General features: G+C 47.1%; 2 protein-coding genes across 4 annotated transcripts; both read left to right on the plus strand.

Moving 5' to 3' along the window:
* Nucleotides 1-27,370: 27,370 nt before the first annotated feature.
* Erlin2 (ER lipid raft associated 2) lies at nt 27,371-43,607 on the plus strand. Of its 3 annotated transcripts, none has more exons than XM_052162296.1 (12): nt 27,371-27,769; nt 29,141-29,262; nt 31,319-31,400; nt 32,837-32,883; nt 33,292-33,353; nt 33,498-33,623; nt 35,702-35,775; nt 35,920-35,978; nt 36,492-36,583; nt 37,671-37,760; nt 40,061-40,140; nt 40,477-43,607. In XM_052162296.1, exons 2-12 carry the CDS (start codon nt 29,156-29,158, stop codon nt 40,672-40,674), a joined length of 1,017 nt encoding a protein of 338 aa, XP_052018256.1. In that variant the 5' UTR covers nt 27,371-27,769; nt 29,141-29,155; the 3' UTR covers nt 40,675-43,607. The 3 variants fall into 3 exon arrangements, with proteins under 3 accessions (XP_052018256.1, XP_052018257.1, XP_052018258.1); XM_052162297.1 differs by lacking the exon at nt 27,371-27,769 and adding an exon at nt 27,919-28,009; XM_052162298.1 differs by lacking the exon at nt 27,371-27,769 and adding an exon at nt 28,031-28,296.
* A 3,210-nt stretch (nt 43,608-46,817) lies between these two features.
* On the plus strand, nt 46,818-59,649 carry Plpbp (pyridoxal phosphate binding protein). Its single transcript, XM_052162455.1, has 8 exons — nt 46,818-47,021; nt 49,458-49,565; nt 49,644-49,679; nt 50,170-50,245; nt 54,052-54,186; nt 56,315-56,457; nt 57,260-57,358; nt 58,335-59,649. Exons 1-8 carry the CDS (start codon nt 46,833-46,835, stop codon nt 58,464-58,466), a joined length of 918 nt encoding a protein of 305 aa, XP_052018415.1. The 5' UTR covers nt 46,818-46,832; the 3' UTR covers nt 58,467-59,649.
* The last annotated feature ends 11,128 nt before the right edge of the window (nt 59,650-70,777 follow it).

A 70,777-nucleotide genomic window follows, 5' to 3' on the forward strand; every position in this document is an offset into this window, starting at 1 on the left:
CCGTCCTCCCAACAGGCCAGAACATGTTGCCTCGGACTCCCCCAGTGTTTCCCCCGCAGATATTACCCCCAAAAGTTCCTTCCCATCAGCTTCCTCCACCTCTCACTTCTTCCCCCAGCCACGGTCTCTGCAGTCCTCCCCACACTCTACCGGGAGCAGCCCCACAATGGAAGAAGTTAGCCTCACCCCTGAGGGGCCAACTTGAGGGGGCGGGGCCTCCTGGAGGAATGGGGGGTGGCTGAGGGACAGCTGGACAGGGACTGTGGAGGACTTGTGACCCACGGGTTCCTTGTGTGTACCCCCCCACCCCCGTGCTTTGCCCTCAAGGATCTCAGGAGACAAACGGCCCCCAAAGATAAAACATCCAATTCCTTGTTTGTTTTGCTTGTATTTGGGTGTTTCTTAAATGGGACAACTACTGCTGTGCAAGTCAGGAAGGCAACTGTGGGGGGCAGAAGGTTTAGTATCTGGGTCCCAAGACTGTTCTATCAACCACCGAAGGGATGACTAAAAGTGCTCCCCCACAGCTCCTAACGCCCTAGGGGCATGGTCAGCCAAGTCAGGGACCACCATCAGGTAGAAAGCCCTTCGGACACAGGTACCTGAAGAGCCAGGCTCACCTACTCAGAATCTCATCGGTCTGGGCATTATGGGAAGCTTCTGTGAACACCTGAGTCCTTCAAGCCCTTCCCTGCCCACCCCACCCAACCCTAAAAGCAAGCTGCAGGAGTTCTCTCTCTCTCTCTCTCTCTCTCTCTCTCTCTCTCTCTCTCTCTCTCTCTCTCTCCCTCCCTCCCTCCCTCCCTCCCTTTTCCCCTCTCCAGATCCCCCACCCCAAATCATGTTACCAGCAGTATCTAGATGTTCTTTGGGGACTTTTAAACTCAAAACCTTTCAGGAACAAGCAGGCCACAGGCAGTTGGGGTTAGAAATTTGACTTGCCCTTTCTTCCTAGCCTCCTGTTTTGGTTGGTTGGTTGGTTGGTTGGTTGGTTCATTGGTTGGTTGGTTGGTTGGTTGGTTGGTTGGTTTTGGCTTTGGTTTTGATTTTTCTTTCTTTCAGTTTTGTTGTTGTTGTTTGTTGTTTTTTTTTTTTAAGCACTCATAGATATCTCTTTCAAACTAGGTTTAAGATCTGGAGAAGAAACTAGGTCTCTACAACCAGATGCCCCCCCCCCTTTTTCCTCTCTTCCTTTCTTTGGAGAAGAAAAAACTCCAGAATACCCCCCCCCGGGCCACTGGGTAACTGCCTAGCCAGCTATGAGATTAACCCCAATCCATACTTGAACCTGAAGACCATCAGCATGTTCATTCAACACCATTTACTAAGCACCATTTCATTGCCGGGCAGTGGGTTGACTCTGCGGAGACAACAGTCAGTCAAAGTTGGAGCTAAATACACCTGTAGATTATCCTTCGTGCAGCTGACAGGTAAGGAGAGGACACCCATACAAGCCGACATAGAGTTGTGAATTATAGGATAGTGGTAAGCAAAGAGCAGAGTGTTACATAGGGCATACAGGGGGTAGGACGAGGAGTCCTCCCTTAGATCCATGGTCCAAGAAGGCCTCACTGGAACATGCTCCTGAAACTAAGATCCAGCGGCTAACTGGGTTTATGCAGCTATAAAATGTGTTGGCCTAGAGAAAGTCATGAGTGACTGTCAACTAACTTCCTTTGTCCAGGGGGCTGCTGTCCTCTTCAGCCAAAGCAAATCTCAGAAACCCGCCCAAGCCTTGGCAGAACCACCGGAGTGATGATGCTTGGAAGAGAAGGGAAGTCCGGGAATAGAGAGGGGGCGCTGACCACAGCAGCCTGGGCAAGGCAGGACCTTGGCACCTAGGCGGGTGAGACTGTAAAGACGCTGTCTCTCAGCATGTCGGCACAGGACCCACGGGGAGGCCCTGGGCAGCCTTCTCGCTCCCGGAGCCAACTGTACAAACCAAAGCTACCAAGGAAGACAAAAGTCAAGAAGAAACCCTGTGCATGGAAACAGAATCATTACAAGACCCTTGCCAGAAGTGTGTCACTTGAAGAGAAGTTGGTCTTCTCTCTTCCAGAAGATACTTTTTAAAGGACTTATAGGAGATTGGTACTTTTGGAAAACTCCTAGGGTCTAATGGTAAGCTGGTTTTCTCGAATATAACAAATACCCAGGATTGTCAATTCTTTTTTTTTTTTAAGATTTATTTATTTATTATATGTAAGTACATTGTATCTGTCTTCTGACACACCAGAAGAGGACATCAGACCCCATTACAGGTGGTTGTGAGCCAACATGTGGTTGCTGGGATTTGAACTTAGGACCTCCTGAAGAGCAGTCGGTGCTCTTAACCAATGAGCCATCTCTCCGGCCCTAGTTTTGGTTGGTTTCTTTTGTTTTGTTTTTGTTTTTGTTTTTGTTTTTGTTTTTTGTGGGTTTTTTTGTTTGGGGGGGTTTGTTTTGGTTTTTGTCAATTCTTTTTAAATGAAAGTCTTATGGTTAAAGAGATGGCTTTGGAATTAAGGGACTTTGCAGCAATTGCAGAAGACTCATGTTTGGTTCCCAGAACCCATACAGTGACACACAACCATCTGGGACTCCAAATCCAGGGCATCCGACACCACCCGCACCAGGTACACACAGGGCAGGCAAAAGACTTATACACACAAAATAAGATAAGTTCGATTTTTAAAAGGCATTCAAAAAGAAATGTTCTGCAGGTTTTGGTGGCTTGTATCTGTAATGGAAGAGATCACGAAGCTGAGGCAGAAGGATCACTGCCAGTTGAGGTCATCAACCATAGAAAATTCTGGACAGCCTTGGCTAGAGAGTGAGACTTTATCTCAAAAGAGAAACAACCAACCAAAGCAAAAGGTTCATTTTGGCTCACAGTTTCAATGCCTAGCACATGTCCTGTCCCTTCGGGGCCTGTGGCAAAGTGGCATAACAAGAAGGGACATGGAGTAAAGAAAAGCACTCAGTTCATGGTCAGGAGACAGAGGGAGTTATGTTTGCAGTGACCTTAAACCAGCCACTGGGCCCTTAAGGGTACACCAGCTCCCAGTATTACCAAGATGGAGACCAAACCTTTAATACACGAACCTTTGAGAGAAGTTTCACAGCCAAACTACTGAGCAGGACTCCACTGTGCCCTCTTAGTCTAATAAAGCCAAACCTTTACTTTAGCATGGATGTCCTCATGTCACCAGTGAGCTACATCCCTACCAGCATCCTTCGCAGGAGCCAATAGGACAGTGGAGCTGTACACCAAGCTCTTCAGGGGCCTGGGCCTTCTTCTAAGACTCCCATTGCCCTGACAGTTCTTCCCAGAGCCCCTATGACTGTTGCGGGAGATTGGAGGCTGAAAACATTCTCATCTCCTCTTTATCGCCTCTGTGATCCTCACATACGTCCCTCTCGTCTTCCTGAAATGGGACCTGAAACTGCTTAAAGATATTCTATTTATCTTCACGTCCCCTCCGCCTAGGCCGGTGCCCAGCACCTGGTAGGTAATCGATAAGTGCTTTCTGAGTCCCATTAGTTGAAATCACTGCAGGCATAAACATTTGTCGGTGTCTTTGAACTGAGTCATTAAGCGGACACGGGAGGAGCCTCAGGGATGAAAGGCAAAGGAGAGACACCGATGAACAAGGAGAGAGCCAACGCATGGTGCCACCAGGCCCCAGCGGGTGGTTATTCCAGAAGGATTCCTCTCTCTAGTCGGTCTCACTTACCCAGACCAAGCATGTGGTCACTCCGAGGGCCACAGCTTTAGCAGCCTGTCTGGAAGCACGCAGGGGAAACAAACTAACCAGCAGAGCAGAGACTCCCTTCCTCTACCAACATGCAATAATGGCTAAAGTGTTCCCTTCGAGTCAGTGCTTGGAGAAAGAAGGAGATCACAAGAAAAGCACCACTGAGACCAAATAGGATGGTACCTGTCTGTAATCCCAGCCCTCAGCAGGCTGAGGAAGGAAGGAAGACCAGAGCTTCCAGGCCAGTCTGGAATACATACCAAGTTCAGTGGCCTCCCAGATTACATAGTGAAACTGTTTCTGCAAAATAAACAGATAATAGAAATGTGCCCATACGCATGGGAGGGGAGGGTGTGGCGGGAGAGGCAGTCCTGGTAATGCACCATCTCCACTAAGCAGGACAAAAATCACATGTAGGTAAACAGAATTGGGGTCTGAGGTCAAAGGGATACGAGGCCACTGAACGGTAAGACAGTGCCAGGTCTCATACACATTCCCAAGAAATCAGTGCCAGAATCGGTGCCCTGGGGGTGGAAGACAGATATTTCCTTCTTAGTTTTTTTTAAATATATTTAGTGAGGGGGGTGCATGTGCCCACATGCACACACAAGCACACACACGTGCACATACACACATACACACACATGCACGCATACACACACGCATGCATACACACATGCACGCGTACACACACACTCACACTCATACACACGCACAGTGCTCACAAAGAGGTCTGCAGAAAATGTGTGGTATTGGTTCTCTCCTTCCACCACGTGAGTCCAGTGTACTGAACTCAGTTCCTCAGGTTTGGTGGCAAGCACCTTTTACCACTGAGTCATCTCGATGGCCCGTGGATGCTTCTTGAATACAAAATGCTTTTCCCCCCTAAGTCTATAAATGAACAAACGAGACTGAAAATGTGCTTTGAAATACAGACCTCAAAACAAAACTAGTCCTTGCCCTTTGGATCCTGCAGGGGATCTGGAAGGCGCGCTGAGATGCAGCCTGACCACTGAACAATACCCGGATGAGTGGCACTCGTCTTCCAGCAAACCAGGTCCATGCCTGTGGCTTGGGAAGGATGCACTTCACAAATGCTCTCCAACCGTCTTTAGAACAGAACCAAGCTCCCTCTGGTCCTTCAGAATCAGGGAAAGAAAATAATTGTCCTGCCCATGAGGCCAGAATAGAAAAACAAAGCTATATGAAACTTGCCTACGAGGGATAGGAAAGAGTAGGCCAAGAGCAATATGCTCCCCTCTCCTGTGTGTCCCTCCCCACCCAGGACCTCGGCTTCTTTCCCCTGTGTGTGTGTGTGTGTGTGTGTGTGTGTGTGTGTGTGGCGTGGGGCTGGGGAGGGCAGCCGAGGCTAGGGGTGGGAGGGGGGAGGCAGGTCAAGCCAAGTTTGGCCCATGCCCTCTGGCCCTTGCCAGACTGAAGGCCCTCATAGGTGGGGGGGGGGGGTTCACAAAAAAAGAACTTCCCTGCGGCTGATTACCAAGAAGAGAACTAGGTACTGGGAGCACGTGTGAGCGGAGAGCCTCGTTTCCAATTCAGGACTGTCAAGCGGTGATTAATGACTAACAGCCAGGGAGCGGCCTTGATTGCCAAGTGCCGTATTGTTAAGCCTGACATTTAATGAGGCCGGACACAACTCCAGCACAATTCCACACCATCATCTGCAAATAGTGCTCGACGGACTTAATTGGTTAAGTATTTGTGTGTGTGTGTGTGTGTGTGTGTGTGTGTGTGTGTGCTCGTGTGTAGTCGTGTACTGGGGGGCGGGGGAGTTATGCAAGCCGTCCAAGGGTGAATTTGCCTTCAGTGGGCAGAGTGAGTCTCTATTTTAATACGCAGGGCTGGGTTATCACTGTGGGTTGGTATGAGGACCACAGCGTTGAATCTGCCCACCTACACACTATAACCTCTGCCCCTTGTGTGATGAGACCTGCCTACCCAACAGTATCCTCCTCTCCAGAACACCACTCTCCCCGCCAGTGTCTCTAAGGGGGCAGCTGGGAGCTGGCATGTTTGTGAAGTTAAAATACATGAAAGGAGATTGAAAGAAGAAGTTGTCTCGAAGTGGGCCAGGATCCAGGGCTCCCGAGAAGCTACTTTTCACTGGCCTCAGATCAATGGCGCCTTGGCCTGCCTTACTGGACGGCTCCTCCTTTGCCAGAAGAAAACTGTGTCACCCCCCATTCCGGAACTCAGGGCTGGCTCTCTCTCTCTCAGGAGATGGACTAAATCCATCTGATTGTTCTAGAAACAACATCCCAGGCAATAGGGGCTGAGAGATAGGCTGGACATAGATTCTTTGGGTCAACTGAGGAAGGTGACATGGGGCTTTGGAGAGAAGACGTTGGCTCCGAAGGGCAGATCAATTCCGGGAACCAATGCCTATGCAGTGCCGGCTCTCCCTCCAGTCTTGTGTCTTACAAGGACAGATGGAAGTGAGTGGCGTGCAAGGAGCTAGCCATCTAGCTGTGGGGGAAAACAGATGGCCATGGGGGACAGCCTAGACAATGAGTGCTAAGGAGCACATGACGGGGAAGATGGTGTTTTAAGGGTGCTCACAGAGGCCGGCAGCTAGGGCTGGGGGAAAAAAGCAGCCTTAACAGGACCTGAAAGGTGAAGGCACTAGGGGAGCTCTGAGAAGGCTGTCATCCTGGTGATGACTTAGGGCCTTCAGTCCCCATTCATTAATCCCCACTAGCTACCTTAAAGGCTTGTGCCCCACCCCCACCCCCACCCCCACCCCCACTATAGAACATGTCCAGCATTCACCTGGCCAGGGAGCCTGTTGTAATGCAAACTCTACAACACTAACCCTCATCCACCACGGCTGTAATTTCACATCAGCCCCCTAAGTAATGGGTGTGTGCATCGTAGATCGTGAAAGGAGAACTTCTCAGACTGCTGGCCAAGAACCTGTATAGAAGGGCAAGCCTGGTCCAAGATGTGATGGCAGTTTTGTGCTAGGGACTCATGTTCTTCTGCATATATAAAAAAACAACAACCTCTGTGGACCAGATGTGGTGATGCTTGCCTGTAATCCCAGCCTTGGGAGGCTGAGGCAAACAGAATGTTCACAGACAGCATGGGCTACGGAAAAGGAAGGAAGGAGAAAGGAAAGAGGTACTAAAGAAGAAAACTGAGGCGAGGAGGCGGAGGCTGAGTGCCAGTGTTGGAGAGAAAACTGAGTTCTAGCCTCGGGCTATGACAATGAGAGTCAACTGAGGGGCCCTGTGAGACTGTTACCCTTTGCACTGAAGGGCTACGGTCAGGAGCAGGGGCAGACTTTCTCCTGCGGGTGTCCCGGCTCTGGCCTTTGTTATAGTCCAGTGGATGAAACCTAAGGAAAGACCTCATGCTGAGGAATTCAGCTCATTACTGAGGCCTGGTGTAATTACTGCCAGCTAATATTCAGCCCTTTAGGCATTCCTAGCATCCCTGATTACCCTGCTCCAGCCCCTCCAACTGTGGGAGGGCCCTGTGCCTCAGAAAACAAGAATTAACAGTTAGCATTTTCCAACTGTGACTGGCCATGGAACCCACTGCACATGCGCAGTTAGGAACTCCTCCCACTTGGGACCCATCCTACTGCCACGCCCCTTTCTGAAGAGCAGCCTGGAATCCAGAGCCCTGGTTCTAGTTCTTGTTCTGCATTCCAAGTGATCTTGCCCCTGTTACTGCCTCTACCTTCCTTCCCCCTTGTAAGAATGTTACGGTTTGATTAAAATGCATCCCCACAGACTCATAGTCCTGGTGACAGGACTTGGAGAGACTACCAGACCCTTTAGGAAGTGGGCTTTAGGAGGTCACGAGGAGTGGGCCTCTGAAAGTTATACCCCGGGCAGCTAGTTCTGGCCAGTCTCTGCTTCCTGGTCAGGTATCATGTGAACAGTTTGGCAACACACTCCTGCCACAATCCGTTCCCTGCCAGGATGCACTGGAATCCTCAGCCAGAATAAGCCTCTCTTTCCTTAGGTTCTCTCCATCAGGGGTTTGGGTGGCAGCTATGCAAAAGTAACCAGTACTGATTTCTAGATACATTGTAGGGATGACGTGGGGATGGTTGGTTTTCAACATCCTTTCAACAGTGACACTCTGATTTTATTAGAGGATGGGTGTGAGGAATACTGAGATGAGGGATGTTAAAATTCACCAAAGCATCTTTTTACTTATTTTTTTTAATGTGCACTCATGCTTTGCGTGCGAGAGAGAGTGTGTGTGTGTGGGGGGGGGGGGTGTCAGATCCCCTGAAACTGCAAGTTGCTATGTGGATGCTGGAAACTGAACCCAGATCCTCTAGGTATTCTTAACTTTGAGCCTTCTTCCCAGCCTTCGCTGAAGCATCTTTAAAGAATATTAGCACCTGGACCCAAGGAGACTCACTGGCTCCCTCCCTGGTGTCCCCTCTAGCATGTGGCTGGAAGAATCCTGTTGCTTGTATGTTTCCGTTTTCCTCACCATATGGGAAGGGACAAGAGGGCAAAGATGGAAGTTTATATGACTTTATGCCCCTCTCAATGACTGACACCCACAGAGGCCACTCATGGATGTTGTTTGCAGGAGACAGACTGATTTCCTGCCCAGCTGCTTGTTCGCGGAAGTAGAATGGTTAGAAGCTTAGCAGACAAGTGGTCATCTTTGCTTCTTTTTTTTAATTTTTTTTTTCTAGACAGGGTTTCTCTGTGCAGCCCTGACTGTCCTGGAACTCACTTCTTAAGAAAGGAAAGTAGTTGGACAGTGAGTTCGAGGCCAGCCAGGTGTACAGAGTGAGTTCTGGGACAGCTTGAGCTACACAGAATAACCTGTCTCAAAAACACTAAAAAGAGAGGTGGGGAAGGAAAGAGCAAAGTAAAAACACTCATATGTATGTATGTATGTACGCATATATGTATGTATGTAAGAAATGTATGTATGTATGTATGTATGTATGTATGTATGTATGTATGGAAGATGACTAAATTAGTTTAGTCCTCAAATTTATCTAGAGTATGTGTACCAAGCTGCTGTGTGTGTACGCTGTTGATCACAGCACTTTGGGACTGGTGCTAGGGAAATACAAGCTCAAAACCAGCAGCAGTACATAATAAGAACTTGTCTTTTAAAAAAAGACTCTGCAGTGAGTGACTCAGTGGTGCTTGTCTGCCACGAACTGGCATAGTAAGTTTCATTCCCACCTAGAAAGCTGAAAGGAGAAAACAAACTCCACAAAGTTGTCCTCTGACCTATACAGCACACACACACACACATGTAATACACTAGAAACCATTTTTTAAGGGTTAGGGTTAGGGTTAGGGTTAGGGTTAGGGTTAGGGTTAGGGTTAGGAAGTGGCCATTGAGTCCTCCCCACTAATCAGGAGATCTACCAACCCCTGAAAAGCTCAGAGAGCATCATAGGTAAATGGAGGAGCTATGAAATGTTATCTTTAGACATGATGTGGCCAATGCTCCTATGAACTCAACTACAGTGTAGTTATCTGCACAGGGTCAAGCCAACGATCAGTCAACATTAAAAACCAAGTGGACTCAAGAGAGTTAGAAAGAAAACAGGAGAGCACACCAGAGAGGGGTGTGTTAGGAGGTTCCTGAAGGGGAGTTGGGAGGGAAACGTTCAGGGTTGAATGTGGTCAAAATATATTTTATACAAGTATGAGATTGTGAGGTAATAAATAAAAGAGATTAGAAATATTTTGGCACACAAATACGATTTTAAAGCTCTATTAAGACATCCAAATGGAATTTCTAATACTGCCTTGCCAATTAACACTGCGCTGGCATGCCCACCATTTAATTCCACTCCCCAGGTTCTTACTGAGTGTGCCATGGGCCAAACTCTGGCTCAGCAGTCAGGAAAACTGCAGAAGCAACAATGTCACATGACAGTGTGTCTGTTTCAGACAAGGCCTCACTCTGGAGTCCAGTCTGGCCACCAATGCGCTCACTAGATAACAAAGGCAGGCCTTGAACCCTCCCATCACCTGTGCCCACAGCAGGACTTAGATACCAAGATAAACACTGCCCACCCATTCAAAATGGCCACTTGGAAGGATGTGTTCCTTTTGCTCCAAGCCAAGTTTGCTTTAAAAACTTGTGGTTTTCTGTACTGACAAAGGTTTATATACTGATGCAGGCAGGCAGTTTTCAATCACTGTGACAAAATACCTGAGATAAGACAGCTTATGAAGAAGAAAGCTTTACTTTGGCTCCTGGTTTCAGAAGGTTTATAGTCCATGGGTCCCTTGGCCCTGTTGCTTGGGCCTGTGGTGCACAGAACATCATGGCAGGAGTGTGTGACAGAGGCAGCCTGGTCACCTCATGGCACCTGGGAAACAGAGAAAGTGTTTAGCTTCTCTGTCTCCCCTTGACAGGCATACCATCAGTGACCTAGGTTCTTCCTGCCAGGTCTCACTTTGTAATGTTTCAGCCACCTCCAACAGCCCCACAGTTTGGAGACCAAGCCCTCGACATGTGGACCTTTAGGGAGTATGTCAGGTCCAAAGTATCTGCTAAAGACTATCTGCTGAAACCAAGCCTGGACATTGAGATTTATCTAGTCAGGACAAAAATCTAAATGAAGGGCTAGAGAGAGGGCTTGGGCACTGGGTCAGGCAGCTTACAACTGCCCATAACTCCAAGGTATATGGAATTGAACACCCTCTTCTGGACTGGTTACCTGCATATACACAATGCGGATACAATCACAGAGATGTACACACATGCATACGCCTCTAACATAACATAAACCTTTAAAACTGATAAGTGGCAGGTATCTTATAGCGAAGCCCCAAGGAGCACAGACTTCACACCTGTAACCTCAACACTGAGGAGGCTGAGGCAGGAGCATTCCCAAGAGTTCTAGACAAGCCTGTGCTACACAATGAGCTCTGGGTAAGCCTGAAGTTTTGCAAAGTAAAACCATGCCTCAAAGAAAAAAGAATATGACTGCTCCAGCTCCAAAAGCCAGGTTTCATTGAGTTGCCTTGATCTTATTCAAAACTCCAAGACCCCTTTTTCTATCCCCACTTTAACAGTCAAAGAGATCTTTGAATACCATAAGTTAGATCATGCCGCTCACTGGTTAGAAACCTCAGAGGAAAGGCCAAAGTTCCCAAAGTGGCTTCTGAGGCCACACATGATCCCACACCCCACCCCTTCTCTAATTTCTCCCATCATGGTCTCCTTCCTGGCGTGGCTGTCAAACACATGACCTCCCTACTGTTCCTCAAACATGCCAGGCATGTTCAGACTTGAGGCCTTCACTCCAGCTGCCCCCTTCTGGAAAACTTCTCTCAAGTAGTCACTTAACAATGCCTGTATCTCCTTCAAGTCTTTCTTCTCAGAGAGGAGACCTGGTCTGACCTCCTGTTTATTACCTCCAGGAATGGCTCCTTCTCCTCCAAGAATTCCATTAACTACGACGCAGCCACTCACTCACACCCTCACGCCCGTGCTCACAGACACTACATAGTTCGTCTCTTAGCCCCTGTGTTACTGTTGCCTGTGTCTCCCAGGAAGAACCTAACCTCAGAAGGGCCGGCGTCTTTGTTCGTTTAGTAGACTCACGAACACCTGGAACTGGCGCTTAATAATAATATGCCAAATCAGACTGGATTGGATTAAATCAGATTGACTTCCATTGTATCGAATTGTGTAACACAGTGTATGGTTGCTGCTTTTCCATTTTTACACCACTGATTAAGAGACAAGGCTGTAGTTTCAAACACTGAAGCATCTCGCCTGGACAGGCTACAACACTTGGCTAGGGAGATGCATAGTACCACTGTGAGCACCCAAGAGGAAATGGTTCAGGACTGAGAAGGAGAAAGGTTATCATCTACCTCATCAATTATACCATTCCCTTGCCCCTAGCACATACCCAAACGTCCCAACCCCTGCTCACTTACTATTGCTGTGCCATGGGCTGTGGCACCCTTGCCTGGTTTTCCCTCCTTACCCTAACTCCACCCACCCCCCCCCAATGCTCAACCTCAACCCATTCCTCCGAGCAGCAGTCCTGGCTTGTTCACAGCTTCTTCCCCCTCTAAGCTCTATAGAACCCACACCATTCCAAACCAAGCCTTAAAGTAAAAACACATGGGGAAAAAAAGGAGTATGTGAGGCTGGAGAGGTAGCTCAGATATTACGATCCCAGATCACTCTTTCAGGGGACTCAAGTTCTAATCCCAGTACCCGCCAGAGATGGCTCACTCCTATCAGCAGCTCCTGCTCCAAAGGGATTTGAACACCTCCGGTCACTGCAGCCATTGGTCCTCACGCACACAATCCCATACACAGACCCGCACACATAGACATGATTAAAAATAATAAATCAATCTCTCCAGGGTGTATCTGTGTGTTAACTCCCCCAGATAACAACCACACGTTTTGTTTCTTCTATTATGTAAAGAGAAACAAGCAAGCTATGGGTAGTGGCATCAGTGAGCTAACAGGCAAAGAAAACGAGATGTTTCAGGTGAAGTGATCGTTAGCATGAGAGAGAGGGAAAGCAGGGAAGTAAGAGACAAGAGAGGATTGAAGTACATATGTATGTATGTATGTATGTATGTATGTATGTATGTATGTATGTGGGAATGGAAATATGCCCTCCCCCGGCATTAGTATATTTTCAAAGTTCCCCCCAAAGTGATTGTGATGTGCATCTGGGGTTAAGAGCAACCACAAGATTAGAGAAAACAAGGGGCAATTAGAAAAATGAAAGTGTTCAAGGAATTGGAAAATGGGCTTAAGTACTATAGTCCACCTTGCCTTCCTCTCCATCTTTTTCTTGTCAGAGCAAGCTCTATGTATCGACTGTGAACAGAAGAAGCTACTGTTGTCTTCCTAAGCTCTGAGGAGTAGCAAGAAGTCTGTTCGTGAAGAGAGCTGACACAGCCGAGGCCCAGGTCAGTGTGAACCTCAGGGACGCAGGAAGGTGTGAGAAAGTGGAGGGCTATTTCCAGCCACTGGAAACTGTGTTGCAACCTCTCTCCTCCCTGGCCACAGTGGTCATCTTACTCTCCGATGCCTGCCGACAGCTCCAGAGCGCGGTAGCTATATGAGGCCACTGTTTAAAACCTCTTGGTTAATCCTCACACCCCTCTTCCCTCTACTATGCCACTTATCAGAAGTCCAATGTCCCCCCCCCTTTAAGTGACAAATTGGTTCCACTGTGCTGAAGCATCTTCAAGTGACTTTATAGTCTCTTAGGTGGCCTGTGAGGATTCTCGGCTCTCTGCTTTCCTCCTCTGTGCATATAACCCAGAGGGTCAGAGCAGGCAGCCAAGTTGTGAGTTCACCTGAGGGGTACCTCCATCACCCCCACTTTCCTTCTTACACACCAGATATCACTCCTTATTATACATCCCTACTAGGAAGGAGGCTGGGAACAAAAGGGCCTCTGGGAATGGGAAGGACACCATTTTCCTGAGAACAGACTCTTCTCTATTCAGGAGTGGAAGGTAGGGGCCAAGAAAGGGACACAAACATGTGCATGCTGGAAACCTGTGGCTGGGGAAGAGGCGATGGTGTGCCAGGGAACCAGGGGAGGGTGTGGAAAAGTGGCCTAGAGAGATGAGACAAACCAGACCTCGTGGCTGCCAAGGCCAAGCCCTGTGTCCCACGGGGCACAAGGCACGCTCTGGAGGCCAGCTCCTTTCAACTTTCTCATTCCTTCTGATCCCAGTCCACAGACCCACTGCCAGGCTCCCAGGCTCTGACCGTCCTTCAGCCTCTCTACACTGAGAAGGGCCCCCCGAAAACACCACAGGAGAAGAGACCAGGGTTCCGCAGGGAACCGCACATCTACTCAGAGGTAACTCTAAACTCCAGTGGGCCACGGGAGGGGGGTAAGGGTGGTGGTGGTGAAGTTTTTCCACTTCCATTTGAAACTGTCAGGCGGGTGATTAATGACCAACAGGTTTGGAATCGCCTTTTATTGCCAGATCTGTATTGTTGCCCGTGACAGCTAATGAGGTTGGACAGGCTTCTCCACACTGAGCTGTACGGAGCCTGCTCCCTCCCCTGCAGAGCTCACAGCCTTGCCAGCTTTTGTGCACAGGAATGTTCAAGCCCTACCCCCCCCCTCATTCCTTCACCACCACCTCCCCCAACTCCCCAACCACCATCTCGCCCAGATCCTCACTCCCATCTACGAAGGAAGCCGGGTAGTGGGACACTGGTTTGCCCTGCTGGAGATACCCATCTGTGACACCTCGGTCCCTAAGGCAGTTCCCACCCACCCTGGAACTTGAGCAGCAAGACCAGAAGAAGGAAGAGGAGTCGAGACAAATACAAAGATCGTAGCCTAGGGGCTGGAGGTCAGAAGGCTTGCTCTAGACAGCTGCGTCTGGGTCCATCACCCTTGACAACCAACCCCAGACAGCTGTAAATCTCAAGGCTGACTTGACATATTAACCATGTCAGTCTGCAATGTGTTAAGGGGGTAAAGATGTAGAAGCAATCTGAGGGGGGGGGGAAGACTTAAACCCATTAATAAAGATTTCTGAAGCTGGGGGGGGACAGGGGCTCAGTAGTTGGGCACTGGCTTAGTAACATGAACAAGTCCTTGGCTGCCTCCTCAAGGACAGAAAAGGGGAGGGAAGAACTATTTAACCCTCACCTTAATCTACGATCCACAAAGTCAGGTCTAAGTTCAGAAATCAAGATGGCCCTTGTCTGAGGGTGGAGACATTAACGAAATGCCAGCCTTGTTTTCTTCCCTCTTACAAATAATATTTACCTTTCTGCTGGTCCACATCTTGATATGGTTAAGCACATGCTTGCCTGTGGTTTAATATTTGAAGGAGTTGGAGCAATGTAATAAGCAAACAGCTTAAAAGGCCCAGAAAGACCCCCACAGCTTAAAAAAAAAAACCTATTACTTTTCAGTGTGATACAAATGCACTTTGCCTCCGCTTAGAGCAATTTCCTAGTTTGCTCTTATTAAACCAGGAGACGGTTTAGCAGAGTTCTTGATTTATGAAACACATACTAGATTCATTAAAACCTTAAAAGATTTAATACATTTTATCAGGACATTAAATCTGTGGCGGCTTTTTAAATCAAATACCTGCCATATTTCATTCCCCACGCCCTGTACGCTGACTCAAGAACCCTGAAATGCCGACTGACAAGCATTATGGGTATTTCGGGCCTGATTTCCAAGTACATTAAAGTCTTCCCTCCCAGGATTTACAGCCCAGCCTCTCCCCAACCTTGATCTTCCCCAAGAACAAGTGATTCCTCTCTTTGGAATTTGGTTCAGTAGGAAGGGCTGAGATACGTCTTGCCTATCCCCTAGCCCAGCGGTTCTCAACCTTCCTGATGCTGAGACCCTTTAATACAGTTCCTCATGTTATAGTGACACCCCCCCCAACTATACAATTATTTTTGCTTCTACTTCACAACTGTAATTTTGCTACTGTTGTGAATCGTAATGTCAATATTTTTGGAGATAGAGGTTTACCACAAGAGTCGCAACCTATGAGTTGAGAATCACTACCACAGATTGGGTCCTGTTCTAGTGGATTCCGTAGAAACTCACCCTCCCAATAAGCCATTTCCTCTAGACTTCTTCATGAACTCTGTGGATTTAGGACCTCATCATGTCCCAAAAGCCTGTCACCAGCTTGTGGTGAATTGGGAAGTGGGGAAACCTTTAAGGCATGGGGCTTTGTAGAATTAGGTCACTAGAGAAATACTCTCAGAGTGGGTCCTAGAGCCCTGGTCCCTTCCTCCCCTCTCTCCTCTCTGGCTCCGTCCCAGCCAGCATGAGGTACAATGATGCTCTCCTGCCACAACATACAGTACCTACCAGACTAAAAGCAATATGTCCTGGCAACCATAGACCGAAACCTCTGATAGCGTGAACCAATGTAATCCTTACTCTTGTGGGTTCTGTATCTTAGGTGTTTTTATTGCAGTGGTGGAAAGCTAACACGCTCCTTCCGTGAGCACATGCCCACATCACAGCCCTTCTCAACCCTTATGACACAGCCACAATGGTACAGCACGTTACAGCACACCACACTCGAGGCTGCCTTCCAAGTCTTAGTGTCCCACCACGGTGTTTCTCAGCTGGGACGCTTTTGTGGCAATACATGGGGTTGGGGATGAACATCTGGCAACACCTGGGACATGCTTGTTGTCACGCCTGGGTGAGGCAGAGTGATCACATCTACTGATCACATCTTACACTGTGCAGGATAGCTCCCGATTCCATCCTTGTCAGGGTTGGAGGGAGGGGAGAATAAGAAGTACCCAGCCTAAAACCCCAACAGGGCGGAGACTGAAGAACTCTGCGATAGCATCGTGGCAGGTGTGTCCATAAGTTTCTCCATCGCCCCTGACCAAAAACACCTGAGATGATCCATCTGGAAGGAAGAGGGAATTCTTTATTTGGACTCACGGTCTTGGAGATTCCCATTCCATGGTTGCCAGCTCCATGGATTCTGAGCCTCTGAGAAGATGATGCTTTCTGGCAGGGAACAAGTACACGAGGCAGCAAGTCTGCTCAGCTCATCACAGTGGTCTGGAAGCAGCCGGCGCTTATAGCAAAGTCCCTCTTCAAAAAACCCATGCAGTTATGAATCCGGTTGGAGTATGTGCTGGGAGCATGTGGCTATTAACAGCTGGCTGAGCCATTGATTATATCAGAGCTTACAGGATCCGTTCACCTCCCGAAGGCCCCCATGTCTAGACACATAAACTTGGGCAGATGTGAAAGAATCAAAGCCCAGTAGCAAGTATAAAGGGCTCTTCGTTCTTTTTCTTTTTCGTTTTAAGATTTATTTTATTTATACAAGTACACTCTGTCTTCAGACGCACCAGAAGAGGGCATCGGATTATACTGCAGATGGTTGTGAGCCACCATGTGGTTGCTGGGAATTGAACTCAGAACCTCTGGAAGAGCAGTCAGTGCTCTTAACCACTGAGCCATCTCTCCAGCCCCGGGCTCTTCCTTCTTAATGTGCTTTCGTGGCATGTCTCCCAACCTACAGTGCAGGAATCACCAGACCGTTCTGGAGTAGCCTGGAAACTTTATTCAACGGTCAATGGACAGAGAAGGGCTCTGACTCTAAACACAACCTCACTCAGAGGTCAAGGATTTTTGCTAGGAGTAGGTTATGGGGAGTGTGGTACCCCTGTTGTTCTTAGAAGTTTTCATGGAGAAATTATTTTAGGGATCAGGGGACCACTTCTTTTTTTTTCCCCAATTCTGGGCATGGTCAAATCCATTATACCAGTGGGGTTTTTTTTTATAGTTGTAGTTTTAACTACAATGGGCACGAGATGGTGTGTAGCACTGACCGAGCACCTAAATCAGATGAAAGAGGACAGAGTTGCGGTGCGTGATAACTCACTGGTCGTTGGTGGGAATGTGTAGCTCTGAGCATTGGCTTTAACTTTTTCAAGCAAGCAGTATATCTGACACAACGACGGGCCATCAATAGTTTCAAGGTTCAGTGTAGTGTCAGAGTCAAATTGTGGCTTAAAGCTAGTGCTTGTTTCAATGAATGTTGCTTGAGTGAAACCAGATTTCTATCCAGATACTGGGACTCGCTCCCAAGTTACAAGTGTACAGGAGAAAGTATTGGATTTAGAATCAAGTGATTCTGCTCAAGACTCTGAAGTATACCTAAGATGCTTTGGGCATAGAGGAATGTTAGAAAGAGCCATGGAAGACAAATAAGAGTTAGTATTACACACACACACACACACATACACACACACACACACACATGCATGCACGCACACACATGTACACACACGCATGCACACGCACATGTACACACATAAATATATTGAAAAGGCAGGAGGTATAAGTAGCGGATCATATTAAAAAGTCTAGATGATGAGATAAAAGATTTGGAATTGTTTTAATGGAGAATCTATTATTGCACGTTTAAGTAAAAAACATACAGTCAAAGATTAGCTGAGGGACTGGAGAAATGGCTCAGCGGTTAAGAGCACTGGCTGCTCTTCCAGAGAACCTGAGCTCAGTTCCCAGCAACTACATGGTGGTTCACAACCATCTGTAATGGGATCTGATGCCCTCTTCTGGTGTGTCCAAAGACAACTACAGTGTACTCATATACATTAATAAATGAATAAATCTAAAAAAAAAAAATAGCTGGGCAGTGGTGGTGCACGCCTTTAATCCTAGCACTTGTGAGGCAGAGGCAGGTGGATTTCTGAGTTCAAGGCCAGCCTGGTCTACAGAGTGAGTTCCAGGACAGCCAGGGCTATACAGAGAAACCCTGTCTTGAAAAATAATAAAACAAACAAGAAAGATTAGTTAAGGATCTGGCGGGGGAGGTTGTATGTAACTAAATGGTAGAGCATGTGCCTAACATATGCAAAGCCCCAAGCTGGATTACAGGCCCTACAGGAAAGAGCAGGAGGCACATTGTTTAGGAAGCAAGACTTGCTTGTGGATTATGGACTGAAAGGTGAGAGAGGAGTGGATTCAAGAACTCTGTTAGTGCAGGGGATTAGAGTAACCCCTGTGAAGATGCCATGGGTTGAACAGAATAAAAACAATTAGAACTCTCTGACTAATTAGGTGGAGCAGAGCAAGAGAGATAGATTTGGGGTGTGACTCAATGGCTGACTGTTTGCTATCCATGCAGCTCTGGGTTCAAGCCCCAGCACCACAGGGTGAAAATCATAATAAAATAAAATAGAGGATGAACTGACCTTAAATGGTTAACTGAACAGTGACGGCTTCCACAGAAAGAGTATGGCTGAGGAAAACAAATTTAAGTTTTAGAAAGCACCTGTTCATTTCTACCCAACATCCAAATAATTGGTACCCTGATCTACACATCATGGGTATCACTATTCACTGGGGTAAGGCCCTATGTTTAATACCTACCACTACCCATTTTTCCTAACATTCCCATAACAGGGTTGGGAATCAGGGTGGCCAGAAATGTCAAAGGTCAAGACAAACTGTAAGCATCCAGGTCAATTAGCAAAGAATTTCAGGCTAAGAGGATATTGTTTCTGACCATCTTCAAACTACATTGTAGACCTTGGCTATGTCTGCTTCCTAGATACTTATTTTTCCTTGTCTTCCTGATCCTCCCTGAATAAAATCAATGGACTAAATGGGTATCGTGGTAACAGCCTCTAAACCCTAGACGAAATTCCACCCAGCAATGCTGTCCATAGACAGAGCATGGATGTCTCTCAAAATAAGTATTGTAGACCAAAGAAATACAAACTCATGCAAGAAAAGAGTGCATACATAGATCCGTTTCTATAAAACTCTAGAAAATACAAACCAAGGACGATGTTAGAAAATCTGTGAGTGTCTGGGAGAAGGTCAGGGCTGTCACAGAGGGAATGGTGGGGAGAGACTGAGGGAGGCTTGAAGAACTTCAGGCACCATGCTTGTTTTCCTCAGCTAGATCACGGTGCTATTCCACAGACACTCACATGCCAGAACTGAAATAACACACTTTACGGACAGCTTCACGTGTGTAAGTGATACCCCAGCAAGGCTGTAAAAACCTATCACAGAGTGATCTTGGGGTCTTTAGTGATCTTTATCGTTTTTACTGTGATACTCTATGATAACTTTTCACAAGTAACTTCAAGAAAAGTCACAGTCCCATGCAAACATCTGCTTGTTCCTGGAACACACCGATCGGGAGTTTTCTAACAAAGTATGGGAAGAATGGACACAAACCGAGAAAGTCTCTTTATGATTAAGAATAGCATTTTGCAGTTCTGGGAGGGAACCCAGGATCCCATGCACACTACGCATAATAACACCCATCCCAGATGCTCAGCAGTGTTCACTCAAATCTCGATCTGGAGACCAAACGTTCTTCTACTCTCTCTTTTAGAGCTTACAGAAAGAAATCTCCTAAACCAGGCAAAAAGCTTTTCCTGGTAATGTCCACTCTTTGAGATGTCAAAGAACAAAGGCAAAGGCTGCGGGGGTTGCCTTGCCCTTTGGGGTTCGGATGGTCACTAATTTTTAAGGTGAGCTCCGGTTGTGCAAGAAGAGGCTGGCTCCCTCTTAGAAGGGATATGCTCACCAGAACACAGTGTGATAAGTGGACCAACCAGACAGCACCTCGACATGGGGAGATGGGGACTGCTGAGAACAGCACCACACTCTGACCCTATTTGTCCCTGTTTGACCTTGAGTGTCCACCAACAGCTGGTGTGTTGAAGATCTTTAACCTGTGGTATTCTCAGAAAATGGTGGAAACTTCCGTAGGTGAAGCCTAGTCAAAAAAAGTTAGGTTGTTGGGGACGTGCCCTTGAAAGAGACAGGTCACCACCTTCACGCCTCGTCCACCACACTTTCCCCATGCTATACTAGCCTAGAACAGTCCCAAAGCCAAGTGATCAGGAACGGAAACTACAAGTCAGAGTAAACTGCTTAGGTTAATGATCTCAGGTGTTTTGTTACAGCGAGGAAGGATGACTGTATGGCAGCAATCTACAACCACAAGATGAACAACAAAACAGCACGTAACTCATTCACAGGCCTCACAACTTAATGCTGGCAGTGTTCAAATGGAAGATACGCAACTTCTGACCACCATCTACATTCCTGAAAGGCTGCGTGTGAAATAGCTGATGTGTGTGCACCGGAGTCTATATACATATGTATGTGGATGATATAAGCTCAAACATTTTTCCACCCAGTTTACGAGAGAGAGAGAGAGAGAGAGAGAGAGAGAGAGAGAGAGAGAGAGATGGAGAGAGGGAGAGAGATGCAAAAAATGAAACAAAGAAAATGAAAAGAGGGCTGGCAAGATGGCTCAATGGGTAAGGGCAGTTGCTGTGTTACCCTGGTAACATAAGTCAACTCTTGGACCAATGTAAAGGTAGAGGAGAGAAGTGACTTCATGAAGTTGTCTTCTGACCCCCACACATGCTCTCTCTCTCTCTCTCTCTCTCTCTCTCTCTCTCTCTTACACACACACACACACACACACACACACACACACATGCACATGCATGTGATACCAACAACCATTTAAAAAAATCAGTGAGAGATCCTTTGGACTCTGACTTTGCTACTCACCAGCTGTGGGGTTTTACAAGATAGATTTATGTCAACTTGACACAAACTAAAGTCATATGAGAGAAGGGAACCTCAATTAAGAAAATGTCTTCCTGGGCTAGAGAGATGGCTCAGTGGTTAAGAGCACCGACTGCTCTTCCAAAGGTCCTGAGTTCAAATCCCAGCAACCACATGGTGGCTCACATCCATCCGTAATGAGATCTGACTCCCTCTTCTGGATGGAGTGTCTGAAGACAGCTACAGTGTACTCACATATAATAAATAAATTAATTAATTAAAAATATTTCCTTTTAAAAAAAGATTTATAAAAAAAAAAAATGTCTTCCTAAGACCGGGCTATAGAGGAGCCTGTAGGGAAGTGTCTTAATTAATGATTGATGGGGGAAGGTCCAGCCCATTGTGGGTGGGGCCCTCCCTGGGCTGTGGTCCTGGGTTCTAGAAGAGGCTGAGCAAACCACGGGGAGCAAGCCAGTAAGCAGCATCCTCCATGACATCTGTATCAGCTCCTGCTCCAGGTTCCAGTCCTGCTTGAGTTCCTGTCCTGACTCCCTTCAGTGATGGACTATGATGTGGAAGTTTCAGCTGAATAAAACCTTTCCTCCCCTAGTTGCATTGGGTTATGGTGTTTCATTACAGCAATAGAAACTCTCCGTAGGACAGGGACCGAGTCTCTTACCTTCTTTAAGCTCAGCTTATTCTAGCACGCAGTTATAGAACTAACCTTAAGATTGTATAAAATAAGAAAGCTTAAGTCAAGGTTGGAGAGATGGCTCAGCGGTTAAGAGCACTGACTGCTCTTCCAAAGGTCCTGAGTTCAAATCCCGGCAACCACATGGTGCCTTGCAACCACCCATAACAAGATCTGACACCCTTCTGGAGTGTCTGAAGACAGCTACAGTGTACTCACATATAATAAATAAATCATTTTTTAAAAGAAAAGAAAGCTTAAGTCATATATAGAGACTTATATAGAGACAGTACTCAAAAGCATTTCATAAAATCTTTTTGGTAAATACTTATTATAGTACAATTGCCACGACCCTTATATTTCTTGTTCTGATGAAAAAAGATTTCATTTTTAAATGGTGTATGTGTGTGTGTGTGTGTGTGTGTGTGAGAGAGAGAGAGAGAGAGAGAGAGAGAGAGAGAGAGAGAGAGACTCATGGAATTAAGAAGACAGCTTGTGGGAGAGAAAGAATACTCTTTCATCACGTATGCTTCAGGAATTGAACTCAGGTCATCAGGCTTGGCAGCAAGCTCCCTTACCTGCTAAGCCATCTTGGCAGCCCCAGACACTTGATTATTACTCAGTAGCATGTAGTTCTAAGCTAACCTTTCCCACATCTTCTGTCACAAACGTGCAAGAACATAGTGAGAGCGGCAGCCACTTCTAAACCTGGACTTTATGAACTCTTCTAGAAGCTGCCCAGTGTTGTGTTTTCCCCTTCATCCTCCAAATAGTACTGGAAGGTTCATGCTGCTGTTGACCCCAGGAAGGAGACTGAGAGGGGCTGGTGAAGGTTTTCAGGCCACACCTCTTCCTCTGGCAGTGTTATCTTCTGTGCCCAGGTGTGGCGGAGCCAGGCGATGAAGCCATTACTTAGTGTCTCAGTGACTGTCCACGGTTCAGACTGCTGTGGTGACTGGCCCTTTGGTAGAGCGTTATGTTTACATGGAATTCCCCCAAGGGACTCCTCAAAGAACCGGCACTGACCTCTCAGTCCTGAGATTAGCTTTGCTAACAGGAGGAAAACTGAAGCCTGGGGATAAAGGCATGAGGTCCCAAACCAGTCAGGGGCATGGGTACAAGGCTCCTCTGTTCGCCATCATCATATGGCAGTTTGTGAGTGCAGACTAATTGTTATTTGCCTCTCTGTATTTAGAATGTGGGTACAGACTCCAAGATCCTCTACTGTGCAAGAGCGTCCACTCCCCTGTCATGTGAGACAGGCAGAGCAATTCGTCTTCCCTGTAGATAAGGAGACGTTCCACTGGTCCAGCGCCCACAGCTGGGAATAGGAACAGACCCTGGCAAGTCTTACTTCCCATGCATCCTTTTCCTGCACTGAGGTTAGCATGCAACTTACTCTGATGTGATCTGTGTCCCATCCAAGGGAAAGGGAACTGCTTGAGTCTGAAGATGTCCTGCCATGTGAGTATATCAACAATCAAGTTCAGAATGTATGCAGTGAGGGGCTGGTGAGATAGCTTAGTGGTTAAGAGCACTTACTGCTCTTCCAGAGGTCCTGAGTTCAATTCCCAGCAGCCACATGGTAGCTCATAACCATCTGTAATGGGTCCAACACACTATTCTGGTATGTGTCTGAAGCCAACTATAGTGTACTCATATAAACAAAAATTTTAAAAATCTTTTAAAAATATAGTATATGCAGTATAAATTTAACCTGTCTCACTCAACATTCTTACTTAAACTCCCATAAGACTGGTATTTGATCAATTAAAGTAATTTATCTCTTAAGACTTTAGAGCCCTGACAAATAACATTCTTTTGCGCTGGAGAGATACCTCGGTGGTTATTAGCACTGCTCTTCCAGAGGACCGGGTTCGAAAACCAGCACACGTGTGGCGGCTCACACCTGTCTGTAACTCAAGTGCTTGGGGATCCAGCTGACCGCCTCACATAGACATCCATGCAGACAAAACACCAGTGCACAGAAAAAAATTGCACAGAAAAACTCTTTGAATTAATACCAAAATAAACTTTATACATACAAACCATAGAGAAGTGACATCATCCTATTAAAAGAAAGCTGGATCTAAGTTATATAGTAGGGAACTACAACACACACACACAAAGTCTGTGAGGAAACTTGGAGGCAGACATGTTTTTATGTGAAGTGTGTGGGTCAACCCCATCTCCAGTGTGAGCTTTTTAACAGCATATGACAACTTACCGACATCATCTAACTCAGAAAGGGCATTTTTAATAACACTGAAGCCAGCAGTTTATATTGGACAGGATACTCAGTGTGGAGTCCAGCGACCACTAGACAGACCTGAAGCATCTGTCTTCCTCTTACGCTGCATAGAGTTGTCCAACTGACTCTTATCTGTTGGGTCTGATGGAGATCTTGGTCACAGAAGATCTTGATGATAACAGGGTCACCTCTTCCTTCTTACTGCTCAGATAGAATCTATTAGGCCTTCCTTGCGGAAGTCTCTCTGACCTGTTGTGCAAGGAGCAGGCATGCAGAAGCTGCTTCTTCAAGTGCTCTTTTCAACCCTTCGGACAGGTTGAAAGGTTTAATTATAGTCCGTCCCTTCCTTACTCAATCAGGAAATGGAGGCTGTGTTCGCAGTTCAGACGTGAAGTTGTTTTCCTTCTTCTCAGAACGTTGTCACAGTTACAGGAAAGAAAGGCAGCTACCCTGGCCGTGTGGCTCACTGGTTTCTTCCCAGGTTGCCACGCCTTATCGAGAACATTTCTTAAGCTGCTCATTCTCCACCCCTCCCCCACTACCCACTGGCCAACTCCTGCTCCTAAGTGCTTTTCAGGAACAGGCAGCCTTGCAAGCGGTGCACGGAATGCAGTGTGTTTGCCCTTGGCCTACCTGTGCGATGGAATCGGTGGGGACGGAAGGGACTAAGTAGCTGTTTTAGGAACGAGATCCCCCAGACTCCCGTACTGCAAACCAAACCGCGAGCTCGAGGCTTGTGGAGAGCGGCAGTACTGCAGAGACAGAAGCTGCAAGTATCAGGATTCGATCCCACGCTTCATTAACCTGAGCCCTTCTTGCCCGGGACAACATCGAGTCAGCCTCTTGGTGTGGATTTAGAAATTGATAAATGAATGAAGGAATCAGGGGATGCACACTTGGAATTTCATTCCAGATCTTTGACGATGCTGTGACTATTCCATTAAAGAAGGTACCTCTCTCATCGCTGTGTGTAAGTCGCCTGCTTTTGCACTGAAGAACAGCGTGCTCCCCAGAGAAGATGAAGACGTGCTGGCTGATGGGAGAACTGAGACAGCAGAAGGAAACAGCTTGCCTCAAGGCTCACCATCATCCCTTTCTAAGAGCCTTTTTGTTCCCTAGAAAGAGGGAGAGGAAATCAGTTGTCATTCAGGACCTTTTCAGCTGTCCACTGAGAAGAGAACCAAAGAGCAGCAGAAGTTCCAAACAAAAATGGTTGAAATGGAAGCCCAGAAAACGTAGTACTCGTGTGAAAACAGGCAACGGAAGAAGAACAGAAAGAGGAAGAGCTAGCTGGACTATGGAAGAACTAAAGCACAAAGCAAGTCCTATACATGTCTGTGTGCCATGTGTGTGCAGTGCCTGTGGTGGCCAGCAGAGGGCATCTGAGCCCCCGAAACTGGAATTACAGATGTTGGTGACCTGCCATGTGGGTGCTGGGAATCAAACCAGGGTCCTCTGCCAGAGCAGCTAGTGCTGCTATTTGGTGGTTTGTAAATCAGTCAAACCACCTTTTACCATATCCTACTGGGGAAATGGGTAATTTGAGAACTTTCCAAAACTTTCCAAAGCAAGGTTATCCTCAAAGAAAAGTGTGACGTAACTTTTTCTATCAGAATATCCTTCCATATTTCACTAACTTCTTCTCCACACCATCCATTCACAAATGCTATATCTTCAGTCAGAGTATCTTTTTCCAAACCAAGTGAGCTTTTTAAACATCAGGTACATTTTTCCTTCCATAAGATGTATTTCATATAAGATCTTTTTCAGGACTGGAGAGATGGCTCAGTGCTTAAGAGCACTTACTGCTCTTCCAGAGGTCCTGAGTTCAATTCCCAGCAACCACATGGTGGCTCACAACCATCTGCAATGGAGTCTGCTGCCCTCTTCTGGTGTGCCTGAAGAGAGCAATGGTATACTCATACATAACAGAAATAAATACATCATTAAAAAAAGAAATTTAAAAAAATATATATTTCAGACCAGGGGGTGAGGGCTGGGGGCAACTTGCTATATAAACCCAACAATCTGAGTTTGATCCCCTGAGCCTATGGTGGAAGGGGAGGGAATGGGAAACCTTTGAACATTTGCCATTCCACTGCAAGCATTTTGTCAAGATCTTTCAAGATGTTTGATCGGAACATGGCAAGTTTGGGCCAGCAGTTTTGGTTGTCAAAGGGATATTAGGGCCTGATCAACATCTAACTTGAGGCCCAATTGTCTGAAAAACAACAAGCAATCCAAGACTGTCTTTGGGAACAGAGGCACTATTGCCCATGTATGTAGGTCTAAAAATGGGCCAAGAGCAGTTTCCCGCTCTGGAACGTCCTCCAGAGACACAAGTTTCACTGGAATTAAATTCCCAAGCGTTTCCAGAGAGAAGAATAAAAGACTCTGCCGCAGAGTCAAATTCCCAGGACACTGCTGCAAACAAACAGGCCTTCCCCACATCACATGCCTGCCGAGCAGGGAAATGGCAGATGTTGGGTGTAGCTCCAGAAATAGCACAGGCTAGCCCCTTGGTACTCAGAGTACCCTCAGAGGTAAGAGCAAGAAAGCTTACCAGCTCTGCACATGAGGACTCCAGACTAAAACCTCTGTTCCACTCACATATCAGTGAGGCTGTAAGGAACTGTGGCTCCAGACGGGCAACATCTCCAGTAAGGGACATGACCGGCTTTCTGTTTAGCCTTAGTGATCACCGAGGATGAAGTGGTGCTTGGGAGGAAAAGAAAGCTGGGAGACGATCAGAGAGAGGTATAGAAGGGATTCTGGTACCGACGTGTAAGAATATATAAGAACTGTTTGTAAGAAGAACAAAAGCTGAGAATTCAGATGACCTCAACCAGGGGTGGGAGGCTTTATTTAAATGCCCGAGAGATGGATTCTCCAGTTTGGACCACACTCTGAGCAGGGCACAGGATCCAGTCATTCAGTATTCAGAGTTCAGGAGAATGCAGATTTCAAGCCTCCGGTTTGTAGCTAAGAATCAGGAAGTGGAAGAGGGTTGGTTCTACCGAGGCAGAATAGGAAGTGAGCCGGTTCTCTTAGACAAGCTGTTTTTGAAACTACATGGTCTGCTTTTGCAGCCACTGGGTGTCTGAGATTGGGGGGCGGCTGCTTTTCTTCTGCTGTCCCCAAACATCTGGCTTCCCAGAACTTTTAATTCAGTTTCAGTGCCTTGGCTTTTGGGAGAAGACAAAAGGGTTCCTTTACTCTCCTTTTCCTGAGTCCTAAAATCGTCCGACATTGACAACTGGCCATCGACCTTACGGAAAAGCCTTTTCATTTACTAAAAGCTGGAGTTAAAGTGGGCATTTCCTGGCCTGCAAACAAAATGGCTTCTGACTTCAGTGGCTGGTTTAGAAACTTCCTGCTGGGGAAGCAGCTTGGGGATAGAGTGCAGCCATAAAGCCCTTAGTTCCAACCCCAGGACAAAACGGGAGAAAAGACCCAGTCTGAATGTCCCAATGTCATACTGGTGCAGGGTGAGGTCATGTGAGGGATTTAGGCTAGGAGAAACGTTTTCTTCCACTATACCCCCGGGGTGCAGATGACGGACAAAAGCTCACGGTGGCATGTGTTAAGCAAGACAGGAAGCCCGAGCTATTAAGGAAGTTTTCAACAACTGCTGTTGGCCTCACAGAATTCAGAACCCGTTCATTAAAACCGGGACAATAATTCCTTGTTAATTACTTTATGTTGCTGTGGGGACCTCAAGGCCAAACAAAGCTCCCAGAAAAGTATAAAGAGCAATTCAGAGTAGGACTGTTGACTGGCGACGTCATAATCTGCACGTTTGGAAGGTTTTTTCCCTTCGGCTGGTACAGCAAGAAAGCAGAGAGGACGAGGACGCTGCATCGCACTTGTACCGGCCCCGGAAGAAGAAAAGAAATCCAGCTCGACTTGAAGCGAAGGAGAATCTCTAGCGATCTCCAAAGTCAGAGCCTTGGAAGGTGATACCAGACTCGTGGTATCCGGAGCCCACCCCGCCAGCCTTGGACACCTGTGCCAAAAACCAGCAATCCCAGGTCTGCAGTCACGGGGCTGGCTCGCGAGCGCCCCCTGGCGCCACCGCCGAGCACTGAAGCTCGTAGCATGAGGGGCGGGGCGACCGGACGAGCCGGGTGTGGGCGGGGTCTTTTTGCGCGCGTACTGATGGCGTCATTGAAGCGCCGGGCCCGGAAGGAAGTAGCGTGCTGAGGGGTGTGGCGGTTTCTACGGTTGCACGGGGGTTCAGACGTGTACGGAGCGCCTGGAGGGACAGCCTGGTACGCGGCCCCCGCCCCTCAGTGCACGTTCGGCCTCACTGAGGCTCGGGGGCTGGAGCTGACGTACTGAGCTCCGGAGCTCTAGCCCCCCCCAGAGCCCCTCTGCTCGCCCACCCGGTGTGTCCAGTCCCCTGCCCACGGGTCCTTAAGCGGGTCTGAGCGGAAGCTCTCGGACGCGGCTGTCTCGCGGAGGAGGGCGGGGAAAGGGCAAGAGGTGGCTTGGGGTTGTTAGTGAGGACATTTGCAGAGAGGACACTACTGCTGCTCGGTAGCTGAAGGCCGCAACGGTAAAATAAGTTAGACCCGAGAGTGGAATCCGTGCCCTGTGCCGGTGTGCCCGTCCGTCATCGTAGTTTTCCAGACCATTCAGTGTTCAGGAAATGAGTTTCTACGTGTAACTCTGTGGCATTTGGGAACCTGGACGTTTTGGGACACCCCCGCCCCTGCGTCCCGGAGTAGTCCAGCGTCTCCAACCTGAGACATCTCCAGTTTCCCATAACCATGGGGTTTGGGGGGCAAAGGATCTGGGAGACTGCGTTTCAATTTCACCTAGAGAACTGTCCCGTTTAAGTCCAAATAACAGAGAAGATGGATGACAGACCAGAAAAATCCTACGTCGGAACTCAGTTGCTTGCTGTCTCTCTCCCAAGCGTCCCAAGGGAATGACTGGTGGTTTCTTGCGAAATGGCAGGCAATTAGAAGTAGGAGGCTCTGACCAGAAATACATAGCCACAGCTGCCTGTCATTTGACATCCTCTGTAATTTGGGCCAACACACTGCAGCTGCCTCTCTTCCTTACCAGTATAAGTGGCTCCATTGACACCACATTAACAAGAAGTGAAGAGAAGGCTGTGTTTTGAAGCCTGCCCAATTGGCACCAAATCTCCCTTAGGTATAGCAGTATCTGGAGCTAGTGCCTTTCTCTTCAGTGGGAATTATACTCCCACAATTAAGGATGCTGACTAAGAACAAAGAGACAGTGAGTTGTAGAGTTGGCTAAAGTGTGGGTCTACTACAGCAGGCTGCCTCACAGAATCACTTTACTTGAACTACAGCTTGGGGAGCTACTCTCCGTGGTGCAGCCGCTCTCCTGTAGGTCAGACTACACATTGTCCCCTATCTTATCTCTAGGATACAGGTTCACTGATGGCTCAGTTGGGAGCAGTTGTGGCTGTGGCTTCCAGTTTCTTTTGCGCATCTCTCTTCTCAGCTGTGCACAAGATAGAAGAGGGGCATATTGGAGTGTATTACAGGTAAGGCAGAGGCAGTGGCTCCCTTAAAGCTCCTAAGTCAGTGGCCACGAGTAAGGGTACATGTGTGTATTTAAGTTTGTAAACTTCAAGCTGTCTTTAAGTTTTGGAAGGTGCTGTTGATGTGGATTTGTGGGTTTAAAGACAAAATCTGAAGCAATCGGTGCTCCTTCAAGATCATCTCTAACATAGTTTTCTCTTGCATCCCTTTAAGAAACTTGCTGCCATACTGCAAGGCTGCCTCTCCGAAATTTGGCATAGTCCCAGTTCTTGATGACAACTTGAGAAGTGTACTCTGCTAACTGGAGACACTGTTTTAAAGTGAATATTTCAAAAAAGTGTAAAGGCTCTGCAGGAGGATTTGTATCAAGGCAGCTTTGGGGAACGACTCCTAAATAATCTTGAGTTACTTTCTTTCCAGTGACTTCCATGACAAAGGTTTTCATTTTAGGTTTTAGAAGGGGAATTTGCATGACTAATTGTTTGGTTTGTGGTGCTGAGGATCAAACTCACAGGCAAATGCATGCTGGGTAATTGCCCTACCGCTAAATATACCGCTCACCCCCACCCCCACCCCCACACCCCCGCCCTAGCTGTAAGCCTATAAGACACCACCACCTCGTCTGAGACAGGGCTCGCTGTGTAACTCTGGCTTGCCTGGAATGCTCTATGTAGACCAGACTGACTTGGACTCAGATATTCCTGCCTCTGCTTCCCAGAATTTAGGATAAAAGGTGTGTGTCAATATGTTCACCTTGACCACCTCCTTTATATGAGCCCTATAATACCTATTGGTGGACTGCCAATAACAAACTCTAAATGATCATTAAATTAGAGTTGTAGCTCTGTGGAAAAGCTTCTAACTAACACGCTCAAGAGCCTGAATTTTAAAACATATATTTTAAAAAGAAATGTAAACTTTTATTGAGTGTCCTCTCTTTGGTAATTTATCTCTATAAAGGCCTATAAGTCTTGGTCTAAGGCCTTCCTAATGCTGTGACCCTTTAATAGAGTCACCCATGTTGTAACTCTACCATCTACTTTCATCTTCCCCAAAATCTTTGAATTTTGTCACTCACATACAACTATACTAGAAATATATGTCAAATATATATTATATATTTTATATGTATTAAAATGACTTTAAGATTATTCTTGAAATTATAATGGTTCAACACCAGTAATTCCAACACTTGGATTAGAGCTAAGGCAAGAAGATTTCGATGAGTTTTAGGCCAGCCTGGGGTACATAGCAAGTGCTAGGCAAATCAGGACTATGTAGCAAGATCTGCCTCAAAAATGGTGAGATATTGTATGCCAGCCCCCAGATGGTCCTGGAACTTGGTGAGGTAAACCAGCTCCTTCTCCCTTAATTAAATTCCACTTGCCTCTTCTATCATGGAGTCTTTGTCACTTCCTGCTGAAGTCTATTTAAGGAGCAAGGTGTAGCTCATAATGGTAGAGTACTAGAATGTGTGATGCCCTGGGTTCAACCCTAGCACTGCCCCCCAAAAATATTCCTTTAATTACCTGTGTCACTGGACAGTAATGCTGCTCCTTGAAACTGGGCAGAATGCTCTGGTGATCACCACAGGCACAGCAGCTCTGACAGACTTCTCTCTGATCCTGTGTGTAGCCAGGGATTCTGCTGACTTTGGTTTACTTAGGCTACATAATGGTGGAAAAAGTATGACTGATGGCATGTTTTCCATCAAGCTTCCTAGAATGTAGAGATGAAGAAGGGAGAAGGGGTAGACGTGGCACTCTACATTAAATTGTTATAGGAGTAGAGAGATGGGTGGCCTATAAGTCTTGGTCTAAGGCCTTCCTAATGCTGTGACCCTTTAATAGAGTTACCCGTATTGTGGTGACCCCAACCACACAATTATACTCATTGCTACTTTATATCTGTAATCTTGCTACTGTTATGAACTGTAATGTAAATGTCTGTGTCTTAAATGACCCTTGTGAAAGAGTTGTTTGACCCCAGAGGGATTGGAACCCACAGGTCGAGAACCCTCTCTTGGGATACTAAACCTGACTTTTTCCTCCTCTGCAGGGGTGGTGCCCTGCTGACCTCCACCAGTGGCCCGGGTTTCCATCTCATGCTCCCGTTCATCACATCCTATAAGTCTGTACAGGTATAAGTGGCTTGTGTGGTATGGCTGGATCATTACAAATTTGGGTTGTTGACTAATACACAATTTGAAGTTATTTAATTGTTAGATGAATACTTTTTCAGTGACTGACTTAAGGATTCTCTCTCTCTCTCTCTCTCTCTCTCTCTCACACACACACACACACACACACACACACACACACACAATTAGAGGTTCGTATATAATATCACTTGATCACTGAAATAGCTGAATGAAGCCAGTGCCTCACTTTGGCCTATCAGCCCCAATGTTTCAAAGAAAAGTCAAGTGTGTGTGCATATTAAATCACAGGTTACCATGACAGATGGAAATAAAACATGGAATTTTGCTTGTACTTGTTGAAATTCAAAACTGTAATAAAAATTTCACAGGGAGGAAGGTTTGGTTGGCTATGAGCCAGTGCCATGTACAATCAGAGTAAAATGAATTGTAGCTGACCTCCTTCTGACAGAGGCGGACTAAGCACCTCTAAAGTATGCCCAACTAAGGCAGGGCCAGAGAGATTGCTCAGTGGTTAAGAACATGGGCTGCTCTTCCAGAGGAGTCTGGTTTAATCCCCAGAGTACCCACAAGACAGCTCACAACTCACAGATGTCTGTAACTCCTGTTCCAGCTGATCTTACTTTCTAACTCATGCAGACAAAACAGCAGTGTGAATAAAAATAAATTATATATTTAAAAACGGGTGTCCAACTAAGAAAATTAGGACTTGAGGAATAACTTCTAAAGCTGACCCAGCAAGGGACTGAGGTGTGTCACACTCAGACCGAGGCTAGCATATGCCAGGCCCTGGGCTCAACTCCCAGCACAGAGGAGTGAAAGAGAGAAATTAGCCCAGCAGAACCCCCTATCCTCCCTTTGCCTTGCTGTATGGACTTAACAGTCCTTGGGGAGTGTTTCTTATCTGAGTCTCCAGTGCTGCTGAGTAGGTACTGTATTCTGAAGCAGGTGGAAGCCTGCTGCTTCAGCACTAGGGAATTACACTCTCCAGGCTCCAAACTGTCTTCTGTTTGTTTGTTTGTTTGTTTGTTTGTTTTTGGTTTCCTTTTGTTTTTTGTTTTTCAAGACAGGGTTTCTCTATGTAGCCCTGGCTGTCCTGGAACTCACTCTGTAGACCAGGCTGGCCTCGAACTCAGAAATCCACCTGCCTCTGCCTTCTAAGTGCTGGGATCAAAGGCGTGCACCACCACGCCCAGCCTTTTTTTTTTTTTTTTTTTTTTTTTTTTTTTTTTTTTTTGTAATGAACCTACCCATGCATATGTGTTTCGTGAACACTGACACAAGAGTCTGCACTTTTTCTGGTTTCAAGTTACAGCCTGTACACAGTGCTGGATGGGACACGAGCAGCCTTCCAGATAGTGGGCGGGCCTCTTTGTCACTGCCAATTTTACATTAGTTGTTGTGTCCTCTGTCCCCAGACCACTCTCCAAACTGATGAAGTGAAGAACGTGCCATGTGGAACCAGGTAAGGTACCCAGAGGAAGACCGGGAGCCAGCAAGTAAGTGAGGAGAGACAGGTGGCCACAGTGCCAGATGCTGGCAGGGAGAGGCAGTGCGGTCTCAGGTGGAGGCGGGCTGAGAGGCAGGCTGCAGGCACCCAGCATGCTCTGAAAACGTTCGTTTGCTTTGTCAGAAGATGCTAGTGACTCAGAAGAGAGGAACAACTCTTTCTTATTCACACTGCAAAGGTGTCTGTTCCCTTGTGCAGCTCAGAAGCTCTGCACATCTATCTGCTCAGAGGTGTGAGCTGCCTCAGGTTGCACAAACACTGTCCTCCTATTGCTCACTCATGTGTCTTAAGTCATCTCCTTAGGAGAGTTCCCCAGATTCCAGAGCTCGCTGGTAACGTCTTTGTCACTTCTCCCTCCAATAGTGGTGGTGTGATGATCTACTTTGACAGAATTGAAGTGGTCAACTTCCTGGTCCCCAATGCAGGTATGTCTTCTAGCTTGTCCATACACGTGTGCACACACCATTTATCTGGGCCCCACTGAGAAGTACAAACGCTGAGAACGTTTGGAGAAATTTGAAGTCTTGGCTTTTCTCATGTTGAGCCCTCCCTCCCTCTCCTGCCCGCAGTGTATGATATAGTGAAGAACTATACTGCGGACTACGACAAGGCCCTCATCTTCAACAAGATCCACCATGAGCTTAACCAGTTCTGCAGCGTTCATACGCTTCAGGAAGTCTATATCGAGCTGTTTGGTAAGAACGCGGTGCCACTCCACCCCACTCCCTGAGGCCAGTCAGGCTCCAGAAACCCGCTCTCTGTCTGCTTCTAAGTCACCACACCACAGGATGGGGGGTGCACAGCAGCCACTCACAACGAGGGTTTCAGATAATATCAAGAACAGCCAGCAGAGCTGTCTATACCTGTAATCCCAGCTTTCAGGAGGCTGAGGTAGGAGGAAGCAAGTTGAAGACCAGCCTGGGCTACAGAGTAAGACTTTCTCTAAATAATACCACACACACTCACACACAAAAAGGAAGAGTAATTGATAGACCCTTGAAGTACTCAGACATAAGCACTGCAGTAAGAGGAGACAGAACAGCCCTGCTGGCTCAACAGTGGACTGTTCATAGAAGTGTCCTCACTGCCCTGAAATAGTCTGTAAGGAGAACACAGTAGTTTCTAGAAGAATCTCACAAGGATGTAGCCTAACATACTTTATTTTTAAGTTTTCTCTTCTCTCATATAATACCTCCCATCCCTGGCTTCCCCTCCTCCACTGCTCCCACCCCTTCGTCCCTCTCCCCTAGATCCCCTCCTCCCACAGCAGGCGCCTTAAGACCAGGCTCAAACCCTCAGGGGCCAAGAGCGAGAGAATGAAGGAGTTGTTGCCAGTAGAGGGCAGAGCTGCACCACCCCTCCTCCCCTCCGCCCTGTCATTTGAGTGGTCTTCCTCTGAGTGCAGGGACACCAGTGTTGTGTGGTGAGAATGGTAGTCACTGCTAAAGTCTAGAAGTAAGGACAGAACGGTAGGGTTTTACCCTTCCACATCAAGGTCTGTCATTAAAGGAAGTCAGCAGGAACCTGGAGGCAGACACTGAAATGGAGACTGTGGAGAGTCCTGCTGACTGGCTTGCTTCTCACAGTTCCTCTACGTGCACTTCTCTAGATCCCGGACCACGTGCACAGGGGTGGCCTGCTGCACTGCGGTCTGGGCCTCCCACATCTCTCAGAATCAAGAAATGCCTTTATAGCTTGCCCATTGGGCTAGGCTGCTGCAAGCAGGTCTTCAGTTGAGCTTCCATTTCCTAGTTGTCTCTACTTTGTGTTAACAAAAATAAACCAGCATGGTATCTATTTCTTCTCGTACTCTTAAGCCCATATCAGATGGAGGCGCTACTTTTATGCTTTCTCTCCCTCAATACTAAGAGGCTTGTGAGAACATAATCACATGTAGAAACATGACTAGTCCTTGCCTACCATAGGGCAGGTGAGAATACTTTTAACATTGTAACAATCAAAACATAGTAATTAAGCAGCTAGTGCGCTCACTCGCTTGCGCTCTCTCTCTCTCTCTCTCTCTCTCTCTCTCTCTCTCTCTCTCTCTCTCTCTCTCTCTCTCTCTCTCTGTGTGTGTGTGTGTGTGTGTGTGTGTGTGTGTGTGTGTGTGTGTGTGTATTGCCAGGTGGAATCCAAGGCCAGAATTATGCATGCCCAGCAAATGCTCTGCTGCTGTGCCACTCCCTACCCCACCCCCAAACCAAAGGCTCATGTTTTGGTTGCTAGCTAGCTTCCATTGTCCTCAGTTTGAAATCCATAAAAGGAAGGAGACTCGCTGTTCCCAGAAGCTGTGTCTTGGGCACAGCTGACTATAAAGCATGCGGCTACTGACAATGATAGTGTGATTCTGCTCAGATTCCCCAGCCTGGTTCTGTTGACTTTTTCTAGCATCTCAGTGAGGCCTCAGTGGTAGAAGGCAGGGAACAGAGGCCCAGACCAGAGAGGAGGGCAGTGATGTCCGCTGAGAAGGCTACTCAAGGAACGCTTTAAAATTGGTTTTGTTTCTTAAGCTTAGGCACCCTGAAAGGTATGGTTGGTGCTTTGAACAATGGAGGGGATTTATTTTAAGGCCAGAGTGATGGATTACGTCTGTATTTCACTTCCATGGAGGACTGCTCTCGGGTCTCACCTTAGGCTTCTGGTTAGGTGTGTGCACTGTGTTGGAAAGTCACACAGTGCACACCGAGCCAGTGGTTTTGCTGGTGCCTCTCCTACACTCTTCTCTCCACACCCAGACAGTTTAACAGCTCCATTTGTGTCTTCTTGATTCCAGATCAAATCGATGAAAACCTCAAATTGGCTTTGCAGCAGGACCTGACCTCCATGGCCCCTGGACTTGTTATCCAAGTAAGCATGGCCTCAGTGGGAAGTACCCGTATATGACACTGTGTGCTCTCCCAAGGGATGCTCTGTTAGCACAGCGACACCCAGAGCCCATCGGAGCTTATGTCCCTGAGCACTGTCATCTTCCCATCCATTGTTATTCTGCAGGCTGTACGTGTGACAAAGCCCAACATACCCGAGGCAATCCGCAGGAACTATGAGCTGATGTGAGTATGCCCTGGCCTAAGCTGACGGCCATGAGTGCCCAGCCCAGAGCCACAGCCCTGATCCCCTCCCCTCAGCATGTTAGTCTGCTGTACTGTAAGGCTGGGTGGGCATGTCAGCACTCGGGGCCGCAGAGGAGCCCTGGAGAGTAGTGGTGCTTTTACAAGGTGAGAGAGTCCTAGCAGTGGAGGTGCAGGCACAGACAAGCATGTTCGCTGGCAGGTCTACTTCATTTGCTCTGAGAGAGGGTCTTATTAAGTGTCCAGGCCAGTCCCAAGCTCCTGTGCTGAAGCCGTCCTTCTACCTCAGCTCCCTACAAGCACACACAAAAGAAAGCCATATAATTGTGTACATCACATCAGTATAAAGGCTGAGCCACTGAGCAGCCTTGTCTGGGAGAGCAAAGATGTCCGTCCGAGTGTACTTCTCCTCAGCCAGAGCTGGGCTTCTGCAGGGAGCATGGAGTTCTCCAGCCTCCAACACAGTCTTAACGACTGCATGCTTTTCCCTTCCAGGGAAAGCGAGAAGACGAAGCTTCTCATTGCAGCCCAGAAACAGAAGGTGGTGGAAAAGGAGGCAGAGACCGAGAGGAAGAAGGCCCTCATTGGTCGGTGTTGGTTCTCTACTCCCCTTCCAGGGAAGAAGGGCCGGGACGGTGGGATGGTGTCAGGAAGCTAGGAAATGCTTAAGTCCCTCGAAATGCGAATGAGCGGTCTGCTGGGGTGGCCTTCACATCCTCAGGAACCAAGTGGAAATTCTCAGGTCGTGGACACAAAGAGTGAATCCTGAGTATTGTGTATCTCTGAAATGGAAGGAGCACTTATCCTAATAGGAATGACTAACATTTCCTAAGAACTTAAACTGTGAAATAATTCACTTGTCAATCACCTCCTGAGGAAATTGCTACCATTTGCTTGGATTTCTTAAATATTATTTTATGTATTATTCTGTGGGGTGGGGTGGGAGTTGGGGGGACGTGGAGCTCATATGTCATGGCACAGTGTGGAGGTCCGAGAACCGCTTCAGGATGCCCCTCCCACTGTGCGCTGAGGTCGCAGGCTGCCCGGCAAGCATGTGCACCCACTCGGTGCCTTGAGACACTTGCTTTGTTTCACTGAACTCAGACATTTGACATGTGTCCAAGGCCATGTGGCAAATAAGAGAAAGCACTGGAGCTCTGGTGAGCCCGAGCTGTTTCCTAAAGTGAAATGTCAGGGGGGACTTATTCTCTAAAAGGCTGACGTGGGGGAGAAATCAGGTTGCCTCCCTGACTTCCCCAAAGCACGCTTGTCTGCTGGGCCAGCTCCTCTGGTTCCTGTTGGATGCTGACGGACGCTGTGCTCACTGGGACATTCTCTTTGCTCAGGTGTGCCCACTGCAGCTGCCCTCTGTGGACTTGGCTCTGTCTGAGCAAACCCAGTCAGGTATCAGGGCACTCAGGTCAGGGGACAGGTACAGTCAACTGAGGTCTTCTGTTTTTACGTTTGCTGTGGGCACATGCATGCCTTGGTGCTTATGTGGAGGCCTGCGGACAGCCTGTGGGAACCGGTTCTCCTTCCACCGTGCGGGTCCTGGGATTGAACTTGCATCAGCAGGCTAGGCAGCAGGCACCTTTACCCACCGGGCCATCTCACCTCCATAGCCAAGCTTTTGACATGTCAGCACTAAATCGTGTCTCCACTTTTTTCACTCAGAGGCAGAAAAAGTGGCACAGGTTGCAGAAATCACCTATGGGCAGAAGGTGATGGAGAAAGAGACAGAGAAGAAGATTTCGGAAATTGAAGGTGAGTGGTCGGGATGTGCCTGATGGAGCGCGGATGCCTGAGTTCTCTCCTGAGCTCTTTAGTCTATTTCAGGTGTTGTGATGTCTCTGAAATGCCAGCTCTCCTCTGCTGGTTGAAAGATTTGACCCAGCGTTGACAGGAAGCAAAGGAATACTGGCTCAGTATCGACACAACTGTCGATTGTGCACTGGGCACTTTCTTCGGAATGAAAAGAGAATGAAAGGCCGATGAAATGGCCCAGTGGGTGAGAGTGCTTGCTGCCAGCCAGAGAAGCCTCAGGGTAGAGAGAGAGAGCCAGCGCCTGGAGGCTGTCATCTGACCCTGCGCGCTCACCGAGGCATGCTTGCACATGCGCACATACGCAGAAATCAATGTTCATAAGTAACTAAACAGTGCTGGGAGCAAGGGTGTCCGTCAGTCCAGGCACCTAGGGTAAAGGCAGAAGGGGGGTGGGTCAGAGGACATCCCGGCTACAGAGCAGGACCCTGGCTCTAAAGAGAAAAAGAGACAAGAAAAAGAAGAGGAAGAGAAGGAAAGAAATCTAATAGCCTCTGCTCCCCTGAGCTCGGTCTAACAAGTGTCTCTGAGCGCTCTGACATTGGACCCAAACAGCAGCTCCCTGCCTTCGCTCTCTCTTCCTCAAAAGCCCTCCAGAGCCAGGCATGTTGGTATACACTGTCATCCATAGCGAGACCCTTTAGGGAAGAGGAGTCGGGGGCTGCATATTTTCATCTTGGAGTTTGCTCTCCAGGTCCGCACAGACAGTAAGTTAGCCTTGGTGAGGACACTAAGGCACGTGCAGCTGTGGAGCACCAGTGCTCCCCTGCAGGCCCCTCCCGAGCCAGCCCTCACGTCCGCACTGCCCTCTCCTCGCTTCATGTAGTGCCTTCTTCCAGGACAGAGGTGGATGCTCATGGCAGCTGTAGCCCACTGTAGGCTCATCCACTCCCTCACTGTGCAGCCTGCAGGCTTTGCAGGGGCCTACGAGGGGCTGAGGAGGATTCACAGAGCCATGGGCTCTCACCAGGGAGCTCCTGGAAAAGCAGTACTTTCATTTCCTGTAAATGTTTGTCGCGGGGCTGAGAGAGGCACAGCTGCTAGGAGAGTTTATTGCTCTTCCAGAGGATCTGAGTGCAGGACCCAGTGCACACAACCGCCTATAGATGCCACTCCAAGGGGATTTGATACTTTTTAGTTCCGTAGACGCCTGCACTTATAAGTACATAATCACACAATGCACATAATTAAGAACCAATCTTTTGTAAAATGGATCATTTTACTTACCACCTTATTGGGGTTACTGGGTTACATAGAAAAACTGTCTGAAAGTCACCAGCAGCTGGCCAGCAAGATGGCTCAGCAGCAGGAGCACTCACTGCCAAGCCTGACAGCCGAGTTTGGTCATGACAGGAGAGACTCAGTTCCCTAAGTTGTCCTCTCACCTCCATACATGGGCCATGCTGTCCATGCCCCACCCCCACTCTCAGTAAATAAGCAATGTAATAATGAAAAGGTTTTCACTTTTTAAAATGGTAGAAACAAAAACAACCATAAGCCAGCATCCCCAAATATTGTCCCTGAGAATTTCCTTATGAATGTGACCAGAGTGTGGCTGGCAATCCCCAGGCCATGGGGCTCAAAGCTGAGCCGGGCATCACCACTGAGCCGGAGGGTTACTACTGCATGACGCGATGAAGCAGGTCTGGATCCAAACAGCATTCCTCCGGACAGACCAGCATACGTAAATCTAGAATTAGCCAACTTAATCACTGTTAGAAACGTTGGGCAAATGAAGTTGGCAAGGGTCTCGAGCTGTTTTACATTTGTGGTATTCAGGCTCAGGTACAGCCAGGACAGGCATGGCAGTACATGTTTGTAATCCCAGCCCTGGGAAGGCACAGTCGGGGTGATGCCATATGCACAGTATATAGTCCTACACCATGAAACCATAATAGAGGGGTCCTTTTGTATTAAACTAAAACTTGCTACACTGTTGTGAAGATCTCAGGTTACTTTCTTTTAGAGAAATGGTTTCTCTGTACTAAGAGGAAGTCTGCATAGTCCAATGCTAGCCTCGATATAAGGTGAGACTATTTCAAAAACAAACACAAAAAATAACAATCTCTCCAAGGCCATGGAGACCAGAAAATGCCTTTGTTGGCTTTTTGTTTTCTGCAGTGCCAGGATACGCTGGCTGGTGCTGTCTGTCCCACTGAGCTATATTGCCAGCCCCAGACAACAGGCTTCTGTACTTCCCATGTTTGTACTTGATCTAGTTCCCTGCACCGTTCACCCCTTAGATGCTGCATTTCTGGCCCGGGAGAAGGCGAAGGCCGATGCTGAGTGCTACACTGCTCTGAAGATCGCAGAAGCGAATAAGGTAAAGGCCTGACCCACCATCCTGACGATGTGTTTGTCTTTGCTGCTCACTACCCAGAGCCCTCACAGCAGGACTGCGGACCCCTCTGCTGTGTGAGACAGGCACTTCTCTTGTGTGGGAAGCTTCATTTTTATGTTAAACATGGAAACACTTAAAACTGTTGCTACTGTGTCATAAGACCTTAGATTATTTTCTCTCAGGAAAAAAAAATGGTTTCTGGGTAACAGGAAGGCCATGAAAAATGGAAAACGCATATTTGCTTGACAGATGCTTTCTCCAGATGAAAATCCTCTCTGGTGCCCTCTCCCCTAAGCTCTCTTCACTTTTCTATCACAGCTCAAGCTGACTCCAGAATACCTGCAGCTCATGAAGTACAAGGCCATTGCTTCCAACAGCAAGATCTACTTCGGCAAAGACATCCCCAACATGTTTATGGACTCCGCAGGCCTGGGCAAGCAGTTTGAGGGGCTGAGTGACAAGCTGGGCTTTGGCCTAGAAGATGAGCCCCCAGAGGCCACCACAAAGGATAACTGAAGAAAGAGCCTGTCTGCAGCCTCTGATGGTGCAGCCTAGAGAAAGCTTTATTTTTTAAGACAAGACAGTGCTCCTCCTTTCCACACTACCTTCCTTGACCTTCCTTGACTCTTCATTACTGTGGTTTAAAAAAGGAAGAAATGGACACAACTTACCCCCTTCTGGGAAGGGAGAGCAGATGGAGAATTGTTTTTTGGGTTTATTTTTAATTCAGGTAAGTAAGTTGTATGACTTCTGATAAGGTGTGTACACCGTAGATTTGCCCTCTGACCTGCAGGCACCAGCTTTGTGACGTTGAAGCTGGCTTACCTGGGGATCCTGTCAGTATGAAGAGGGAGAGCGTGCTGCCTCCTCCTGGTTGGATTTCTTTCCTGGGAAAATGTACTCCACAGTTCTCTCCTTGCCTCTAATGCAGGCAATGTCCGCACGAGGCTCCTATCAGAAGGGCATCTGCCGTGGAACGCCGGCTGCAGAGAGCAGTGGTCTGCCGGGCTGTTGCCTGTGAGTGGATTACTTGAGAGTTAAGCTGTCTTGAGCCCTTTTTAGGAAGAACTTGGTGCTAGGTTTCGCAAGGTTTTCTACACACTATACTCTGCCCTAGTGTTTGCTGACTACATCTGTCTCACTGCAGCAGGGCTTGGTCACACCACACACTCCTTTTCAATACTTTGACCTGATCTGTGATTTGATTTCTTCTTGAATAATCTATTCCTTAGTTCCACTCAGCATTAAGATGGGAGCAAGCAAGTGCTATCCTAGCTGATGACATAGCTCCTTACACCCATTAGCACTGTAACACTGTCTGGCTAATTATGCAAATACTTCTGAGACCAAACATCTTTATCATTATGGAGATTCTCCACTGAAGAGCTCTTAACACTGTGGAGAAGGGCCCAGCCAGGAGACATCCAAAAAGTAGTGCCTGTGGCCTGTGCTGGGGGTTTGTCTGACACACTGATACAGAGAGTGAGTCTTTAAATGCAGAGAGCAGGTAGCCACTTGAGAGTCAACTCCAGAGCAGTGCGCTAGATGTAAGGTGGAGTTCAGGCCCGTGCCCTGTGGGCCGCATCGAATCCCTGTGTTTTGTTTTTTGTTGCTCCTTAGGAAAATAGTGAGTCACCCTAGGAAATTGAGAATGGGAAGAAAAGACATGAAAGGAAGGTTATTTCTTATCCTGAAATTGGGCTGGGGTAGGGTTCCACCATGGCCTGTACATGCGCACAGAATACCTTTGTGGAAGGCAGTTCTGCAGTTCATTTGCAGACGTGGCAGTGCCCTGTATGACCATGACCAGCGCTAGCTTAGGACTCAGCCTTGTTAGCTGGTCTCTACCCCATCCTCACACACACACAAAGCACCTACTGTTCTCTCTCTTAGGTGACTACTATAAATGATATTTTCTGGCGTCAATTTCCACCTCAGTTTTGGTTCTGTAAGTCAGGCCAGTTTGCTCCTAAGTGGCACCAGGCTTGTGAGGTATTTGAGAAGCATTTCATCCATCCAAAAGGAGGCAGAGTTCATTGTGCTTGCTTCCGATGTTCCCTTCTCTGCCCTGACTCCTAGACTGAGATTTCTCAGACCACTGACCCTGACCACACTGTACAAACGACAAAATGTTTCTGGAAAGACATTGTAATGTGCTCAAAAGCTTGTGAAAGTGGTTTTCCCCCCAAGACCAACTCATCTTCCTCCCATTTGTTGCTGCTAATCAACATGCTGTACCCAGAATCCTCTCTTCAACATGAACCTCAGAAAACACTACTTCAGTGGAGTCAGTGCAGGAGTAAGGGTATCCTGCCATACAGCCCCCTCCTAGCCTGAGAATCTCTCTGTGACTTAACATTCTGATAGCTTACCCCTCCATCACAAAGAGCCACAATAAAGTCCTGCTGCAACAACTGCTTCCCTGCCCTGTAATGTCACTTCTTTAACAAAATAAGAATGTCCCTAGGTCATATCATAAATTCAGGTTGGTATCTGTCACAGCAGTAAAATCATGGAACTCAGATGTCTTTTTAGCATGGGATACCTAGCCCATCAGTCTTTGTGACCTTGTTTTTTGTAATACTGTAAAATCTGATTGTAAAGCATTTGAGTTCTAAACATATAAAATGTGATAAGCCTGCAGTTCTGTAGGCAGTGAAGTCATGGCTGCTATTTTTCAGTAGAACTTCTATCAAAATAAGTAACTGTTTGTAAAATTCAGTTTTTGTAGGACTCTCCCAAGGCACAGCCACCTTGGCAGGGTGCTTCTCACTCACTAAATGTGGCAGAAGCAATTCATATTCCATACAGTTTTTAATCACTTTTCAATATATGGTTAGAATGTTTGTAAGGAAGCCTAAGTTTAATAATTTTTATATAACTAAAAATAGGTGTGGAGGACTCAGTGTGGGTCCTGAGAAGGAGGGGGAGGAGGGGAAACCACTGAATGAGGCCGAGTAATGGAGTGCTCTGAAAAGAGGTGTTTCACAAGCCATCTGTGGGGCTGTATCTTGTGAGGTGAGATAGCCATGCTTACGGACCTGGGCTGTCGTCGGCTGGGCTTGGACAAACTGCCTGGACAATAGCTACTCTGTCTGTGAACTTTACCTACTTCATTGTCTTCAGTGAGGCTCTAGCCACTATTTGTTTCCTTATAAAAGCTGTAATGGGCAATCATGTGTTTGTACTTCCTTTTTATCTCTACTTCTGTGTAAACTGGTGATTGAATAGTTAAAGCAATTTTTTCAGTGTGCCCCAAGGGCATTAATGAGCCTTTATAACTGAGAAGTGATTCTTGTTATATTAATTATTCCATAAATGATACTACAAGATAAACTATCTTGGGGTAATAGCTCCAGGATTTGTTTCAGACAACACAAAAGGTTTCATGTGAATATACTTATATCTTGGATTTAATTTTCAGTCTTAATAAAATGTTTTTGTCTTTACTTTTTTGATTAAAGTAAAATTTACCAGTAGATTCTAGGACAGGTGATAGAAATCAAACTTCCTTCCTAGGCTTTCCCTAGACACATATCCAGGTGATAGGTATTCTTCCCAGCGTGGTGGTACACGCCTTTAGCTCCAGCACTCAAGTAGGAGGGTCTGTTTGAGCCCAGCCTGGTCTGCATAGTGAGACCATGTCAAAAACAGATTAGCCCACTGCTGCATTCCCAGTTGACCCAAAACCTATGTGATATCAGTTTAAGTAGGTCACTCCCAGAACAGCTCTGGCAAACTGCCTAGCCTAGTGACACTAGATAAATATTAATGTCACTTAACTTTACAACAACTGTATACCATCCCGAATATTCCACAAAACCTACTTTTATAGAAGAATTTTCCCTTTATCCGAAATTCACATTTAACTGAGTATTTACTTTTAAATAACAAGTTTGGGATTTTTTGTGTTTTGTTTTGTTTTTAATGTATATAGTATAGGGTGTTTTGCCTCTATGTGTGTATGCACACCTGGCATCTGTGGAGGGCATTGGATTTCTCGGACCAGGCAGTTATGAGCTGCCCCACACTTGCTGGAATCAAGCAGGGCCCCCCTGAAGAGCAGCCAGTGCTCGTCACCTCTGAGCCATCGCTCCAGCCCCTCCCCTGCCCCACTATAGTTTTCATTGTTGTTATGTTTTTCTTACACTGTGCTTTATTTCTTTTTGAAAATGGTTCTGGGGGCTGGTGAGATTAAGCCTGAGTGCTTAACTGACTGCTCTTCCGAAGATCCTGAGTTCAAGTCCCAGCAACCACATGGTGGCTCACAGCCATCCATAACAAGATCTGACTCCCTCTTCTGGAGTGTCTGAAGACAGCTACAGTGTACTTACATATAATAAAAATAAATAAATCTTTTTAAAAAAAAAATGTTCTTTCCCAATGCCCTTTAACCATAACCCCACACATTACCATCTTAATCCCTTCCCCTCCCACCAAACTTCTCTTCCCATCAAGTCCCCCTTCCTACCTCTTAAAAAAATGATCAGAGTTTATTTAATGGTTAATTTTTCTATATTATTTATCTATTTGCTTTATATTCTGATATCAGCCCCTTCTTTCTTCCCAGTCCCCCCCCCAGCTCCTTCCCCCATTCTTCCTCCCTCCTATGAAAAGGTGGGTCTCCTCTTAAGTATCACCCCCTCTGGCACATCATCCTGATCCCCTACATTTTGCTTTTAATTAAGGGTGCTTGCATAAGGCTGAGCTGGGAGTTAATTGGACAAGGGCAACTCCCAGTAGCAACACCCTGAGAAGTATGGTTCCCCCACCCCCAGCAGCCATGACTGCCCCACGAGCCTCAGAGACTGGCAGAGCCTTGTGAGCTCCTTCCTCATTCGTGGTGGAATGTTGATGGCCCCAGTCCTGTACAGGCGACCACTGTTGCTGTTGGTAGTGGGCACCAGAGCCATGCCATGCCCAGACAATGGTAGCATTTCACACTGCTACTCCCTAGCCTCTGGCTCTTACATCTTTTTCAACATCCCCCTCTTCCAAGATGTTCTTTGAACCTTGAAGGAGGTAGTACAGATGCTCTGTTAGGGTTCAATCGTCACTTATTTTGAGCACTTTGACCAATTGTGACTCTGTTAATCATTACCCATCATAAGAAAAACAGCTTCTTTAACCAAGGTTAAGGTCAGCACTAATCTATGGGTATAAATATTTACAAGGCAATTTGATGTCCTGTCCATTCAGCAAAACAGTAGTAGTAGGTTCTGCATGTATCTATACGTGCATATATGTGTGTGTGCATATATATACATACACATAGAGGGGCCCTACCCTAAATCTATGTAGTATTTATAGGTCTCATTCTTTGCATCTGTATATATATTTATGCATACATCCTTGTGCATGCACACATGTTCAAGCGCCCTGGCATTCATGTGGAGATCAGAGGACAATCTGTAGGAGTCTGCTCCCTCCTTCTACCATATGACTTCAGTGATCCACCTCAGATTATCAGACTTATCAGCAAGCACCTCTGACCCCTGAACCATCTTATCACCTTCAGGTTTTTTTTGAAGGAGCGTGTCTCTTCGACTTCATGCTCATCCCAGCCTTCATGAGGCTTTTAGTTTGACCCACTTAGTCCTCGCTGCTGACTAGCTCTTTCCAACTGCAGCTCTACAGCAAACTTCTCATTAGACTCACTCTGTAACAGGCTTCTGGTCCCTTTCAGTTTTTTGGGTTTTTTTCACTGTGGTGACAGCAGTACATCAAGAGGCATTTACCTTCAATATCATTATGTCTGGGGTGGAGAGACAGCACTTACTGCTCTTACAGAACTCAGCCCCTGCTTATCCACACATCAGTCCTAGGGGGTCTTATGCCCTCCTCTGACCTCTGTGGGCAGTTCACACACAGACTTCCCTCAGGAGAAACGTTCACACACATAAAAATACAGAAATCTTTAAAGGGGGCGGGGCTGGAGAGATTGATCAGTAGTCAAATACACCTGTTGCTATTGTAAAGGACCAGGATTCTGTTCCCAGCACACACACACACACACACACACACACACACACACATGATGGCTCGCAACCATCTCTAACTCCAGATCCAGGAGATCCAAAGATGTCTTCTGGCCACGGCACCGCAGGTACGATGGAAGGTGCACATACATAAATAAGGACAAAACAAGTCAACACACATAAAATCTTAAAAAAAAAAAAAAGAAAGAAAGAAAGAAAGAAAAGAAAAGAAAGAAAAGAAAAGAGAAAAAAGAAAAAAGAAAAGAAAAAAGAAATAATGGCCGGGTGGGTGGCACAGGCCTTTAGTCCCAGCACTTGGGAGTTCAAGGCCACCCTGGTCTAGGTTGAGTTCCAGGACAGCCAGGACACAGAGAAACCATGTCTCAAAAAATTTTTTAAATGTAACGGAAAGGAAAGAGGAAAAGGAAAGGAAAAGAGGAAAAAGGGAAAAGGGAAAAAAGGGGAAAGGGAAAAAAGGGAAAAGAAAAAGGAAAAGGAAAAGGAAAAGGAAAAGGAAAAGGAAAAGGAAAAGGAAAGGAACGGATAACTGAAAGTTGCTTTAATGTCTTGGTTTAGTTACATCGGCCCGCCCAGCCTTCGAACTCGCTTGGCACTCAGCGCCTTCAGGCCCAACCTCCGCCCTCCCCAAGATGGCGCCCGCCCGGGCCTCCAACCTCCGTTGGGGGAGGTGGCAGGATGGCGAGCGCTGATTGGGCCTCTCAGGGAGGGGGCGGGACCGGAAGGTGGTCTCCTTGGGTCGCGGGTCCTCCGGGCATCCTCCCGGGAATGTTGAGAGGTGGCAGCATGACGGCGGAGCTGGGAGTGGGGTTCGCGCTGCGGGCCGTGAACGAGCGAGTCCAGCAGAGTGTGGCGCGGCGGCCGCGGGTGAGGACCGGCCGTAGGGGACTGGGGCGGGCTAAAAGGGGGACACCTGCGTGGGACCAGGTGTCACGGTGACGCAGAAGGGGCTCCCGGAGGGGCGGGGGCTGCAGGGTGGTTCTTCTGGAGGTTGGCTTGGTTGGAGAAAGCTGCCCACTTAGGGAAAGTGGCTCGTGTCTAGGCGTCTCGCCATTCGTCATTGCCGGTCACCACGATACTAGAGCCCTCGGAGGGCCGTATCCACCCACGATCACGTGCGTTGCAGCGGCGGGGAGCCGTGGTCTAGGTGCCAGTGAACTTGACAAGGTTTTACCTCCACAGAGCAGGCAGCCGCTGTCAGGTGCCCAATCACAAGCATTTATTATTTTCATATGGTTGTTTTATCCCCTGTTGGACTTCTAGATCGGAGCCAGTCTCTGCTTTTCTCCATGCAAATTAAGCTACGTTGTGTGAAGTGAGACAGAAAAAAATCAAAGACCTTTCCTTTATGATCTAGTGTTCATGGTCTCAGATTTCAAAATGATGCCTGAACACCAAAGGCTGAATTACGTAGTCTTTTCTTAATTGATGTCTGAACATTACCTTAAATTCTGTGAACTACTCTAGCTAGCCCTTGGGTTCCTCAGAGCTGAAGAAAATGAGGTGAGCCTGGGGAGTTCCTACCTCCTTCCTGGTACCAAGTGTTTTGTTTCTTCAAAGAAAAATCTCGGGATTTCCCTAATGCAGCCCACTCCCGATTTGTCTCTAGAAGCCTCCAGTTCATCAAAGTGATACTAGGAATTAGGCACAGTCCATGAGACAGTGATGACACAGTCCCTCAGAAGGAAGTAACGGGAAACTCTGTGGTACTTGATGTGACTTCTCCAAGTACTTGAGAATACTGTGGTTCCCTGAAAGTCTCAGAAATGGTGGGGTACATGAAAGCAGCTGTGTGAAGATTGGCTGCGGCTGAAAGCAGGGAAACCTTGCATTTTCTGTAAGGGATGTGGGGAGACTTTGGATGAATCTAATCCTGAATACAGAATTGTCTCGTTGTCAGCTCTGCTATCTATTGGTTGAATCGTAGACTGAACAATGCATTGTATGTCCTTATCTCTATTGAGCCTCTTCCAGAGTGAATGGACGTGTTATTAATAATTGCATCAGGACCAAAATGAGTTTCTAAACTGTTTACCTTCTGGTATCAGAAGCCAGAAGTGGCCTCCCTGCTAAACAGGATGTTGCCTTCCCTTCATGAAGTGATGGATGCTGTTGTGTTTTGTTTTACATTGGTCTGTATGGGGGTTTTTTGTTTGTTTGTTTGGTTGGTTGGTTTTGGGTTTTTTGGTTTTGTTTTTTGTTTTGTTTTGGGAGGTTTTTTGTTTGTTTGTTTGTTTGTTTGTTTTGGTGCTAGGGATACAACTGAGAACCTCACAAATGCTAAGCAACCCTTATGCTACTGTTACTGTATCCTCAATAAAGAGATTTGTGTGTGTGTGTGTGTGTGTTTGTTCATGTTTGTACAGGTGTATGTGTGTGTTACATGCATGTTTGAACAAGGGCATATGTATGTGTGTGTTAAGTCTGTCTTAGTCAGGGTTTCTATTCCTGCACAAACATCATGACCAAGAAGCAAGTTGGGGAGGACAGGGTTTATTCAGCTTATACTTCCACATTTGCTGTTCATCACTAAAGGAGGTCAGGACTGGAACTCAGGCAGGTCAGGAAGCAGGAGCTGATGCAGAGGCCATGGAGGGATGTTCCTTACTGGCTTGCTTACCCTGGCTTGCTCAGCTTGCTTTCTTAGAGAACCCAAGACTACCAGCCCACAGATAGCACCGCCCACAAGGGGCCCTCCCACCTTGATCACTAATAGAGAAAATGCCTTACAGCTGGATCTCATGGAGGCATTTCCTCTACTGAAGCTTCTTTCTGTGTTAACTCCAGCCTGTGTCAAGTTGACACAAAACCAGCCAGTACAGAGTCTAAGGCCCTCATGCTTACATGGTTACCATTTTCCCACCAATCCATCTTTTCTGCCACAAACCCTTAAACCTTCAGTGTTGGTTTACGTGAGAATCGTCTGGAACACTCAAAAGGAAATCAGCAGGTAGGGTCGGAGCTCCATGGTGGAGCACTTGTCTGGTGCTCCCATAACCCAGGGCTCTATATCCAACACCACAAAACAAAAGAAAGGGGAAAATGGATCTTAATGCCAAGTTGAGATCTATGCCAATCTGTTTTACAAGTTGTGTCATTTTTGTTGTCGTTTGTTGTGTAGCCCTGGCTGTTCTGGAATTCACTTTGTAGACCAGGCTGGCCTCGAACTCAGAGATCCACCTGTCTCTGCCCCTTGTGTGCTGGGATTAAAGGTGTTTGCTACCACCACCTGGCTCTACAATGTGTGTCTAATTGGGACAAAATTCCACACATTCAGTCATGTGACTCTGTCTTTCTTGGCAGGAACTCCCAGCCGTCCAACCCCGCCTGGTAGCGGTCAGCAAAACAAAACCTGCAGACATGGTGATTGAGGCGTACGGCCATGGCCAGCGCACTTTTGGAGAGAACTATGTAAGAGTCCTCTTATAAAGAACCTTTAGGAGAGTTGTGACTACCAGACTTCTGACTCACTCTGTTCTTGTGCTTTAGGTTCAGGAACTACTCGAAAAAGCATCAAACCCTACGGTACGTAGACATAACAAGTGCTGCTTTCGTATAAAGTCCTAGCTGAAAGTTACACCTATGTTGACGGTGGAATTTTAGAACAGAAAGCTGGGCTAGGGATAGAAGCTGTCCTCATTTCCAATGCACCCTAACTAATTCTCAGCTTCTGTCGCGTTATTCAAACATTAATATTCTCTTGCGCGGCTGTTAGTGAATAGTGATTTTAGGAGAGAACCCTTGGAGATTTGAAAACACAAACCCAAGGGGATGGGATGAGGCTCAGTGGTAGAGGGCCTTGAAAATATTGTTGCCTTGTTTCTGGAAACTACAGTGAGTTGAAGGGAAGCAGCGTCAGGCTTAGTGACTCTGAGTGTCCTTGTGACTCAGTGGGAGACTGACTGAAGACAGGGGTGGCAGCTTACCACGCCCAAGAGAGCACAGGAGTGAAGGGCATCTGAGCTGACAGAGCCTCCACGAAATCTGTATCAAATGGTCCCCTTCTTCTCTTCAGATTCTGTCTTCCTGTCCTGAGATCAAATGGCACTTCATTGGTCATTTGCAGAAACAAAATGTCAACAAACTGATGGGTAAGGCAAGACTCGCAATCCTCTGTGACTGTATGGCTTACACCACCTTCCAAGTCAGCAGCTTTGAGACCCTTCCCAGCTCGCCCTTTGTGCTGCAGGATTTCCTCAACTAAAACAGTGAAATAATGAGAATGCGCGTGAGGATCGGAGGGTGGGGCTCCGCAGCAGAGCACTTGCCCAGCATTTACAAGGCCCTAGCTCAGCCACCAGCGCCATAAAAATAATTACCAATTACAGAAAGATTGGACCGTGTGACATGAGGATCTCAAGTAACCGTACTTACTCCTCTCAAGGTATCACAATTTAAGAAACCCGTATGGGTTTTTTTGGTAGCGAGAAAGGACTAGGGAGAGGCAAATTGTGTGTACAGAGGTCAGAGCAACATAGAGCAGTTGGGTCTTTCTTTTCATTATGTGGGTCCCAGTGATTGAACTCGGGTTGTCAGGCTAGGCACCTTACACAGTGAACCATCTTACCCCCCCTGGTATTTATGTTTCTTAATAGCTTTGTCAGGGTAGAATTGAAAAAAGCATCTCTCACTACAATAAATTGCACAGACTGACTGTCTGATTTGATCAATTTTGACAGAGGATTACAGCTGCGAACTGGTACAGTAATTAAAGGAGCAGGCATCCATCCTGTCATCTTGTCCCCAAAGGCTCCTTCCTGTCATCTTGCTCAAGTGTCCCTTGTCTGTGCCGCTGCTGTCATTTCCATAGTTCAGATTTTGTGTCAATGGAATTACACAGAGAGAGTCTTTCTTCTTTCCACCCTGATCCAGCATTGGCCTTTGTCATGGTGTGCTGTCCTTCCGGCTTCCTCCTCGGTAGTGTTCCACTGTATCAGCATGTCACAGTGTTTCCATTCACACTGACGAACATCTAGGACACTTCTAGTTTTAGCGTATTACAAATAAGCTGCTATACAGACGCGGTGGTACAAGCCAGAATTCCCAGCACCAAAGATTAATAAATAAGTGTAAAAAAAGATAAAGCAAAAATTGGGACCACTCTTTTTTCTCCCCTCTCCTCCCCTCCCTCCCCCTCCCTTCCCCTCCCCTCCCCTCTCCTTGCTTGTTTTCCTGTTGCAGAGTTCTCTGCTTGCTTGTTTTCATTTCTTCTCTGGGCATGGGGACTTGAATCCTAACACTTTGGAGACAAGGGCAGGCAGATCTCTACTAAGTTAAGAGGTCACTGGTCTACACAGAGTTTCAGGCCAGCCAGAGCTGCATAGACCCTGTCTCCAAAGGCCCGAGATACCTGAGGTTAAGAGCACTTTCTGGGTTTGGCTACCCAGCATGCACTTGTCAACTCACAACTGTTTCTGACTGGAGATTCAGGAATCCAAAGGCCTCTTTGGTCTCCTTAGATACCAGGTGCAAATGTGGTGCACAGACCTACAGGTAAAACATCCACAGGCATAGAATTAAACATTTTTAAATAATTTTTTTTTAAAAACTTAAATAAAAATTTCTCCTATAATTCATTTTGAGTTGTTTTATTTGTTGAGACAGGATCTGGTTATGAGGGATAAGATGGCCTTGAGGTCACCATCCTCCTGTCCTGTCCCCCAAATGCTGGGACTATAGGAATGTGCCATCACAGTCAGCTTAATTTTTTTAATTAGTTGTTTAAATATAATAGCCCAGTAGTGTGAAGTTTAAACATGTAATATATATGTCTTGACCCCAATGCTCAAGAAGTCTCAAATTTTGGATCTTCAATCTTTATATTATAAATTCTAAGGCCAGCAAACACACACACACACACAAAGGATACCACAAGAAGTTATAGCTAATGAATGCATAAAATAATGTAGTCATTACTGAGTCAGTCCCATGGGGAAGGAAACAGTAAGCAAACTAAGGCTCAAGAAATTAAACTACTTGCCCAAGATTAAGCAAGCACTAAAAGGTAAAAGGTACCTGGCAGGAGAATTCCCCCCACTGCTAACCCCAGTGCCCCAGATCACACAGCATATGTTTGGACTGGGGTCCTTGTTTGCTTTTTGATGCCACGATAAAGACAATAAACAAAAGTAACCTGGGAGGAGAGGATTTATTTGGCTTATACATCCACATCACTGCCCATCACTGAGGGGAGCCAAGCAGGAATCCGGAGGCAGGAACTGAAGCAGTTACCATGGAGAGAGAGATGTCACTTACTGGCATGCTCCCCATGGCTTACTCAGCCCACTGTCTTACACAGCCCAGAGCACCTGCTCAGGGATGGCACAACTCACAGTGACCTGTGCCTTCCTACATCAATCAAACGGCACAGACTTTTGCCGATAGGCCAGTCTTACAAAGGCATTTTCTTTGTTGAAGTTTGCACTTCCCAGATGACCCTAGCTTCTGTCAGGTTGACAAAAAGAACAAAAAAACCAAACAAAACCAATCAACACAACTGGCTTTGCCATTCTAAAGAATTTCCTTGGCTAAGGCCTAATTTGTTAGTGCTCAGAGTTTGTCATAAGATACGTTGTAGCTTAGGGAGGGGGTATTTGTTTTTGCTAGAAGTTTAAATCTTTTTAAATACATGGAAGAAATAATGTCCTTATCTCCTAGTTCTTGTCCTCAGTTTTGGATCTGTTTCAGCTAATTTAACTTCTCATTATGCCTCATCTTGTGAATAGTTGCTTTTGACATTGCCATTTTGGTTTGTCATTGTTTTTCCAAGACAAAGTCTGACTAACCCATGCCATTCCATAATTTACTATATAACCCAGGCTGGCATAGAATTTGTGGTGATCCTCCTGTCTCAGCCTCCTGAATTCTGGAACTACAGGCATGACCACTCAGCAACATTCCTGACAGTTTTGTTTGAATTTCACACATAAATTTGTCTTGCTCAGTTCTAGCTATTTTTATATCCCTATAAATATTCTTCTGCTACTTTGTTCTGGAGCGTAGTTTACATTTTTATTGGAACAATTTGATCCTTTTAGGGTTTTTGGCTTTTTGTTTGTTGGTTTGTCGTGCCAGGATTTCTCTGTGGTCCCTGGAACGCTCTGTAGGCTGACTTTGAACTCAGAGATATGCCTCTGTCACCCAGTGCTGGGATTAAAGGTGTGTGCCACCACTTTAGGTCTTGTTCTTACTATCAGTTGGTGTATAGAGCTGAGTTTAGAATTAATTATTTACACTACCAAGGCATAGCCTTCCTGTACACCCTAGTGTCTCCATCCTGAAAAGGGTCTGAGTTTAGTCTTTACCATGAAGAGGAGAAAAAAAAAAGAACGGATGGGTAGGAGGCAGGGAAGTAGCTAGCTGACTGCCTGGAAGATTTCTGTGCCTAGAGTCATAGTACATCTTCACTGAAGGTAGCTTTGATGACCTCACTGACTGAGCATCCAGTGTGAGCTATTCTGGTGTCCTTGTCAAATAAGAAGGCCCATCCCAGGAAGTGTAAGAATGTGGTACCTTCCAAGGCTAGCATCTCGACTTCCAGATGGCCTCTGTCCTTTGTCACTTGGCCTGTTCCACTGAGTTTGAGCTGAGGCATAATTGGATCAAGCCTGCTATTCAGAATCTCAATTTCCAACTTTCCGAATTGTCTCCGTGCTTATGCAGCCTGATTGTGGTGTCTCAGTGTCTTCCTTTCCCATCTTTGCTGGTGGGACGGGGCTTGTCTGCCTTCGAACTTCATATCTAGCAAACTCTCATGCTTGTCTTCCTGGCTGTAAGATTTAACTGTCCTTTTCTTTCCCTGGAATACGTCTCCCTCTATCAGAACAAAGGTTTCCTGCATGTCTCCTCTGGCAGTAGGGAAACCGAAGACAGCTCCTGTCTCTCTTTCTCTTTACAGCTGTCCCCAACCTCTCTATGCTCGAAACCGTAGACTCCGTGAAGTTGGCAGACAAGGTGAACAGTTCCTGGCAGAAGAAAGGTTCTCCTGAACGACTGAAGGTCATGGTCCAGATCAACACCAGTGGAGAGGACAGTAAGTGACTGGGCCTGACCGTGATGTTTGCTCTCTTAGAAGGCTGAGGCTCCGGTAGAGCAAGTGGAAGCATCCAATGAGGAGCTTGTGGGAAGACGCTCCAGCCTTCTGGTGAGCTGCTTCATCAGGATTTACCAGGGTGATAATCCAATATATATATAATTCTTTAATATATTACAGCTTGTTAGGTATTGATTTTGTAGAATTATAACTTTGATGCCTGGAAATTCCCTCCTGGAAGGGATTGAGTATGCGTCATACTTCTTAGGAAAATTACCCAGGGCTTCATTGGGCAAGAATAGAAGAAAATTGGTGCTGAACACCAGCGAGTGACTGTCTCATGGGACCTGGATTAGCAGTGTGGCCGAGAATCACAGAGGAGCGTGACTTTGACATCAGACAGATGTCTGCTTGAGCTCCACCACCGTCTAGCATTGGAACTTGGAGTCAGTTACCTAACCTCTTTGCACCTGAGTTTCCTTCTGTGGCAAGTGGCATCGAGGGAGTGCCCATTGTTAAAAGGGTGTGGTAAGGATTCTGTGCAGTGATACAGAACCCTGGATTTCTCACTTGCTCGCTCTTTGTTAAGAGTGACTGCCAAGCATTCTCTTACAACCATCTTCTAGGCACTCGCATGTAACAAATCTTGCCGTGAAGGATCTCAGTGTAGACATCTGTTTTCCAGATGTGTCCTGAAGTCAGGTCGCCTGGGTTCAAATCCCAGGTGCACAGTTCTAGTCCATAACCTTAGGAACAGACTTAGCCCGCCTGGCTTAGTTTCTTCTGAAGACTGGTGCTGGTAAGAATACTTAGTTACTGTATGACATGAAAAGTCGTAGGGCTGGCACAGTGGTCAGTAGGTTAACAGTTACCATTGTAATGTTACGTGCATGCTCCTTGACTATGGCTACGTAGCACATAAGTAGATACAAAATTGACTCCAGAGTGTCTTTCATTTCTGGACAATCACCTATGATTTGCCTCGATTAAATAACAGTGTAAGTTCCTCCCTAATCCATTTAATAAATAGGAGCAAAGGCAAAGCAATATTAATAGTCTTTAAAATACATAACAAATAATCATTTGCTGTAGTTTGTCCAACCATTCTTAACTAGTAAGTTCAACTTTGCAGTTATATAATCTCAAATTTATTATGTGTATATGGCATAGTTTTGCAACTCTATTAATAAAAAAAAGTTCTGAGATTCATCTAGGACTTTGGTAGTGTGACCCTCCCTAGTGTCCCAAGGCATATATTGGTTTCTTTTCTATTTCTGTGATAAAACACATGACCAAGGCAACTTACAGAAGGAAAGGTCCATGTGGTTCATAGCTCCAAAGGATAAGAGTCCACGGCAGGGGCGCATGGCCGCTTAAACAAGCTCAGGCCTCAGATCTTGAACAACACACGTGGAGCAGAGGGAGGACTGGGAAGAGCATGTGACTTTGAAATGTCACAGCTGGCACCCATGGTGTACTCCAGCAAGGAGATGGCGATATCTAGACATATCCGAGCAGTGCCAGGCACTGGGGAGAAGGCATGCAAGCCCAGGAGCCCGCGGAGGACATTCTCATCCAAACCACGACTTAGTTTGTTCTTTTCTGGCTCCCCTAGCCATTCCCAGCTAAAATCCTGTGGGGTATGTCTTAGTGGTAGCACTTTGTGTGTGCAGAGCCATGGGCTCAGTCTCTGGCACTATAAATAAATAATAAAGGAGAATCCTGAGATGGAGTAGAGAGAAATAATCTTGAGAAACGCAGAACCCTAGTGGAAGAGGACCAGGCATGAAGGAAGGGCCTCACACACAGTCACTCTTTAGGGCCAGGGGAAGTTACTTCATCAGGTTGTCATCGGACAGTCACCTCTGTGGAAGGAAGGGATGAAAATGGAGTCTTCTTCTGTCTAGTTAAGATGTCTAAAATACACATCTTCTGTTTCTCTTTTGTTTGTTGGATTTGGTTTTTTTCGAGACAGGGTTTCTCTGTGTAGCCCTGGCTGTCCTGGAACTCACTCTGTAGACCAGGCTGGCCTCGAACTCAGAAATCTGCCTGCCTCTGCCTCCCAGAGTGCTAGGATTACAGGCGTGCACCACCACCCGGCTTACATCTTCTGTTTCTTTTTGTGAAGGTAAACACGGCCTGCTGCCTTCGGAGACCGTATCCGTCGTGGAACACATAAGGGCCAGTTGTCCCAGCCTGGAGTTCGTGGGTCTCATGACCATAGGAAGCTTTGGGCATGATCTAAGTCAGGGACCGAACCCAGACTTCCAGGTACTGGGGTTGGGGTGCTGCGCTCATGCCAAGGAGGCACCATGGGGCTGTGGGTTCAGCCCACAGTAGGGTGTGTCTAGCATGGGCAGCGCCCATACTTGATCCCAGCACTGATGGGGTGCAGGGCTAGCCATGAGGTACATCAGGGACCTCTCAGAACATAGCATGTCAGGTGCAGTATTACAGCCTCTCCTGTACAGTTCTCATAAGGAAAAGAAAGACTAGGCTCCCAGACACCCACACACCTTCCTTAACGCAGCGTTTACTTGGCTAATACAATTTTCAGAGCAAACTTTTTCTCCCTTTCTAGTGACTGGCAGTTTTCATCTTTACTGTTGTCAGGTTTGTCTTATTTTTAGGCTGTTGTTGGATTTTTTTCCCCCACTGCTTGGGGTAGAGTCCAGGGTCTGGCGTATACAATTATTTGCCACTGAGCCACGCCCCCTGGCCCTGGTAGTTTTCTTAAAAGTTGAAGATGTGACTAAAACTTATAGTTACAATAACTTCTGATAATCATCACACACCTCAGAATCATGGGAAATGGAGTCCTCAGAAACTTTTTGGTTTGCTAGTATTCACCTTGGAGGGTTTTGTGTTTCTCCTGTTCTGTGTGTTTTGACTTAATTCACCTTGGCTTGCTTTGTGGTGGAGGCAGCTTCGCCTCCCTGTGTATCCCAGGCTGGCCATGACCCTGGGATTCTCCTGCCTTTTCCCAAGGATTGCAGGGCCCTGCAGATCTGGTCACCTTCTGACATCATTGGAAACAACGAGAATAACATGGTACCGCTTGTGTTTTGGACAGAGGTTGCTGTCCCTGCGGCAGGAGCTGTGTGAGAAGCTGGGCATTCCTGTGGAGCAGGTGGAGCTTAGCATGGGCATGTCCGTGGACTTCCAGCATGCCGTAAGTGTCCCTGCCGACGCCTCACCCCAGTAGCAGCAGTCGCAGGAGCTCGGCTGCTCTGACACCCCCCCATCCCTGCACTGCTCCTTTGTTTGAAGTGACAGTTATAGAAATTACAACCAAGTTCTTAAAACTCAACGGAATCCACTACATGTTATCTAATCTAGGAAAAGCCTGGGTGTAACCTAGGATCTAATGAATGTGTTAACCCTGGGTTTGGTTTCATTAGCACCACAAAAGAAACTTTAACCTGATTTTTAAAGGCATTTCAAACGTAAGTCCTAGGGCATTAGCTATGTAAAATAAATATCAACTGAAATAAAGTACTATGTTAGCAACTCGCATGTGTGAATTTCCAAGGTAGGAAATAACAGCTGGGGGCCGTGGCTCACTCCTATAGTCCCAGCACTTGGAAAACAGTCCAGAGGATTGCTGGTGAGTTTCAAGTCAGCCCGCGCTCCCCAAGTTCCATGCAGGCCAAGGCTACACAGTGAGACCCCGCCTTGAAATAAATAATGAGAATTCTAAAAATCGAAGTATAGAATTGCATCTTCAGAATATCATATATATTAAAACAGTGTAAAAATTCCAGAAACGGAGCTTGCTTTATGATAGATAACTACAGGTTTTGTTCCATTTGGCTGGCCACGAGCCTTTGGCTGTGAGCCTCAGGGCGGCTTTTTGCTATGCTGTGCTGGGCTGTGCTGTCCACACACCTACATCTCCACCATCCCTGATCCCTATATCCCTAAAGACAGTTGAATTCCCCAAGCACTGTGGGAGCTGAGATCATTCCCTTTCTCTTGAAGACTGCCAAGAAAGTGGCCCTGCTCTGGTCCCGGACACCAGAGCACCCAGCCATCTTCAGCTGCTGCCTGGTTGTTCTTACGTAGCCTCTGGGCAGCTAGAAAGACTGGATGCCTGCTCCATCTTAGTGTCTGACATTCTGTCCTCCATGCTTGCTTCTTTCCCACAGATTGAAGTAGGATCTACCAATGTCCGGGTAGGAAGCACTATTTTTGGAGAGCGGGATTACTCAAAGAAACCTGCCCTAGACAAGACTCCAGCAGACCTGAAGGCCTCGGTGCCACTGGTACAGGGACAGTGAGGCCAGGACAGCTCCGAAGATCAGCCATGCACCAGCCTAGTTCATTTTGGTGTTCCGCATGTCCCCAATCTTCTATGGCCAAGATAGAGCGCTGAGGATTACGCGTGTGGACGGAAACCACCTGTGGCCTCTGCCACCGAAAGCTTGGTTCAAGCAGTGGCTGAGGCTTGGATTTGAAGAGTTGCGAGACTTCAGAACTGACACCACATTAGGAGCCGGGACCTGAGTTCAGTTGAACACTACCCAGGAATACCCACCCCTATACCCCCAAGCCCCCATGGGTGCCTGTTCCCGAGTGTCTTTTGGGCTGCTGGTGTCTATAACCAAGAAAATCAAGAGAGATTCCATTTTCCATCTCACTCTAATAGAACACCCTGTTGTTCCTACAAGTCCCCACTACTCTGGAATGGGGTGATTTCTGCTTCCAGTTTCCATCCTGCCCAGTAGATGTCTCCAGTCACAGCAACTCTATGGCACTGACCTTAAATTCCAGGGTAATGTCACTTGTAAATAGCACTTGGGCCTTTCTAACGTTTTGCTGAAAAAGAAGGACTTAGAGCTTACTCCTCTAGGACCACAGCGATTGAAAGTGGATGACAGGGGTTCTTCACCATCATAATCCTTTTCTTGGTTTTAGCAGAGACTGTCCCACGTGGAGATGACAGCCTCCAGTTCTGGCGCATTGGCGCGTGGGTTCAGCAACTTGCTTTTCCTCTTCTGGAGACGTATCTCCCAGGCAAACTTACAGCTGTCCCCAGTACACATGCTGTATTTACAAGCCAGAATGCTGCAGCCCCTGGTTGTTCACAATGCCATAAGAGCTTCAAAGACACTCCGGCATTTGCGGGATGCAGGCAGGACATGGGGAGTTCATAAATAAACAAAGACTAAATGAGACCCTTCTTTATCTAAAAATAATAACAAACCGGAAAGCACAATTCTACAGTCATCACCACAGAGCTTCAGTGTGGCCTGCTTATTTCCTGATTGATTTTGTTTACTCCAGCCCCCATCCTTCATTTAACAAATAACTTCAGAACCCGCTGCTGCCGAATGTAATTTCCCAACTTAAACCTCTATGATTCTCGTTCTGTCGTGGTATTTCAGTTTGTTAAATACAAATGTGAGCTTGAATTATGCCATCTGTGCCAACTATAAAACAATTAAAGGTTTATTTTTATGACCTGGTGTAATGAATGAATTGGCATAGGGGGCGTTGGAACTGATAAGAGGCATCTGGTCTGGCATAATTTCTGGCTCTAGAGAGACTCATCCTTGCGTCAGAGATGCCACCAAAGCCACATCATTATATACAAGAAGTGTTCTGGACTTCATGAATGAGAAAAATGTCTTCAGCCGGGCGGTGGTGGCGCACGCCTGTAATCCCAGCACTCTGGGAGGCAGAGGCAGGCAGATTTCTGAGTTCGAGGCCAGCCTGGTCTACAGAGTGAGTTCCAGGACAGCCAGGGCTATACAGAGAAACCCTGTCTCAAAAAGAAAGAAAGAAAGAAAGAAAGAAAGAAAGAAAGAAAGAAAGAAAGAAAGAAAGAAAGAAAGAAAGAAAGAAAGAAAGAAAGAAAGAAAGAAAGAAAGAGAGAGAGAGAGAGAGAAAGAAGAAAGAAAGAAAAGAAAAGAAAGAAAGAAGGAAAAGAAAAGAGAAAATGTCTTCATAGAGCTTCATGGTGTGCCTGTAAATACACAGAAGGTAGCAAGTTCGAGACCAGGCAGGGTTACATAGCCAGTTTCATGCCACCTGGTTTATATATTGAGACCCTGTCTCAAATAAATAAATATATATATATATATATATATATATATATATATATATATACACACACATACATGTATGTGTGTATATATACACATATATGTAAATGAAGTTTACAAGGAATGAAATGAAGTTTCAAATGAAGCTTATAAGGAATTGGAAAGCTGCCCACTTCCTGTTGTATGAAACTCTTTTTGATTGCCTCTAGATGGCGACATTGGCTGGCCTGAGAAACAGGCAAACTTGAGCATTGGCTAATGTGCAAAGCACACATATTGGCTCCTCTGTCAGCCATTTGTTTTAGTAGGGCCTAGTCAGTCTCACACTCTATGAGTAGAAGTGGAGGGCGGGAAGGCATGTTTGCCCCAGCAACACATGGACTCGCAGACTCCGGTGCTTCTGTCAATGCTCTGTCTGTGCTGACTTGATTAAGGGATCTGAGGGCAACTCTGGAAGCTTTGGAAAAAGTGCAATGGTTAAGCAATAAAATTCTCCCTGGCTTGTGCCTGGGGATTAAGCGCACAGCAGAGGAGAAGCCAGGAGAAAACTTTAGTCCAGATGAAGGAAAGAAGCCAGACTACATCCATGATGAGATGGCTCTCTTGAGAAAATTCAGCCAGGCTACAAGCCTGTCTTTTGTTTCATGTGAGACAGCTGCTTGGGTCACTCCCAGGTTTTAATAGCAGCAGTGACAGCATCGGGGCAAGTTTAAAGTCAGACCCACCCATCCAGACATGCAGAATTAACTGCCTCTCCCTGACAGCCCATGCCCTGTGTGTGTGTATGTGTGTGTGTGTGTGTGTACACGCATGGGCGGGAATGCTTGCATCCCCTGTATTAAGGTTCTCTAAGGAATGACAGATAAAATGAACACACACACACACACACACACACACACACGGGATTTATTAGAGTGGCTTACAGGCTATAATCCAAATAGTCCAACAGTAGACAGATAGGCCAAGGATCCAGTCGTTGCTCATTCCATACGACTGGATATCTCAGCAGTGGAGGTGCTGGAATCCCATAAGGAAGTAGGCTCTGACACCAGCAAAGGAATGCTCAGAATAGATGTGCTGGACTGAAGAGAGTGGGGCAAGCAGACAGGGCACAAGCGCCTTCTTCCAAGTCCTTTTATGTGGGTCACTACCAGAAGGTGCGGCCCAGACTTAGGGTGGGTCTTCTGACCTCAAAAGATCCAAACTTTAGTGGATCTTCCCACTTCAAATATTCAACCAAGAAAAATCCCTCACAGGTGTGTCCGGTTGCTTGGGTTTTACTTACTTCCCAGCGCTGTCAAGTTGACCACCAAGATGAGCCGTCACGTATCCTGAATCGAGCGTCAGGTCTGAGAGGCTCAGGAGGCCCCGGGTAAGAAAGCATACACACAGACACACACCTACACACTGGTGATGGAAGCCAGGCCCTAATGCATTCTGGGAAGTACAGTACCGTGAAGCTGGACCTTTACCACCCTCCTTAATTTTTACATGCATTAATTATACGCAATAACTGACGTCATTATAATGTTTCATGCATGTATAATGTAGCTGTAATTTAAGGATGAAATCCTTATCTGTCCTCATTCTAGCCCACTTTAGCACCCACATAACTGACATGGAGACCTAATAGATCTGTTAACAAGCTGCAAGCCTAACCTGGGCAGGTTCCGAGTTATGCTAACCCGACTAGGGTGTTTACACCCCGATAAATGCCGCTACTTATCATCTGGTCTCGCCTTGGCTCTAGCCGTGCTCTGGCCCATGCGTATCACCACCTCTCCATGCGGTCTCTGTCTTCTCCCCTGGCTGGGATCAGAAGTCCAGCCTTCCTATCCTCTCAGCTCAGCCACAGGCTGATTGGCTGTTTATTAACCAATCAGAGATAACTGGGGAACATTCTTTAGACAACATTGACACCGGCTTGGTTCAGTCGATAACCATGACAATGCCAGGGGCTGGACTGTAACCAGATCTCTGGGCTCAGAAACCAGCATCTGCATAAACAGCGCACAAGACCAACCCCCAACAGCACAGCATGCATTTTGATCATATTCACCACCCCTTAATCACCCTCTCTTGGCCCCTCCCACTCACCTCTTTATTCTTCCCAAGCACTCCCTTCTACCCTCATGGCTTTTTTTTTCATTCACCACATTTTTAAAAAGATTTATTATTATAAATAAGTACACTGTAGCTGTCTTCAGACACACCAGAAGAGGGATCATATATGATTACAGATGGTTGTGAGCCACCATGTGGTTGCTGGGATTTGAACTCAGGACCTTCAGAAGAGCAGTCAAGTGCTCTTAACTGCTGATTATTATATGTAAATACACTGTAGCTCTCCTCAGACACTCCAGAAGAGGGTTTCAGATCTCATTAAGGATGGTTGTGAGCCACCATGTGGTTGCTGGAATTTGAACTCAGGACCTTCAGGGTTAGGGTTCCCTCCAGCCCCGCCACATTTCTTTTAAAAAACAAACAAACAAACAAACAAACAAAAACCTCTGCATCCCCCACACACCCTTTTTAAAACTTTGGCAGTCTGCAAATCTCTCCCCTGTGTTCTTTCTCTTTAAAACATTTAAGCTTTTTATTTTATGCATGTGGGTGTTTTGCTCAAATCTGTGTTTGTGCACCACATGTGTGCCTGGTAATCACAGAGGTCAGAAGAGGGTCAAATCACTGCAGTTGTGGATGGTTGTGAACCACCACATGGGTGCTGGAAAGAGAACCTGGGTTCTCTAAAACAGCAACGGATGCTCTTAACTGCTGAACCATCTCTCCAGCCACCACCATTTATTTTTTATTTATTTTTTTGGAGGGGGGGTTGGATTTGTGTTTTTTTTTTTCCGAGACAGGGTTTCTCTGTGTAGCCCTGGCTGTCCCAGAACTCAGTCTGTAGACCAGACTGGCCTCAAACTCAGAAATCTGCCTGCCTCTGCCTCCCAGAGTGCTGGGATTACAGGCGTGCACTGCCACCCCCACCCGGCCACCACCATTTAAAAAAATATTAATTTTGGCTGATCGGTGGTAGTGCACCCCTTTAATCCCTGCGCTTGGAAGGCAGGGGCAGGTGGATCTCGGAATTCAAAGTCAGCCTACAGAGAAAGCCTTTCTTGAAAGCCAACGTGTATATATATACATATATATATGTATATATATGTATATACATATATATATGTATATACAACGTGTATATATATGTGTGTATATATATATATATACACACATATATATACATACATACATACATATGTATATTGCATGTGTATTATATATGTGTATGTGTGTGTGTGTGTGTATGTAATGTGTATGGATATTTTGCTTGCATGTGCATCTGTGTACTGCATTTATGCAGTGCTTGAGGAGGCCAGAAGACAATGTCAGATCCTCTGGGACTAGAGTTTCAGATGGTTGTTAACCAGAGTATTGGTGCTGGGATTCGAATCCAGGTCCTCTGTAAGAACAGCCAGCATTCTTATCTGCTGGGCCAGCTCTCCAGCTCCCCTTCTTCTTTCTAACTGGGGTGTGTGCTCATTCATGTGAGTGAGTGGGGGCATGCCTTTGCTGTGTGTACTGTACATGTGTAGAGCTGAGAGGACAACCTCGGGTGTGTGGGGTCTAGTTCTCACCTTGTTTGAGACAGGGTCACTTCATTGTTCACAGCTGTATATACCAGGCTAGCTGGACCACAAACTTTCAGGGATTTTCATGTCTCTATGTCCCATCTTGCAGTAGGAACACTGAGTTTACAAAAATATGCTACTATGCCTGGCTTAACATGGGTTTGGGGGATTTGAACTCAGACCTTCATACTTGCATAGTTAGCACTTTATCTACTAAGTCATCTCCCCAGCCCTGTGTTCCCTCATGATAGCTCAAGTATTTAGGCAATCTGTAAGTATCCCCATTTTGGATCCAACACTGAGGCTGGGGATGGACACACACACACACACACATCTTGTCTAAGGACAGGATGATGAGGAGGATATTATTATTATTACTATTATTATTATTATTATTTAGCTGTGCCAAGATTGGCACCCTGCTTTTTCTACCACCAAGTCACACGCAGCTTCTGTTGCTAGCTTTTAATCAGTGATAATCCGTGTATTAGATTTGCAGCTATAACTTCAGAAAGCCATATTGCTAGAAGAGAAGTACACATGTTTCAGTTGTGCTGGTTGAGAACTGACAGGATAAACTCTGAAACCACAAGCAGAGGGGGAAAGAAGGAAGGAGAATTAAGCCCAGACAGGAGGCGAATCTGCCTTCTTCCCATCATGCCATTTCCCAACGTTTAGCATCAGCCTGCCGACATCTGCCACCCCTGACTCCTACATCTCTCCTCCAGATCCACTCTCCACAGGGATCAATGTGTGCAAAACCACCCACGCCAAACCCCGGGTTGGAGCAGCAGTGACTTCTGTTACCCAAGGCTAGACAGGGAAGGAACAGGATCCAACAGTGCATTCACTCTGAGCTTTGGAAAGCAAGTAACTCTCATGCTTCCCACCAAAGCTCCGGGAAAAGGACAGTTCCTGAGAGGAGGCAGGGCAGGGTGTTGCCGGGGTGCAATTGGAAACGGTTTGCTGAGAACTGTGACTGTCCTTACCATGAAATCAGTTGGATGTTCTTACATCATCCTCATGACTAAGGGCCAAGGAATCCAAACCACCAGCATCCTCCCACATGTTTTACGAATCTGCCTTCTCTGGAGGAGCACAAAGAAAGGGGCGGCGGGGGGGGGGGGCTTGGTTTTGTGTTGTTCTGGGGAGTCTAACTCTGACCCTAGCACATGCGCAAAGCAAAGAAACCATCACGTTCCCAGCCTAAGGAAACGATGCTCTCTCCCAACGGTTTTGTGTCTACTTGTGTCTACCACGCCTCTGTATGGATTTCTTTTAGTATTCGTAATTACCATGTGCGTGCGTGGTGTTTGCGTGCCTGGACGCAGGTGTGCATATGGAGATCAGAGAACAACTTGCTGAATCAGCACTCTCCTTCTACCCCTACCCTGATCCAGGGGTCAAACTCAGGTCATCGTGTTTGCTCAGTAAACACTTCTTCCCAGCGAGGCATTTCACCAGCCCTTAAGTGGGCATTTACAAGGCCCTTAGATTTAAGTTCTCCTTTAATGACTTAAGTGTCCCGAGGGGCCTCAGAGCTAACACTTTCTTCCCTGTAGAGTATTGCACAGGTCAACTGAAGCAGTCTTCGGAAGGAACCAGAGATGCAGCACCTTCCTTCCTACCTTTTAATTAACAAGCTTGGGTGACTCTGAGATGCCTCGGCAGCAGAGGGCGCAATTTGGGTACGGACGGACGTGCTCCTCCAAACATAATGAGCTCGGCTGCTCTGTGCCAGTTGCAGGCTAGAGTTGCCCGGATCGCCAACCAACAGTGGCCCTGTTCTGCAGCTTCAGAGCTCAGCTCCACTGAGCTGCCAATTTCCAAAATAAAATCAACGTGTGACCTTATTCAGCAGATGTACCCAAGAAACAAGCGCAGACCGGGGCCAATTTTGAAGCCAAAAAGGGAAGATGAGAAGAGAGAGAGAGAACGAGGACTGGAGAGAAACTTGGCTGGACATGAAAGGTGTCTTGTCCGTCTGTTCCCCATTAGGCGCGATTCTCTCGCAATCTGCAGCCTCAACATAATTCTCTTGACCAGAAACTCTCCCGAGAGATAGTGTCGGTGGGAAAAAACAAACAGAGGCGGTGTGCATCTCCTGACAGCAAAGTCACTTAAAAACCTATTTGGGAGATGAGAGATGTCTGCACATCTGCATATCAAGGGAGGGCACTCTTCACAGCTGGTTACAGTATCTGCCCAGAGACTGGGCAGGAGAGGAAGAGGAGCCTAGAAAGAGCTAAGGAGCTGAGGCAAGGCCGCCCCCAGGAAGCTAATCCCCACATCTTTTTACCCTGCTGTCTGCTCTGATGCCTTCTCTGGGCCTGGACTCGACAGTTAAATTCCCATGAGGGCTGAGACTGCAGCTCTGTGCTCAAGTACATTACCTGGCACACACAGGCCTCTGGGTTCCATTTCCAGCAATGAAAAACAAAACAAAAACAAAAAAAGAAGCACCACGGAGCCTTTTCAGCAGCCTGAAACATGAAGAACTCAAGGCTGTTTGGAAGAAAGGGGCCCCCACCTGTGATAACTCTACTTTCCCTTTTCAAACAGTACCAGGAGCCAAAGGGTAAGAACTCAGCTCTCCCTGGAAACCACTGCCAGCTCCCCAGACAGCTAAGGCCTCTTCTCCCCCAAGCCCCTTTGTCCTGCCTTTTAGCTAAACAGTGTAGCATTAGGGCAGCAGAGCCCATCCCACCCATAGGAGCCCAGGGGGAAGGTTCTTGGCCAGGGGGAGGTGATGCAGAGCAGGGCAGGGCAGGGCAGGGCAAGGCTGGGCCACCTTCGGTGCTCAAGTTTCTAGGGCAGGCATCCTGTTATAGGAGAGGCCCCCTTTTAAAGGAAGAAAACCTAATCAGTAGAAAGAAGCAAGACTCTCCCCCCTGCCTTTAGGACTTGTTTATTACTAGGATATCTGATTTCAGCAAAGGAAGCCAGCTCTGAAGCAAGGTTTTTATTGGCCATGAGCAAGAGGAATTCAGGGTTTGCTTTTGATTTGGCTTCCCCTGAACTCAAAGCACTGAAGGGTGCTACTTTTGATGGGACAGCTTGGTTGGGGGTGGCTGGGAGCAGCCACTCACTGCTGCAGATAGCAGCAACACAAGTTCCCTTTGGAAGATGAGGGTAGAGCAGGGGTCCCAAAAAAGGGTTTCGGAGACAATAGTTTACAAGGCCTGCATCTGGAGCCTGGGGAAGGCCTGCCCCTCTTCCCTGTTGAGTGGGAATGCGGAGGCCCATCTTCTCTGGATGAACTCCGTGTTTCTCCAGACTACTCAGCATCGAGGCCTCTGCAGTCAGGCCTGGGCTTGATGGTTTCAATCTGTTGGGAAGATAAAGCCAGAGATTGGAGACAGCCTCTGCCAACCCCACTCCCCAACTAGAGTCGGCTAGGCTCAAGGGGGGGGGGGGAGGTCCCTGCTGGACCAGAGTGTAGAGAGGTGCTGCTGTGCAGGGGAGGGGGTGACTGCAGCACTAGACCGCCAGCCCCAACTCCTCCCAATCCTGCATCACCGACTGGCTTCCTAAGTCCTCGTAGGAAACACTGTCTGCATGGAGGAAACTGGAAAGTATCTCACCACTTTGGGGGTCCTTGAATGAACCTAGCCATTTCTCCCTCTCCCTCCTCCTCTTCCTCCTCTTCTCCCTTTCCCTCCTCCTCCCCTTCCTCTTCCCCCTCCTCTTCCTCCTCCTCTCCTCTTCTTCCTTCTCCTTCCTCTTTCTTCGCCTCTATTGCTCTCTCCGTCTGCCTTGCTCTCTGGTTCCCATTGCTTTGCGCTCTCACAGCTCCCTGGAGACAGCTGCATTCTGAGAGGCCATACATAGCACACACAGACTCTGGCATTGCTACACTGCTCTGATCAGCCCCTTTGAATGAGGCAGGGAACCATGACACTGCTGCTATGGGCGTCCTGGGACTTGGGCGGCAGACTGCGGTGCTGGTGGGGCAGCCCTTTGCTGTTGGGGATGACTCTGCCTGCGTCTGACTGCCTTCCTGTTCTAAGTCTGTGAGGTCTATGGAGACAGCCATTCTTTCCTACTTGGGATGTGTGTCGTGCCCTTCCAAGATCTCTCTGTGCCTCCTTCTGTCCATCCATAAGCGCTCTCATCTTGGAGACAAAGTATGTGCCCTGTGCTGGGGTTTGCTCTCGGTAGCACGCCAGGACTCACCTATGAGGCTCCAGGCTACCTTGGCAGCCAGGGGACCATTTAGCCCTCTTAAGTTGAGGCCCGGAGCCTGGGGCAGGGGGTGGGGAAAAGGGAAACAGGGCCCTCACTGTGTTCACCTTAAGGAGCCCAGTCATCAAAAGGACTTTGTACACTAAGTTAGAGAGCATACCCCAAGAGGAGCCTACAGGAATAGAAAAGACAGCCTTGCCAAGTGGGAGTTGCTATGCACATGCGTAGTCCATGCTCAGACACACAGCCATACCGTACACATATGCATGCAACCACAAGCACACTATAGCACCTACACACATACCAGTTTACAGCCATGGATATATGTGCAGGCACAGACATACACATGGATATATGTGCAGGCACAAAACATATATACCCGCAAGTACACACACGCACACGCACACACACACATGTACACACACATACATAATGCTATCGAAAATACACAGCCACAGATACACATGCACATAGACATACATACACATGTATGCACACAACTACACACATCTACACACATGTTCAAGCACAGGCCCGGGTGCATGTTGGACTGTGGCAGACTGATGCCAATATGTTTGAGTCTGAAAAGCAATCAAATAACCTTAGGCCAAATTCTTACTGGCAAGTGGGGCTTAGTGTCCTTATCTTTAAGTAGGGGCTGATGTCCCAAGCAACGTGACATTGCTGTGAAGATGACACGTGACCAGCACACATATGGGAAGGCAAGGTGGTGACCAACCTACTGCCTTGGTAGCCTTGTCCAGCCTGCTTGGGATCTGCAGAGAGAACTAGAAGGCCAGCCTCGATGGGAAGAGCAGATAAGAATCCTGGGATATGGCTGCCTGCCTGCTCGCCTGCCTTCCTCAGTGAAACCTGAAACTGTGAGGCAGAGGGAGAAAGCAACCAAAGCCCCACATTCTGCACAGTCTCCCAGGGTGGGTCACTCAAGGATGACCACTGACATAACCAGCTAGGGCAGCGTGGGGGGAGGGGGGGTGAAGAGGCTCTTAACTGCTGTCCAAATATGGGCATCCAAGCTTTCCCTTTGGTCCTTCCAGCTTAAAGCAGAAAGACCTAACTCCTGGGACACAGGGCTGGCAGTGTAGCTCAGTGGTAGGGCACTTGTTCAGCATAAAGCATTTGTCCATGCTCAGCATTGCAACGCAAACTCAACTGAAAGCCTCACCTACCGGGACATATAAACAGCAAAATCCCCCTGGCACAAAACACGTTATGGGATTCTAGGCTCCAGCAAACATTCAAACATTTTCATGGCAGTGCCCAAGGCTGGGGAGAGAAGTGCCCTTAGGTGCCACATGGACACGGATTTTCACACCAAACTGAATATCCAAACCCCCAGGCTGCCAACCAACTTGGACTGTGTATTAATGGAAGTGTTTGTCTGAGTTCCGTGCATGAGAGTTTTCTGTGCTCCTGGCTGGGTCATGATGTTGACAAACAGCTGGAGTGACTCAGGGAACACTGGTCTGCACATTGTAGAGGGAACTCCAGCTCTGAGAGAGGTGTAGCCTGATAGGGTGCTAAGAATTGAAAGCTGGATTTGAAAACACACACCGACCACCACCACCACCACCACCAGAGCTCTGGTTAGTTTTATGTGAACTTGATGCAAGCTTAAGTCATCTGAGAGGAGGGAACGTAAATTGAGAAAATGCTTCCTTAAGATGGGGCTATAGGCAAGCCTGTAGGGCATTTTCTTTATTAGTGGTTGATATGGGAGGACCCAACCCATTTCCAGTGGTGGCACCCCTGGGCTGGTGGTCCTGTATTCTATAAGGAAGGTTGATGGTCTACAGAGTGAGCTCCAGGACAGTCAAAGCTACACAGAGAAATCCTATTTCAGGAAGGGGAGGGGGGAGGGGGAGACAGATGGAGGAGGAGACGGAGACAGAGACGACAGCGGGCTGAGCAAGCCACGAGGAGCAAGCCAGTAAGCAGTAACCCTCCATGAGCTCTGCACCCAGGTTCCTGCCCTGTTTGAGTTCCTGTCCTGACTTTGTTCAATGATGAACTTCGAGGCGGAAATGTAAGCCAAATGGAACCCTTTCTTCTCCAACTTGCTTTTGGGTCATGGTGTTTCATCACAGCAATAGAAAAGTAGCTAAAACGGGTATCTGGACCTCCGGGCACCAAACCTCGTCCCTTTATTTCAACAATAGCAGTCTCTATTTCAACAACGAGCAGAGACGGTAGAGCAGGAGCAGTTCAAAATGTCAGTTTCTGGGGAGCAGAATGGAGAGGGAACCTTTGCCTTCAACTATAAGTTCTTCTGCACTAGGTCAAGTCGAATCTGGTGCTGGCAGCTGGAAGCAGGCTTAGCGCCAGATGAGATTTTCAGATTTGCTCTTACTCTTGCCCCTCTCTCGCGCCTCTTGCCCCCTTGCTCCCCCTCTCTCCCCATTCCCTTCCCCTCCCCCCACTCCATGTGGACCCAGAAGATGAACACCAGTTCTCCTATCTTGCTCTCGTTGCATCACTGAGAAGACCACAGAAGCCCTTGTCTGGCAACATCTTGACAAAAGTGGTGGTCATCTACAAGCTGCTCCACATCACTACCAGGACCCCCTTGCCTTTCGGCAGGATGGTGTTTTTCTTGTCCTCTCTTTGGGCAGAAGAACATTGTCATCATCGTTGTCTTTGTCGTTGCCTCCTCCTCCTCCTCCTCCTTCTTCTTCCCCTTCCTCTTCCTCTCCTCCTTCCTCTCCT

Source organism: Apodemus sylvaticus, chromosome 18 (genome assembly GCF_947179515.1).
Source record: "Apodemus sylvaticus chromosome 18, mApoSyl1.1, whole genome shotgun sequence".
In the NCBI taxonomy this organism is placed as follows: Eukaryota; Metazoa; Chordata; class Mammalia; order Rodentia; family Muridae; genus Apodemus; species Apodemus sylvaticus.

Excerpts from the sequence above, each read along its gene's own strand:
- Erlin2 (XM_052162296.1), top strand. The coding sequence starts at position 29,156 with ATGGCTCAGTTGGGAGCAGTTGTGGCTGTGGCTTCCAGTTTCTTTTGC. Across the intron at positions 31,401-32,836 it reads CATCCTATAAGTCTGTACAG|ACCACTCTCCAAACTGATGA; the intron begins GTATAAGTGGCT and ends CTCTGTCCCCAG. Across the intron at positions 32,884-33,291 it reads AACGTGCCATGTGGAACCAG|TGGTGGTGTGATGATCTACT; the intron begins GTAAGGTACCCA and ends TCCCTCCAATAG.
- Plpbp (XM_052162455.1), top strand. The coding sequence starts at position 46,833 with ATGGCGAGCGCTGATTGGGCCTCTCAGGGAGGGGGCGGGACCGGAAGG. Across the intron at positions 47,022-49,457 it reads GTGTGGCGCGGCGGCCGCGG|GAACTCCCAGCCGTCCAACC; the intron begins GTGAGGACCGGC and ends CTTTCTTGGCAG. Across the intron at positions 49,566-49,643 it reads GCACTTTTGGAGAGAACTAT|GTTCAGGAACTACTCGAAAA; the intron begins GTAAGAGTCCTC and ends CTTGTGCTTTAG.